At 48.6% G+C, this 69,849-nt stretch overlaps 4 protein-coding genes across 5 annotated transcripts in view; 1 reads left to right on the plus strand and 3 right to left on the minus strand.

Annotated features, from left to right (window-relative positions):
• Positions 1-5,895: 5,895 nt before the first annotated feature.
• DPP7 (dipeptidyl peptidase 7) lies at positions 5,896-31,580 on the plus strand. Its single transcript, XM_086475570.1, has 13 exons — positions 5,896-5,953; positions 6,132-6,245; positions 9,284-9,423; positions 10,148-10,311; positions 12,781-12,916; positions 15,744-15,825; positions 17,528-17,694; positions 18,876-18,936; positions 26,915-27,033; positions 27,110-27,266; positions 27,578-27,642; positions 28,496-28,566; positions 29,094-31,580. Exons 1-13 carry the CDS (start codon positions 5,896-5,898, stop codon positions 29,233-29,235), a joined length of 1,476 nt encoding a protein of 491 aa, XP_086331696.1. The 3' UTR covers positions 29,236-31,580.
• LOC104344760 (kelch-like protein 13) lies at positions 19,776-25,874 on the minus strand. Its single transcript, XM_009948980.1, has 4 exons — positions 24,816-25,874; positions 23,275-23,527; positions 21,303-21,463; positions 19,776-20,174 (listed from the first exon to the last, which is right to left on the minus strand). Exons 1-4 carry the CDS (start codon positions 25,872-25,874, stop codon positions 19,776-19,778), a joined length of 1,872 nt encoding a protein of 623 aa, XP_009947282.1.
• A 647-nt stretch (positions 31,581-32,227) lies between the features above and the next one.
• MAN1B1 (mannosidase alpha class 1B member 1) lies at positions 32,228-52,808 on the minus strand. Of its 2 annotated transcripts, none has more exons than XM_086475614.1 (13): positions 52,674-52,808; positions 50,304-50,412; positions 49,509-49,645; positions 48,292-48,449; positions 46,450-46,559; positions 45,001-45,186; positions 42,604-42,752; positions 41,810-41,998; positions 40,628-40,818; positions 39,091-39,211; positions 36,139-36,336; positions 35,676-35,807; positions 32,228-34,826 (listed from the first exon to the last, which is right to left on the minus strand). In XM_086475614.1, exons 1-13 carry the CDS (start codon positions 52,806-52,808, stop codon positions 34,623-34,625), a joined length of 2,019 nt encoding a protein of 672 aa, XP_086331740.1. In that variant the 3' UTR covers positions 32,228-34,622. The 2 variants fall into 2 exon arrangements, with proteins under 2 accessions (XP_086331740.1, XP_086331739.1); XM_086475613.1 differs by having other exon boundaries at positions 48,292-48,452.
• Positions 52,809-57,346: 4,538 nt separating this feature from the next.
• The window catches only part of UAP1L1 (UDP-N-acetylglucosamine pyrophosphorylase 1 like 1), an 18,808-nt gene continuing 6,305 nt past the window's right edge, over positions 57,347-69,849 (minus strand). Inside the window, exons 2-9 of the mRNA XM_086475692.1 lie at positions 65,729-65,933; positions 63,868-64,043; positions 62,590-62,762; positions 61,547-61,740; positions 60,598-60,738; positions 58,799-58,984; positions 58,388-58,454; positions 57,347-57,433 (exon numbers count right to left, since the gene is read on the minus strand). Coding sequence (XP_086331818.1) covers positions 57,347-57,433; positions 58,388-58,454; positions 58,799-58,984; positions 60,598-60,738; positions 61,547-61,740; positions 62,590-62,762; positions 63,868-64,043; positions 65,729-65,933 — 1,229 coding nt within the window. The remainder of the gene's footprint in view (positions 57,434-58,387; positions 58,455-58,798; positions 58,985-60,597; positions 60,739-61,546; positions 61,741-62,589; positions 62,763-63,867; positions 64,044-65,728; positions 65,934-69,849) is intronic.

The following is a 69,849-nucleotide window of genomic DNA, read 5'->3' on the forward strand; positions in this document are numbered from 1 at the left end:
GGCACGCTCCCAAGCTGCTGCACCCTGCGCAGAAAAAGGAGAGGCCTGGACTCCGGCAGCAGCAGCATGTGCAGGGAGACCCCCAGCCTCCCCTCTCCTCCTGGATGCCGGTGATGCTCACTGACATCACGATGAGCTGCTCACGGCAGGGATGGCCCCTCAGTCACCACCAGCCCCCCCTCTCCTGCCCACAGGCAAGTTCCCATTTTCTGGCTTACAAAAATCACTCTTGGCTTTTGGCATCCCTGAACCTTACTAAGGGATGGACTGTGCCCCCCTGCAAAACACAACAGCCAAGTGACACTGAATCTGTCACACACAGCCCCACCATGACCCACTCCCAAGGCAGGGATCACTTGCAGAGTGAATGCAGAGCCATGAACACCTGCCAGAAGTGCACGGACTGCTCCAGTTAAGAAAAGGCAGTTGTGAAAGTGCAATTTCTGGGGCGCTGAGCCGCAGCAGCCTGCCACCACACACCACTGGCAGATTCAGTGCACCCCAGAGCACCGCTCACGGCATCTCCTGAAGCTGCAGTGGCCAGAGCCACAGCCTGCCCCACGGCGCCATCCCCACGTGGCGCTGGTCCGGACAGCAGAGGTGGCTGCCAGAGCCGCCTCACGCCCAGCCAGGCCCTGCGTGGCACAGCCCCCAGCTCTCCCACAGCAGCAGCACAGCCACCTCACGCCTCAGCCACCACCTGCTGAAGGTCGCGGTGCCACTAAACCTGACCTCCCCAACAGTCTTATCAGCAGGCGGGTGCTGTAACACCCCTCGGCACAGCGCGCGCCCATCCTGTGTTGGCAAGCCCGCACTCGGGTGGACGTTAGCACTTGGTCACCCAGCTGGCACAAACCGCGTGATGCCTCCTGCACCCAGCACCCAGCGCTGCGCCACACCGCTCCCAGCGTGCCGCAGGGACGTGGGTTTTGTACCTCCAGTGCCGCCAGGCCGAGCTCTGGCTCAAAGCAGCAGCTAGCACGGCCCCAGGAACACCCACCCAGTGCTTTACAGGGACAGGAGCAGCAAAAGACAAGGTCAGATCTTTCCTCTGAAGGCCACCAGGCCAAAAAGAGCTTAGGGTAAGCGCAACTTCTGCAGGGAGGGCTTCTCTCAGCCAGACACCACAGCCTTCCACATCGCATCCTCTGTGAGCCAAGAGACCTGCCCCACGGCATTTTCCTGGGCTACACCTTTTCTGCAATCCAGAAGAAATCCAGCTGCTGCTCAAAGGCATGGCTGCACCTTCCCCCTGCTTCAGCTGCCCCTGCCCGCCACCCTCTGCTGGCACCAGCCGCTGCACCGACTGTCTTGTGAGCCAGACCTGAAGACCAATCGCTCAGAAAATCAGTTCAACAGGAGAAAAGGGAAACTATTTTTCAGCTGGCTCAGCTCCCTAGTCCTGCTCTTTACCCAACAGCACAAACCCATGCCTGGTATGGACCATGACAAGCACCTGATTGAGGAGGGGGTGCCCCAGCTCCTAGCTGCCCCCTGGGCATACACAAGACTGAGTGGCCAGGTAATCCTGGCCTTGCTGCAGTTACAGGGCCGCTTCTCACTGCTGCCCTTTTGGCCTCCGCAGTACACAGGCCAGTGGCCAATGCTCCACTTTTTGAATCCTTGACCACCTTCTCCTGTATTTTTCTGCACTTGCTCCACACGCTGAAGTGTAGGGACCTCTTCCAAAATCAAGCTGCATTTTTTGTCGCAGGGGGTGCTCCCAGGCTGACAGCTGAAAACCGGGCAGAGGAGGCAGTGCCTGAATCCAGATTGTCACTCTCAGCAAGACTGCTCCACGGCTTGATGCGCTGCCATGCTGCCGGAGCAAGCAGCTGGAGGAGCAGGGGGAAGGGGAGCGAGGCAGCTCTGCCAGGAACCACCGCAGCAGGCAGAGGAGTCAGGGAGGCTGCACTCTCCTTCGGCCACTGCTCAGGAGTTACACGGGCCAACACTGACAGCCCTCGGCCTCAGCTGTGGCTCACCAGGGACCTGAGCTTCCACCCTCGGAGCCAAGCCCCACTGCTGCCCCAACACCCCCACTGCTGCCCCACAGAGCCCCTGAGCCAAGCAGCACTGCAGGCCTCCTGGGGCTGCCTTTGAGCACGTAACAGGTATCGCTTGATCTCACAGGTGCTCTGGGAATTTTTGTAGATACATGGATCCTACTTCCTCCAAAGAAGGAGACTGAAGTTACACAATTAATCTATGTCAGGCTGTTTATAACTGACCATATGCTTAACCCCTCTTCCTGTTTTCAATATATCTGAACATTTCCATCCTGCCAGCCAGGACCAAGGGCCCTTCGCATCAGCTATTTTTTGGCTGACACAGACAACAGAGACTGATCCACGGAAAGGCAGCACAGTGCCACGGGTTATCAGACCAACTCAAAAGTGTCCAATCTTCACAGAACAGGAACTCAGAAACAGTTAACCTGCGGCAGACGGAAGGAGGATTTACATAATTTTAAATGAATAGGCAAAATCCAAATGCCGCCATCTAGAAATACAGGACTGCACTGTTTGGGTCAAGGTCACTCCAAGCACCCCCTGCTCTTTTGAGGCCAAGGGAGATTGGAGGGAGCTTGTCCAGCCAGAGCTGCCCAGGGCTGACAGCCTGAAAGCACCACCAGAGCAGGACTTGCCTTCTCAGTTTAGTATCTTTGGATGAGTTTAATATTATTGAGAGGGGAGGGACAAAACCAGGCTATTTCTTTCTCTTTTCAGATCTTGGAAAGCCTTTGCCTCTTTGTCCCATCCACCAGCAAGTATTTTAATTTCTGAAGATACTAAGAGGCCTTTTAAAGGCATTATTTTATTAGGGTTGGTCTACACAAAAAGCTTTGGTGAAAAACCTTTTCCTCACCCCAGGTCACCTCACAGATTTCCCTAACCTCTTCATAAAGCTTGGCAGCAAGTACAAATCCTTTCTTCTTCCCTTAAAGCCCTGGATTACACACCTCACAGGCATTACTTTTAGTCTAACTCTTGCAAAGCTCTTTGGGACAGAATTTAGATAAGCAGTAGTCTAAAAATAAGATCTTAATCCTGTGCGTGCAGCATAGCCTTCACCCTGAGCCCACGTAGGATGCGCTCCAAGGACCAGTTCCAGCCTTTCCTCTCCACTGCAGAAGCAAACAATTTCCTGCTAATGTGTTTGGTTTTATTTGTATCGGTTCACCTTTTAACCTAACACATCTGGAGACTATCCAATGGTTTATGAAGTAGAAGCTTTCTCCTCTCTGGGGAGGTGGGAAGAAAGTTGCTTGAGCCTCATCCTTTGCAGAAATAAACCTGCTCAGGAGCACCAAGCTGCAACAGTCTTAAAAAACCCCAGCCTACAAAAACCCAGCGATTTCAAAGTCTTAATTACAATGACACTTTATTGAAAGCACAAACCTGGGAGTGCAGGAAATTAATTTAAAAAATAATGTAATTGAAATACCGCTCAGAACTCCTCTATTTTCATTCTAGTAAATCCATAAAGAAAGCATAATACTGTTTAAGTCCTAACAAACTAAAAAACACCTTTTCAATCAAGTGACCAGTCTATCAGGGATAAATCTTACTCAAGTTTCAGATAAGAAGTAGACAGGATCCCTGTGCCTCTTCAGGTGGGAACCCGAGTACAAGGATCAGCCCTAGAGAAGCCCTGGCCAGACCCACTCATGCATCCCTCGAGCCTGGTGCTGTTCTTCCAGCAGCCAAGGCAGGCTAGATCTGACTTCCCCCTGGTTTCATCTTGTGACCGCCTGAAACAGGCCGATCTCCCATGCTGTGGTTGCCGCTGTGTGGTTGCAGATGGTAACAGTAGACTTGAAAATGCTTCTGCAGCTTCCCACCCACGGCCACATCCCTTAAGTCTTCTTCCTGTAACAGCTCCTTTGGTCTTCAGTAAGCTAAACCCCTTCTTTATAAAATATAAACTTCTACAACATTCACAGATATCTTGTGAAGTGTCTGCAACATTTTGAATAAGCTGACAATGTACCAAACCTTTGGGGTAAAACCAAGCCTTTTTTTTGCATGTTTATACAGCGCTTGACATAAAAGTTCCAGCTAGATCACAGGAACTGCTGAGTTTACTTACAGCCATACCAGCAGTTCAGCCCAGTTTGCAACATGACTTTCTCCATTCCCTTTTTCCTTCAGGGCCACATGCCCTTTGGGGTATCTGCTGGGGCCTCCCTCTCGAACCAAAACCCTAGAGAAACCACCCATTAAATGATTTCACGCTGACCTTGACTTGCTCTCAGAGCAGCATAAGCTCCCTGTCTCCCCAGTATGCCCAACCACAGGGCCACCAGTGTATCACCACCATAGGGACACACCCCGCTCTTGTCACACACTGACAGCCTCCTGTCGAGAGCAAGGGGCATCCCGCAGACCTCCTCTCCTCTGCTGCTCCCTCACCCAACACGGGCCAGCAAACCCCACTGTGGATCCTCACCCCGATTTCCTCCGGTGCTGCCTTCCCACTGCCCTCGCCCCCACGAGGTACTGAGCCGAGCTGCCACAGCCTCCGCACGCTGGCTGGGCTGGGCTTCCAGTCCTCCCCAGCTCTTCCTTCTCACACCAGCACATCGTGGAGGGGATCTGAGGTGCTGCTGTTGACGGGGGTCACCATCACAACAGACTTCCTTACCCCACTGCAGAGCAGCCAGCACTTCTGTATTGCAGTGCTGGGAAGCACAGGGGATGGCTCCTCCTAACGTGCTTCAGAGTTACATCAAAAATTCAACATTTTTATATCCTTTTTCTGCAAATTCATGATCTTTTAACGTATTTTAACATAAGCATGCATGTTATGCCCGTTATTAATTTTGACATTTACAATGATTGGTCCACCCTATTATGTGACTTTATTATAATGTTCCTATACTAATATAATCATTGGTTATTTTACTGATCAAAATCTCTGCTATACAAATCAGGATGGGGAGGATGTGAGAGTCTTCACAGCAACATTCGTTTCTATGGTTTCATCCCATAAGAGAAGATAACTAGCTGAGAATGTACAATTTCACCCCTTGTACCTGTCTCCTGCCTCCCTGTTCTGCGTTCTGTACAATTTCACACCCCGCAGCAGCTCTGGCTTCGGCCATTTTTGCAAGGCTGCAGCTGCTGTCTCTGAGCATCAGCGAGGTTTTGGGTATTTCTTACCATCATGTAAATTAATTGAATCAGGAAATTAATACAAGATGTTAGTTTTTCATTAAAAGTAATTAATTATCAATGAAAAGTAATTATCTATTCAAAATTCAGACCTGATTACGACACTACCACTCGTCCTTGCCAAGGGCAGCACCGACCCAGCACCGGGAGGCACCCACTGCAGAGGCCTGAAGAGCAGAGGCCAGCAGCGAGGCCAGGGTGGAGACAGCCCGTCCTCAGCCCATCGGCTCCCCCCGGATCCACAGCCCCGCTGGCTCCCGCTCCCCGCCCCGCTGTGCCGCAGGCTGGTTCCCGGCCCCGAGCCCAGGCCGCGAAGGCCGCTCAGCACGGACAGCACAGGGAGCTGCGCGGCCCTTCCCGGCCCCGGCCACGCCGCAGGCCCCTCGCCAGCCTGCCCGGCCTCAGCATCCCCGGGCCTGCGCCCAGCCTCCCGCCCCGCCCCGCCCCGCCCCGCCCCGCCCCTCCAGGGGCCCAGGAGGCGAGGCCCGGCCCGGCCCGGCCCCCCTCGGACCCGGCAGCGCCCCGGGCCAACGCCCCCTTCGGCAACATGGCGGTGCCTCACGTGGTGCTCGTGTGGTCACGTGAGGGGGGGGGGGGGGGGGCAGCAGGTCGCCACGTGATGCCGAGAGCCCTGGGATGCTGTGACCGGCTGCCCAGGTCCCCGCGCGGGAGGACTGTCCGGTGCGCGTGGAGCGGAGGCGTGAGCGGGGCGGTTGCCATGGAAACGCTGCTGCCGCTCCTGCTCTTCTTCCTCCCGGCGGCCAGGGCCGCTCCCGGTGGGTGCCCGGGCCGGAGGCCCCTCTGCCGCCCTGCCCCCGGCCGGCCCCCCCGGGCGGGAGCCGCCGACCGGCCCGGCGGGCGCTGAAGGGGTGTCCCGGGCTGGGCTGGGCTGGGCCGGGCCGGGTGGTGGTGCCGGTTGTCGGTTTCTCCGGCGCTGACGGTGCCCCCCTCCAGCTGCCCGGGCAGCGGGGCCCGGCCTGGAGGAGCGGCTCTTCCCGCAGGTGCGGGACCACTTCAGCTTCGAGAGCTGCGGCAACGGGACCTTCCCGCAGCGGTACCTGGTCTCAGGTGGGTGCCGGCGGGTGTGCTGCGGCCCAGCCGCGCCCGGCCCCAGCGTGGCCGTGGCAGGGCCCTGCCGTGGCTCCGGGCGGAGTTTCTGCTGGGGCTTTCACCGCTGCCAGGCGGAGGCAGAGCGCCCCTCCGCTGGGGGCTCGGAGAGCTGTGCTGCGCAGCCGGGAGTCGGTTGGAGCCGAGTGCCGGCCCCTCGGCAGCCAGTCGCTCCCCTGGTGCTGGCCGCAGCCTCCTGTCCTCCTCCTTCCCCTTGTCCCGCTGGCCCCCGGGAGGGGGGTGCCGGGGTGGGGACCGGCCTCTCCGGAGCAAGACCGGACCAGAAGCAGCGGCTGCGCCAGGCTGGCACCACGGCTGACTCTGTGCCCCTGTGTCTGCAGCTGGCCACAGCATCTCACTCGGTGCTCTGAACGCAGCAGAAGAAACAAATAGTGACCCAAACGTTGCACTCTGTACCCATCGCTCGGACGAGTGCAGCTAACGCCCCTGGGGTCAGTGTTTTGCGTTATTTAAACCCCTGTAACTTCAGATGGCTTAAGCCGTGCTGAACAATGAAGGCTTCCAGCAGGGAGCCGGCAGGGTCTTCCTGTCTAGCCAAATAATGAGTTACCTTCTGTGCCACAGACAGCAAGAGGGAGGAGGCCTTCCTGAACAGCAGGTGACTAAAAAGACAGCAATTTGAATAACCAGTGTCACATGTTTTTCAGTCCTCCTGGCTCTGAGGAAGCAGGGAGAGCTTTGCAGGGAGAGAGCGAAAGTGGAGCTGTGAATAGCACCAGTGCTGCCCAGCCTGGTGCCTGCCTGTGCTGCCCTGCAGGCTGCCTGCAGCTGGGGCTTTGTCTGCAGCGCTCACCTTCTTCACATCCCTCTTGCTCTGCAGCTTGGGCAGCACCTGCACCCAGTCGTACGTGTTTCACCAGGCGTGGATTCATGGGTTGGTTCAGCCCAAAGATAGGAATTTTGATAGATGTCTAAGGCTGAAATGTCACTAATTGAGCAGTCCTTTTTGAATAGAACTGGGTTTAAAGCATTGCATAACTTTTTTTGTTGTTTTCTTTTTAAAGTGTTAGGTTCTGTCTGTGTCCTGGGCAGAGCTGAATAATATTTGTTAGCAACAAAACATTAATATTGCAGTCCTGCTGATTTACAAGTAGTTTCTTCCTAAAAATTCCTGCGAGTAATTGCTTTCCCTGCTACTGCTTCTTGTGAAATAAGTGACTTTTCAGATTATCAGCGAGAACTGGAAGGTGACCGTTATTTCACAACCAGGCACCTGACTGTCTTGAGGTTGGCTGGCAGCTCCCCAGATTTTAGTCTAAAAATAAATACCTTTTTAAGCAACGCATCTGGTTTGGTCTTGGCTCCTGTGAATGGTTGTTTACTCCAGGAGCCACAAAGCGTATCAGAAGAAAAGCCAGAGGAAAGGTAGCGCTTCAGTTTCCTACCTGATACCCAAAGCAAACACAAGACAGAAAGAGAATCAGCCTCTTTGTTAACAAAGAGCGGCAGTTTCGCTAACGAAAGGTTTCAAACCCATTTCCAAGCCAAATCCTGCTTTGGCAAGTCTGCGCTGAGGATGCCAAGGGTGCTAACAGAAACGGCCTCCTGAGATGTGCTGCAGCGGCATCCGTGGGACAACTGCTCTTGGAGGGTGCCTTTGGGTGCTGTGGCAATCAACACGTGACTGTCTGAGGTCTTTGTTCAAGAAAGCTGTCTATTGTCCCTCTGGAGTCCTGTGCAGTTTAAGAGTAAGCTAAAATAAAATGTTTGTTAAAGGCAGCCAGCATTAAAGCCACCGTTTGTTAGACAAGCAAGTACTGACATCGTGGGTCGGCTTGTCCCGCCAGTCTCAATTTGCCTTCGGTTATTAACAGATTGGAGGACGAAGAACATCATTTTCATATATCATCACATATGATAAGATATATCCTGTGAGATCCATACATAGGTAATGTCTAGCAGCAGCAGCAGCATATCCTGGGCTGCATCCAAAGCAGCATGGCCAGCAGGGCAAGGGAGGGGGTTCCCCCCCTTTACTCCGCCCTGGTCAGACCCCCCCTGCAGTGCTGTGCCCAGCTCTGGGGCCCTCAGCACAGGAAAGACACGGACCTGTTGGAGCGAGTCCTGAGGAGGCCACAAAAATGCACAGGAGCTGGGGCACCTCCCCTGTAAGGACAGACTGAGGGAGTTGGGGGTGTTCAGCCTGGAGAAGAGAAGGTTCTGGGGAGATGTTATTGTGACCTTTTGGTATATAAAGGGGGTTCATCAGAAAGGGAGAGAGAGACTTTTTACTGGGGCCTGTAGTGACAGGACAAGGGGCGATGGTTTTAAACTGAAAGAGGGTGGGTTTGGATTAGCCATGAAGAAGAATTATTTTATTATGAGGATGGTGAGATACTGGACCAGGTTGCCCAGAGACGCTGTGGATGCCCCATCCCTGGAAGTGTTGGACGTCTGACTGGACGGGGTGTGAGCAACCTGATCCAGTGGAAGATGTCCCTGCCTGCTGAAGGGGCACCAAACTGGATGATCTTTGAAGGTCCGTTCCACCTAAACTAGTGGGTGATACGTGATTTACAGCTTGGCTTTACGTTATACATCCCAGCAGGAGCAGCAGAAAGATGCAGGCGGTTCCCTAACATCCATTTTGTGGGAAAAGTGATATGCATTTTGGGATGAGTTGTGCTGAAAAGCATATATAAATAGAAAATCACTCTTTTGGGGTTGTTTCCAAATGCCCTGCGGAACTGAGATTTCAGGTATTTTCAGGTAGAAGTGGAAGTTCCAGGCTGTGTGCTGATCTCATGGAAGCTCTTAATTACTCCTGTCCAAATCAGAGATTTCTGTAGCCTGGCCTTTCTCACACCTTTGTGCCCCAGCTCGGTTCTCAGGGATCAGCCTGTTCATAGAGCTCTTCCTTGTTAAGCTCCTGCCCAAACTCACCAAAAGTAAAGTTATTTCATGCTCGTGGTTTTTTGTTGTTGTTTGTTTGTTTTGTTTGCTTTTTTTAATTTGCCTCTGTCAATTGTTTCACTCAGCAAAGTTCTGGAAGAAAGGATTTGGACCCATCTTTTTCTATACTGGCAATGAAGGTGACATCTGGACTTTTGCTCAGAACTCTGATTTCATATTTGAATTAGCAGAGGAACAGCAAGCACTTGTGATTTTTGCCGAGCATGTGAGTATTTTAGTCATTATGCATACTATAGAGTCTTGTTCTGCTCAGTACTAACAAATTCAGCTTTTTGCAGGTCCAGAAAAATGATAACATCTCTTGCCATGAAGCTGAGGTACACCTGCTGTAAGCTCTCTCCTCATGGTAGCAGCTCTTCTTTGCTTAACCATGGCTTCTGAATTTTTTTTTTTTACTATGCCTACCAGCAACCCAGGACACAGACTCCTGTTTCAGTAAAACCTATGTTATGGGGTATTTGCTTTAGACCATTGCTTTTGTCAGTGGTTTCCATGGGCCTTGAACTCCACACTGGACTAGAGAGTTATTTTGTTTGGTTAGTATTTAATCTCTCTAGCCTGCGAAGTCCCAAGCCAACCTTTCCCTAGGCACACCAGTCTATTAAATCTTTTCCACAGCTTACGCATGAAGAGATTACCCCGTCTCCTTTTCTAGTTGGGGATTTCAGAAGAGAGACACGTGCCAAGGGCCCACTTGGCACCCACTGAAGTGGCTTGTTATGGACTGTCCATCCTCTACAGGATACGTCCTGACGGTCTCTGCTTATAGATGCAGGAGACAAGGCACTTCCTTAGTTACGAGCAAGTTAGAGGACCCCACCTGCTCTGTTACTGCTTCCCACTTGTGCACGTTGACTCCAGTTCTATGTGAGAACAGAGAGGACCTAGACCTTGACACCAGCATTTCCTCAGCGTCTCTTTCCTTTCAGAGGTACTATGGGAAGTCTCTTCCATTTGGACTTGAGTCAACACAGCTGAAGAGGACTGGTCTGCTGACTGTGGAACAAGCCCTCGCTGACTATGCAGTGCTAATTACCGAGCTTAAGCAGCAGTACGGTGCCGCAGACTGCCCCGTCATTGCTTTTGGAGGCAGGTAAATGTTGTGTGTGCTCCTTTCCTTGTCCCTGTCCTTTCCCAGCCACAGTCCTGCTGCTCTCGTGGATCTGTTTGGCTCTCAAGAAAGTTCTAAAGGCAGAGCGAGCTTAAGCTGTCCAACAGAGAGCAAATGCGCCTGTGCCTGAGCTCCCAAGAGCTCATCACCAGGTCCCAGTAGCTCTCCCATCAAGAATTAGTCTCAATTTGTGGTTGCTTTGGAGAAGCACCACTGACTGGATGTTTCTAGGCACCTTCAATGTCAGCCAGAGCTGCAGGATAAGAGCATTTTACATTGGAAATACAGAAAACTATTAGTTAGTAAAATATTCTTTCGAGGGGCCACCCAGCTTTTTATTAAACACATCCTCTTTAACAAACATTCAGCCATTTTCATTGCAGCCTCCTTTATAATTCTGCTCTGCAACCTGCTGCTCCTGGCTTCCTAGCAGAAGTCCTTCCCTGAAGTGCTTGCTCTGCTGCAACTCAGAGCTGGGTTGATGCGATGTCCTTGTCTCTTGAATGGCTCCCCACACTTCTAGTAGAGGGATGCTTCCCTTTGAAAGGCTTCCACCAGGTACAGGGCTTCTCATTCGGTTGCAGGGAGCTAACAAGCATTTGCCCTAAGTTGTCATTAAGCTTCTTGCTCGCTGTAGTGGTGACTGGACTGTTCATCTCGAGGGTGTTTCTACTGTGACTGTCAGGCCAGTAACCCACTAAAAAGGGCCAGGAGCTGTTCTGGGGTGGGGAGGTGGGAGAGGGATTCAGCAAAACCTGCTGGCTAGGCTGCATGTTAGACCCAGCTCCACCTGGGTAAATCAGAGTTCAGTCTGGCAGCCCTGAACAACACTAAACCCATCTGAAGAATACTGAAATATGTCAGTGTTGGAGCAGCACAGCATTTCCCATGGGAGAAAAAAAAAACCCTCTTCTGTTGCTTATAACTTTACCAAACTTTAACGTGAAATTACTCATGGCAGGTTTCAGCTAATGCCTGTTTCCAAGAGTGGGGTTAAAGCATATTGCTCTACATGGGGGTGATGTGGGAATGGTATTTGCTGCACCTGCTCGAGGTGGTGGGGAGGGAGACTTGAATGCCTGTAGGCTTGGAGTCAGACTGGGCATGACCTGCTCTTCGAGCGTGTCATTTGCCACTCCCAGGAGTGACCTCAGGGTAATTCCACAAACATCGGCATATGAATAACTTTTGTCACCTTGGTTTATAGAATCATAGAGGTTGGAAAAGACCTCTAAGATCATCAAGTCCAACTGTCAACCCAACCCCACCATGCCCACTAAACCATGGCCTTAAGTGCCACATCTACACATTTTTTGAACACCCCCAGGGCTGGTGACTCCACCACCTCCCTGGGCAGCCTGTTCCAATGTTTGACCACGCTTTCAGTAAAGAAATTTTTCCTCATGTCCAATCTAAACCTCCCCTGGTGCAACTTGAGGCCATTTCCTCTTGTCTTATCACTTGTTACTTGGGAGAAGAGACGAACTCCCACCTCACTACACCCTCCTTTCAGGCAGTTGCAGAGAGCGATAAGGTCTCCCCTCAGCCTCCTCTTCTCCAGACTAAACACCCCCATTTCCCTCAGCCGCTCCTCACAAAACCTGTTCTCCAGATCCTTCACCAGCTTCGTTGCCCTTCTCTGTACCCTCTCCAGCACCTCAGTGCCTTTCTTGCAGTGAGGGGCCCAAAGCTGCACTCAGCATTCGAAGGGCGGCCTCACCAGTGCCCAGTACAGGGGCACGATCACCTCCCTGCTCCTGCTGGCCACACCATGGCTGATACAGGCCAGGATGCTGTTTGCCTTCTTGGCCACCTGGGCAGCAACCCTTGATACATCTGCAGATGGTGGCCCTGGCACTGAAGCTACCAAGGTGGCTTTGAGTTTTATTGTGGTATTTGTTAATGTCTCTCCTTCCCCATAACTGCGCTGATGATCTGTGCAGCTGTTAGTTGGGGTGCCCAGGGAGAATGCTCTCCACTTCCCAGCCCCAGAGGGGGCTGCGTACTCCACTGTGTTCCGGGACACCTTTTGCTAAGAGCCCAGCTAGTCGCTATAATGCCATATGTAAAATGTGACTCCTTCCCCCATTGAGCAGTGACAGCTTCACCTGAGCCCCGCTTGGTTCTGCACTGAAGCTGTCAGGACACACTCAGGATGGTGCAGGATTAAATATTGCAGCAAGATTTGCATTTGGCTGCAGCAGCAAAGTGGGCTGCTGTGTTCCCACCAGAGGTGGTGTGAGTGTTTGGGGAAAGGCCAGTAGAACACGTTGTGTGCTGCTGATGGACCATAGCTGGATCTTTTTACCTGAGGATGGCACCTACTAGATAACCTTAAGCTTCTTGTTGTCTTGCGTTAGGTGAGCCTGTGAATGCTGGCCTGAACTTTGGAGTAACTCTGTTATAAGCTGTCTGTTAAAGGAAATAACTCTTTTGTCTCTCCCGTGGTAGCTATGGAGGAATGCTGAGCGCTTACATGAGGATGAAATACCCCAACATTGTGGCTGGAGCATTAGCTGCCAGTGCTCCTCTGTTGTCTGTGGCTGGGCTTGGAGACTCCACTCAGTTCTTCAGAGATGTGACAGCAGTAAGTAGCATCTCTTTTCAGGAGCATTATTTTCTTCCTTTAAGAAGGCTGGATTTTTTTCCTTTTCCATGTGTTTAAAGAGACACCTGTCTTCACAGCATGAGGGCTGGGCAGGGAATGGAATTAAATGGGAACCCGCAAGGAAAAGCAGCAGCTGCAGATGGGATGGCTGAGCACTGCCTTAGCTGTGGCAGCTCAGGGCCCAAAGGTGCTGCTCACAACTTGGTTCCAGCACCTTTAGTACCACTAAGGATTCACTTTCCCATTTCTAGTGACTTGACCGTATTCCAGCCTGGAAGTTTTCATTTGTGCCTGGCTGAACCACCTTGGATAACTTATTCTTCAAATCCTCTCCCAAAATACTGTATTTTGCATTGATATCAATGTTTCACAGCAGCTCCTTAGTCCCAAGATGGCTGCATTTCAATGAATAGCTTGGAAATCTTCATTTCACTAACTAAAAATATGCAAGGTGTCCTGGGTTTATTTAAAACCCAAGTTTAAGTGTGGCTCTTGCATTATGAGACATATGGGACATAGGGCCCATAGGAAGATCGTATTGGTTGGAACTGACTTACATTTAGTTTATAAGGAAAGAAATGTACTGCTTGGTAGTACTGAAATCTTGTGACGGTGTCTGTTTTGCTTCTTTTTCGACATGGATTTCTAGACCTGGGTGACACAGGTAGCTTTGCGTGAACTACCTGTGTGTGAAACTTACGGTCTTTTTGCTCTTATTTACGTCTATGAAAACGTTATTTCTATGCAGAGACTTACAGGACAGAGAGCATTACCAGTAAGTGTAAAGAAGAGATCATCATGTGAAAATAAACACAATAGCATTTGAAACTTTTAAGTGTATAAGAGAATAAAAGACATCTGATCTTAAAATTACACATTTTAAACCAAAAAGTGTCATACCGCTAGTTGAAGGTAGTTCCTTCTCAGAAGCCCTGTTCAGCTGATAGCTCTGTCTTGCTTCAGCTGTGAATATGCTGTGAGTCATTACACACCCCTGAAATTAAGGCTTTCACCTTTTCATGTGAAAAAAACTTTCCAATTAATTTTAAAATATATTCTTTCTGCAGCAGTAAGCTGAGATCCTAAGCAAGCACTTTGTGTTGTTTTCAAAGTAATTCATTCCACCTTCAGTGTGTTTGCATAAAAGCAATCTGTGCACTGAAATCTGAATTCAATTGCTGCTCTTGGTGAGAGAACACCCCCGAGAGCAGTTAATACTAATGAAGGCACAAACCTTTCATGACTCATTGCGGGCAGCTCTCTCTTCCCATGAGTCAGGGAGCATTGTCTCAAAGCAGCTTTCTCTGTGACTTCTGCTGAGCTTTTCCAGCTCACTTCATAAGCCTCCAGCTCACAGGGGAAGTGAGCAAAGGACAGAAAGTTGATTTTGCATAAGGTATTTGTATAAAACTATGTTATATCTGCCTGCTGTCCTGCCTGCAACCAGGCAGAAAGGCCCTGTGTGAACGCAACGCGTACAGCTACGTGCGTGCTTCCGGAAAGGTTCCTGCTGCGGGGCTGTTGAGGCCATCAGCTTAGGGCAGATTGAAGGTCTGAATTAGGAGAGATTCAAAAGGGTAAAGCTGGCAGCCTGGAGGGGAACAGCTTTCCTTGGAATGGCTGTAATGCCTCCTGCTTCTGCTCAGCTGAACTGGTCCATCAGGGGCTGTGGGGAGAACTGGAATGGGTGGTGGTTCCTCAGCGTGCTGAGCAGTGCGCTGCGGCAGTCCAGTGTTGCCTGGTGGGGAGCTCAGCGGTCACAGCAGCCGGAGCAGACCTGCTCCTCTGTCCCAGGCCGATGTGTCCCCACACTCCAGTTAGAGCCATTAGTACATGAAGATCAATAAGCATATCCAGAAGGAGATTTGGAACCCCTAATGGGATGCCTGATAAACTGGAAAACCCCATAGCAGTTTCTCCAAGGATAACTGTCAGACAAAGGCAGAGTTAGGAATAAAAGAAAGGTCCCAAATCTATTATTAGTTGAGGCTGGGTCTTTGTAAGAAAAATGCTTAGCTAATGATTGGTGGTTACTTAACCATTGCACTAGCAGGGTAAAGGGACCTTAAAAGAGCCCTAATAATTCTTATTATTACAAAGCACTGATTGCCAGCAGACCTTAAACTGCCTTACAAGCTGACAGAAGTGAAACAGTTTGGGGTGACAGAAAGAACTTGTTCCACCAGCATAACCAGCCACAGCTCTTCAAACATACCTTAAAGTGCTTTTTCAGGATCAGTAATGTTTTTCCTAAGAAAAAGGACATGGCCGCCTTGGTCATCTGGCAGGTCACTGGTGGCAGGCGTAAGAAGAAAAGCAGGTCTTGGTTCCCAAACCAGTGCCCAGCCCTCTGTGCATAACTGACTTCTCCATGGCTCTTTCTCGTAGACAAAGTGCACTTGGAAGAACTCTATTGTGTGTTTAACAAAAAACAACAGAAAGCTTTCAGGCCTAGCAGCCTGGCACCTTCTTTCCATGTCCTGGCCAAGGCATGTGTCTCCTCTTGCTGCTTCGTGTGCAGTCTAATGGCTGCAGTAAGTGCAAAGTGTTTTGTCTGACAGCTCATCCCAGCGAGACCTGGTGAAACCATTGCTGCTTGGTCTGAGCTTCTGCTGGGACGTGCTGGTTGTCTGGAGCACAAGGCAGAAGCACTGATGTCGCTGCTCCTGGAGATGCAGATGAGGTTCTGACCAGTAGGCCAGTAACCCCTGTTGTCTCCTGGTACTTCTGGAAGTTCTTCCCAGTGCAGCCTCTGCATGTATCTCCTCTGTGCAGCTGTAATCCCATGTCTTTTCTGTACCTTCAGGATTTTCAGAAGTCCAGCCCAGGCTGCGTTGCAGCTGTCCGCAAAGCCTTCCAGCAGATAAAGGACCTGTGCCTGAGTGGAGGTAAGGAGAGAGAGCCCTGCAGACAGCTTCCCGAGGGCAGCCAGCAGGCAGCCACAGGGAGAAAAGATGATTCAGATTTACTTCAGCTAGGTCTTCAGTTTGTTCAGCTCAATCAATGCAAATGCTCACCTGGCTGCCTCTTGCTGCTCACGTGATTATTTTTTATTTAATGAACAGTTTCAGTTACCATTAAAATTAGTAGCTGACACCAAAATGAAAGCATCTGTGTGGGAGCTTGCACAGTGTTAATGAAACCGTCTTTTCTGCACCTTAGTGCAAAACCACCTGCAGGTGCATGCAAACACCTGCATTTTGTGCTGGTAGAGCCTCATGTTTCACCAGATACTTATCCTCAACACCCGCACTGTTGAGAACTATTCAGGTGGGTATGACAACTGCATGGCCCGGCTCGCTGGACATTGCTGAGAAATACTCGAAAGGCGATCTAGGTCTTGGAGCAGCCATCGCCGTCTCTTTCACCTGCAGCCTTGGACAGTTAGGTGAAGCCAAGGACAGAGGCTGGTGAAGATCTCTGTGATGTCTCCCAAGTAGGCCAGAGCAGATACGTGCGCCAATGCAGTGTCTCCTGGGAGCCCTGCATGGTGTTGGAACAGCTGTGCTGTGTTCTTGGTCTGTCTCAAGGCTTGGCTCGGTCTGTGGTGTTGCACATCAGGGGTCGTGTGCCTCTCATGGCTGCTGTCGCTGTCTTGCTGCAGGGGCTGGTCCTGGAATTGCCCAGAGGAGCTGGGGGTTCAAAACCCCATTTAGCCATGGATCACAGCAGGAAAAATGTTACTGTTAAATAGCCGAAGTCCTTGAGGTCTGCCTGGGGCCATGCTTTCTGCAGCGGGGTGGGTAAAGTCGTATTTAAGGCTTAGGCCCTCAAGTGAGTATCAAGAGGCAGGTCCCAGGCCTTGGATTTCCAAGTAAGGACAGCCGGACTCCAGTGGGCAGCTTGTGGCGTACAGTGGGGACAGACAGGAGCTGTGACTCCAGAATGTGGAGGATGAAAATGAAGGGAGCAACTTTCCCCAGGTAGAAATGCAAAGGTGTGTGAGTGTATCTTGAAGGAATCTCTTCAAAGACGGATTTCCTGACTCCAGTTGCCCTCTCTTCATCACGCCAAGGTTTGGAAGCATGTCTCAGGAGTCCTTTGTGACTTTGTGAGGACTATTTTCACTTGGCAATTCTTACTACAAATGCACCCAGTTCCCAAGCAGAAATTTTTAATTTTTTTTCCCCTGCCAGTTCTTGCAGCTGTTGAATCCCACTGGGACCTGTGTGCTGTACCCTGCTTGCCTGGGGAGAGTGCCCTGCCGGGCACAGCAGACCCTGGAGAGGGAGCCTGCAGGGGTGAGGAGGAGGCAGGCAGGCAGGGCACCAGCGAGGCTGGACTCGAACCGAACTGCCAGCTGGGACTGCTTCTGTCTCAGTGGGTCCTGGTTCCTCTGGGCTCCCCAGGGACGTGTCGGTGGCTCTGTGAGGAGCAGAGTGCAGGCCATGGCCATGGTTGTGAAGCTGCACAGGAGGCTGTGCCTGAACATCCGCCTGTGTGTAACTTCAGATGTAATGTGTCCTTCCCAGCAGAAACCTCATCTCTGTGTTACGGCATCTCCTTGCTCCTGAGTGAAACAGGAGGCTGAAGCTTGGTATTATTTTCCTCTGTTGAAGTTCATGTCTTTCATTTTCCTTCCTCCCGCAGCCTATGATGAAATCAGCAGCAAGATGGCCACATGCAATAAGATCTCTAACAAGGACGATGTTTACCAGCTTTTTGGGTTTGCTAGAAATGCCTTCACCATGATGGCCATGATGGACTACCCTTACAAAACCGATTTCATGGGTCACCTCCCTGCCAATCCAGTGAAGGTGAGTAGTGGGACGTGGGTGAGAGTCGTGGTTTCTGATGTGACGGGAGTGCGGGGGGCTGCACAGCCTGGGACACTGTCAGGCACACGCCATCTGTGGTGGTGATGGGGGGAGGTAGGCCTTCCTCTCTGACACTAAATCTATACATTTTAAACTTCTCTGTGACGGTGACTGCTGTGTTTGAAATGCTCTGCTGTAAGGCTCATTGGGGAGGGTTTGCTGCTACCTGTCCTGCTCTGCCTTTACCTTATACACAAAGGCCTGTACAAGCTTGTTGACCTCAGCTTTTAGACACTAAAAGCCTGTAGCTTTTTTAAAAAATGCAGCTTTGTTGTAGCCCACCTCAATACTCTTTCTTAGGTGTATTTTTCTTGGTGGGTAGGGACGGAGATCTAAACATTGGGCTCCTTTCCAAGTATTGCCCAGGAAGATGACATACCTCAGAATACAGTGCAGAGAGAAGTCTGCTGCTGCAGGAACTGGAAAACCTGTAAACTTTCAAGAGAGTCAGAGATGGCAAAGTGTGGGAAGGGGGCCTGGTTCTCAGGGGTTAAAAGATTTCTCAGACACCAGCTGCTTTTGCAAGGTCCCAGCTTTGATCCCAGATCACCAGTTGCTGTTGCAATCCCTGGTTTCTTCTGCTGTGCTGTCAGCCTCGTGCTGCTGTTCTCTGCTGCGCTCCAGCACACCATGCCAATGGGACTTTTGTTCGCCTCTGGCCTTGTGGCATTTATGGTTTGAGTCCTACCTGGAGCAAAATGCATACTGTGCAAGAGGTCATACAGGCTACACTGTACTGGGACTCAGGAGATGCTGTCTCTGGCGCCACTGGGCATCCAGTTCCCTTCTAGGGTCTGTTTAACAACCTGTAAAAGGGAATTAATTATTCTGCCCGCCTTGAGAAGGGCATTAAAATATTGTTATTGTAGGAGGAAGGAACTGTTATATATCACTGTAGCCCCTGCACAGCTGCTTAACATGGTAAAGGAACTGTTTGTCCGAGCCCTGTCTCCTTGTTTCTATGTATTTGGTTGCTAGAAGGGAGGAAAAAAAACCAAAACCCTATTGTGTTAGGCCCTTGGAATGTGTGATAAGTTCAATGAATCTTCCAGCTTAGCCCTTCTGTGGAGCAGAGACTGTTAACCATCCTGTCTGTAATCTGCCTGTAATGTCTCATCCAGGTTGGCTGTGAACAAATCCTTGCCCACACAGACCCAGTACAAGGCCTGGCTGCTCTTGTTGGTGAGTTGTTAGTATCAGTTTGGTCTTTTATTTAATGCCCTGTTTTCTAGAAGCACCTCGTAAGTAGAGCTGTTGTGTTGTTGTGTGGGTTCCGTATCGTGGGAGCTGGTGTGACTCCTGTCTCCCACTGGGACGTTTTGCCCTATATTGGCTTTGTCTGTTGGACGTCCCGTGGTGGCCCATGGGTTCATTCCCTCACCTCTCCAAACTCATCCTCATCAGATTTTTCAGCCAATGAGCCCCTTAGCTTGTTGACTGTCCATGAGATGTGGACTTCTGATGTACTTGGTTCTTTTCTAAGAATTTACCCATACTCTGGCTCAAGGAGTCACAGGTTCAGTGCATGTTCACTGAAGGACGTTTTCTGGTGTGCTTGTTGAGGATGAGGTCATCACAATGCCCGATGGTCTTAATCCAGTGGCAAGACAATCCTAAATACATCGTGTATATTTATCTCTGTGAGTACTTCATTTGTCAGCCAGCAGTGTTTGTAAGGAAATTATAGAGATAGAATTCAAAGCTCTTTTGAAGACTTCCTCATAAAATCTCTCAGGTTGCTTATTAAAAATATGTTCTACCTTGGTCATTATTCAGAAAAACAGGTTCTGAGTGACAAAAAAAAATGGATTTAAGTAATTCTTACAGGTTTAATGCAGCTTAGTAGGACTGGGAACTAATTCGTTTTTCTTTGCGAATTGTGCTTGTGGCCATGATAGCACCAAGTCAAGAAACGTAGCAGTTCCAAATCACTGCTCAAGATGTTGGGCTGGCAGCTGAAGAGTTGTTAAAATACTGATGTCTTGGCAAACACTGTCAGATCTGCTTGACATATTCATATCCTACTTCTCTTCTGAGGCGGAGCGGGGCTCTTGTTTCTTTGTGATGAACAAGCTGAGGGGAGAGTTCTTCCTCCTGCCCGTGGGGGAGCACTTTGTGCCTCTCGCCATCTCACCACCTGCATTCACTTGGGACAGTTTAATCATGCAAGAGGCGTGATCCACCAGAGCTTTAGGCAGGGGACTGGCTTTCTTCCATACCTGCCCGTCTGTGTCATACAGGAAAACGCTGTCTCCTTTCTGCATGTGCTGCAGCGACCCACCTCCTGTGAGGCAGAGCGTAGTGTTGTGGGCTGTGAGGCTGAACTGGCAGCAGCTGAACGGGGGGAGCGTTAGCGTTGTCCACTGATTGCTTACAGGACAATAATACTCCATCTCGTTGACGTGAATCCATTCCTCTGCCTGCAAAGAACCAGACCAACGCTCACCCATCGTATCATGCCTCGAGTGGGCATCACTGTCACGTCAGGCTTGCTGGAAACCATTGTCTCAACGTCTATTCGAATTCCATGGGGCTCAAGGTGCCAGATTTTCAATCCACATTTAGCAATCAGAGCCTCAAAATAAACTGAATAAAATACCAGAACGGCATGGCTTTAAAGGAGCTTACCTCTTCTTGGAAAACCAGAGGAGCGAGCTGAGCAAGCTGCCACAGGGACCTGCTGGAACTGGCATAGCCCAAGACTTATAACACATTATGAAGAGAAACAGCTAAAGAGGGCAATATTGCATTGAATTGTGGGCAAAACAGAGTTTGTGTCATCTGGAGGAATTTGATGTCAGCCTGGATGTGCAGTTTCTCTTTATAGATTTCTATCCCTTCCTCAGTGAGCGATTCAGTACTCTAAGACACTCTCGTTCCTTCCAAAAGAAACCCTACCGTCTGGTAAAATCAGGCCAGGCCCTGAGTCTTTACACTTTCAAATGGGAATTCCTGAATGATCTTTTTAAACTCAGTTCTCTTGCCTTCAGGGAATGGGATTCTCCGAGAGTGAGGCTTCCAGTCCCCGTTAGGTCTCTTCCCAGAAGGCTGGGCAGTACTTTCCCTCCTTTTACAGAGATGGGAAACCCAGGTTTGAAGAGACCATTTGCATTCCAGGACTTGAGCCCATTTTTCCTAAAATCTAGGCTAGTGTCCTCACTGTGGTCTGTCCTTTTCCCATCTGTCAGTGTTTCACCCCCTGTCAACTTAAGCAAGGTCAGTGTGTTTGGGGCAGGTACACTTTCCTGTGTTAGCAGGCTCTGCCTCCACCATATGTTTTCTCTATTTTAAAAAAAAAAAGTGCTTTAAACAGCCTTTGTACTCTAGCAAATAGAGTGTGACAACAGGGCAGCTGCTGCTGGGCACGACTGTAATGGCAGACATGTTTTCATAAGCCCATTGGCCAGACTTGCAGCTGCGCCAGTCCACTAAGAGACCAAAAATAATGAAGTTACTGGTCAACCTGTTGGAATAAAAGAGTCAGGGCCTAGTAATACAGAGACTCCAGTTTGAATCAGATTTTGGATTATAAGAGCAAATTAACTTACTCCTTTTAGTGTCCTTCCTCCAATGCAAAAGATCTTGTCCCTGACTGTAGCCATCCCGTGATCACAGCGGGTGAAAGCCATGGCACTGTTGCCAATCCAGCGTCGGAGGCGGGGGAGGTAGCTGTAAGTGTCTCGTAAGGTTTTACCCCCAGAGAAGCCCCCTAGAAGGAAAGCAGAAGTCTTAAAAATCTATCCATCATGCTCTGACATCCAGCAAACCTTCGGGAAACATTAGTAGAGCTGCTTTTTTTTTTTCTTTAAAATATCTAAGAAGCTCCGGTTTATAATTTCACACCATCCTGCAGAGCTGATGTGGTGTGAAATTTAAAACTTGAGCTTCTCAGGTATTTTAAAGAGGGAAACCCCTGCCCCTGCCCCGCCCCCTCCCCCCCCCCCCCTTCCATCTCTTTCTGTAAATACTTTTCCACAAAAGACTTTTGAATAAAGCTCTTGGGGTATTTCAAGTGTAGCCAGGAACAGCCTTAATTAGGGAATCTGCTTCCAGCACAGGCAGGCACATAATGGTGGTGCGAAAGAAAAGCGTTCAAAGCTCTTTGAACTCTGGATCTTCAACAGAAGGTCAGAGCCAATCTGCCAGTGCTGCTGTCAGCTTTTTCTCCTCATCAGGCACTCACTTGTGTGTTTCAGGGATGCGTTACAAAAAGCTCCTTGCGGAAGGAGGCTGCTGCTATGGGAAGGGTAAATGCCTCCAGCTGCCTGCCTGTTGAATTCTAGCCTGCTGAGAGTCTTTGCAAACAAGGCAGATGATATTTCAGACTGGTCACACACCCCAGCTCACCTGGGCGTGGACACTGGGTCTGCGTGGAGCTTGTGTGTAAATCGTGTGCTGAAGTAACGCTCGTACTTTTCCGATTGCTTGGGCAGGGCTCGAGGCTGGCCAAATCGAACTCGCAGTTACCCCACCAGTTCAGAAGGAAATGAACACTGTGGGTGGGTAAGATCTTGCCCCCAAGGGGTATCGTGTTAGCCAGCCTCGGTCACTACGGTGCGTTTGAAGCTCTGGGAGGCCATTTTGTCCTTGCTCTCTGGTGGGACTCAAGACCAACAGGTTAAATGAGCTGCCTGTGGCACCACGGGCCAGCTGAGGCAAAGCAGGGACCTGGACCTGAGTCTCAGCCATTCCCCCAGCTGAGAGCCCGGCTGTCACGGGGGTACGTGTCTGGGCAGGACAGCCCATCTGCTGCCTTCCCTCCCTGGGGTGTGCAGTCCATGGTACAGCGGTGCCCTTCACTGCACTGTGCAGTTGAAGTTAACCTGGACTAGGTCAGCACAGGGATCCCAGGTGGCCGTAAGTGGTTTACAAAGCAGGGAGCCTCCAGGGACAGCAGACTGGCCCAGGACTTTTAACTGCAGAGGCAATAACACAAACACCACAGCGCTTTTCCCAGGACAAACCAAAGATTATGTTTCCAGTCCAAATTAGTAGCTGCAAAAGCTAAAGATCTTACAAGAATTCCCTGAAGTGTTTAAACCCATGCTGCTTCATTGTCCAACATCCCGCACCATCTACCAACGATCCCTGTCAAGACCAAGGATCCCTTGTAGGCCAAAAACTGCACAGGCTCCGTGGGCAGGAGCCTGCATTGTACTTCTTTTTGCACAGATTAACAAAGCAGCGCAGTAGAGTTAGTTCCACATCTTCCACTCAGATTAATACCAGGGTCTAATGCTATCCCTAACACTTTCAGCCTGCTCCAGACAGCAAAGCTTTCGGGTTTAGCCAGGATTGCAAGGTCAAAGGTGAGCAGGGATGTGGATTGCAAGCAGATGGTGTCACCTTAGAAAATAATTCCTGCCATTCAGGAGGGCAGTGGGGCTGTGCTAACGCAGCAGGAAAGGGACACTGGAACTGTGGGTGTAACTGGTGTGGTTGCAGGCTTAGATTGTGACATGAAGATGCCAGCAAAGACCCACTACGTGAAAATATGCTGCTTTCTACCAGCTCTATCACCTGAAATATAGAGGATTCCCTTGTGGGTTGTGCCTGCATGATCAGCAACAGGCACGGGGAAAGGAGCTGTGAACTCCCACTTGTTGTCAGCAGGCTGGTACAATTCCACGGTGCGGGTGAGGGTCCCCAGCAGCGTCCCACCACCCACAGCGAAGATGCGATCAGACAGCACATCTGCATGGAAGCGTGTCCGCCTCTTCAGCATGCTGGCGACCTGGAGCCAGGAAGTGTTGCGGGGATCAAATCGGAAAACCTAGGATCACAGCAGATGGATGATGGTTAACAGAAGGCAAGTGGCTGGCTTGCATCTTGTGTGGCTTCAAGAACTGATTAAATGTTTTCCCTGGACTGAGGAAGGTTTTCTATTCAGACTTGGACAGGCTCAACTTCCAGTACCTCCCCTGGGGAGCTGGAGGCTCAGTTACGGCCTTTCTGCAGGTCTGTGGGTGTCTGGGAACAGGTTGTGCTCTCAGCTGGCAGCAAGCAGGAGGTGAAACACATTAGCCGAAGGAAGTACCTTTGTTTCAAACACCAGCTAGCATGTGTCAGCTGAAGACTGTTGCAGTGAGATTTAAACAAGCACATTTTGCATCTCTGCTGCTGTTTTGAGTGTGTAGTAAAGGGAGTGACTGAGCTTTGCCCACTGCTCTCACCCAGAAGGCGGCAGGAGTGGCTTGAGGGGAAGCCACTGGTGGCATCACCACTGGTGGCACAGCACCTCTGTTAAGACTGGGCTTCCCCTCACATCTCGTTCAGCAGTAAATACCTCCCCAAGCTTGTTTTGTCAGTCCTAGTTAGAGAGCCCAGGTCACTGAGCAAGGGCAGTATCTGCAGGACCATGTGAGGCGAGTGCTGGGCTGGGGCTGCAACCTGGCAGCCAGTGCTGTGGCCCTGCTGCTTCAGCATCCTCTGCTCCGCTGGTGCTGAGCTACCTCCTACCTTCCAGGCACTGGGAGGGAGTTGCTGTTTGCAGTGGCGCTGTTGAACTAAGTACGATGCTGGAATAAGCCCCCTGGCAGCATGGGAAAGAAAAACATGCTGTTTTTTCTAGTAAGATGACTGAAGCCATCAAGGAAAACATGAAGTCCTGCACAAGTCTTTTAATTCCCCAGACAGAAGGGGAAGGTCCTGGCAGCTAAAGCAGCTTTGCCTTTCAAGGGCAAAACCAAGGAAGGAGCTGTTCTCAAGTGAAGTGGTGGGCTTTAACCGTGCCTCCCGAGCATGAGTCCCATGGCAGCACAGTGGGGACAGGGATGGCATTCATGGTGTTGCTTGAGTGACTGGCGTGGACTTGGCTGAACCTGCACCCTGGAAGTTGTATACAGCTTAAGGTGACAATTTACAGTAGGAGGAAGGTGGGACCAGTGCAGGACCTGGTTGGTTCCCTGAGAGTTTGGAAGCTGTATTCGCCAGGGCTTTCAGTACTGCACAGAGCGCTAAGGAATATGTAGAGGTGGGAGATCTGTGGTGGGCAAGAGGAATGACTCCCTCCCTTCCTCACCCAGCCATTTTTCCAAGGCTAAAGGTTTCTTGTGTCTTACCTCATTGGATGGCTGCTTTCCTGTGGGATCAAATTTGCACTGTCCCCCAAGGACAAAGAGGAAGTCATTGATGATGGCGACACAGTGGTTGTACACTGGCACACAGAGGTCCCCGACCTTGTGCCAGGCACTGCAGCTGTGGTCTGCAGCCCACATCTCTCTGCACACACGGTTGTCAGCGGTTCTGCCACCAGCGACAAGCAGCACGGTGGAGCCGGAGCGGAGGCTCGTGCTCTGGGTCTGCAGGACAGGCTGAGCATACGGCTGGGAGTGGTACTGCAGAGCCTCCTGCAGGTACCTGCGGCAGCCTGAATCCAGCCCCATAAGAGGCATTTCCTGGACATACTTCTGCAGATCTTGTAAAGGAATGAGAGGGAATCGTATGCGCCTTAAAATATCTGCTGCGTCTTTCAGCCGCGTGCAGTCATGCTGCAGCCAGCTCACAGCAGCTCCGAACAGCTCCAGCTCGCTGCATCCCTCGGTGTCAGTCCTGTCTAAAATTTCACAAAGGGTTCCTCGGTCCAGGTCTTTCAAGCACTGGGGATCAGCCAGGATCTGTTTGTAATGCTGCCCTACGTAGCACATGGCTTTCTGTCTCAGCTCTGCTGGGCCAAGTTTTTTAGCAATGTTAAGAACATCCATGCAGTTCTCACAGTTCAAGCAACCCTCCAGAAAGCGAAAGCACAGCCTGATCACCTCCCGAATCAGGAGGACTTCTGCAGCTTTGAAGGTCTCCTCGACATTCTGTAATGAGAGGTCTAGTTTGTTGGAGTAAATGAAGTTGAGAACGTTCCTCAGCCCGGCAGCACTGACGGCTTTGAGCCGGATGTTACCATCGGGGCTCCCCGCTCTTGTCAAGTTTCCAACAAAGAGGATCTTGCAGTAATTACTTGCTGACGCTAAAACAATCTTGTGGGCTGGAAAGCAAACCCCTTCTGCCTCCAGCGTCACGTCGCACAGTGCACTCTGCGAGCGAAGGCTGCTGAGCCCTTCCAGGAGCTTCGCCAGGTAGGTGTCTGACACGAGCCTCGCCACGCTGGCCTGTGAGCTGAGCAGCATGGCTCCAAAAGGCGCATGGCCCTGGAGCAGCCCCAGGGCTCTCCGCTGCACACCCTCAGTGCATCTCCTGGGCCGTCTTCTGCAGCCGAACCAGTGGCTTCATGCTTCGAGGGAGCTGAGGCCGTGCTGCCCGTGCCGCAGAGCCACTCCACAGGCAGTTGCTGCAGCAGCCTCCCTCCTCAGCGGCCTCTGCCCGGTGCTGTGCAGGCACAGAGCGCCACGGGCCTTGCAGAGCTGCCCGGGGCCGTTTGCAAGCGGAGCTGTTGGTGCTGCTTATCGCACAAAACCCACAGGGTTTGTGGGTTTTGCCTGGGGGCTGTGACACTGGCAGCAGCAGACAGCCACTGGCGTAGCTGCGTTCCTCCTCATTGCTATCTGGTAACTGCCCATCCACACAAAAAAAACAGCTCATTCTTTGGCAACTCCCCAGCCATGCTTCGCTGGGCCGCCTGATCAGGTGCTCTTTCATCTGGGCAAGCCTGGACACGCCATCTTTCCCTTCTTGAACAACAGTCAAACAAAATCCTGCTGTGATGTGCCACCCTTGGCCCTCTGACTAAATCTGATGGATTCAGACAACAACAGCTACTTTCAGGGAGCGGGTGGGAAGGTCTCAGCAGTTGTGCCCCATTCAGTGTGAGGCATTCAGCTACCGTCCTGTGCGCAGCCTGCTCCTGGGTGCGTTAGGGGTTGGAGGCTGGGGCTCTCCCAAGGACACTTCTGGCCACTCACTTGGCTTTTGGCACGAGCAGAGACAGCAGCAAGCACCTGGGAGCCTCTGCCCCCCCCATGGGTACAGCAGAAGCAAAGGGTATCATGCAGCCGGGCTTGAGACCATGTGAAAGCTTTGGCATAAAGTTGGGATCGTAACCTAACCCTGGGGCAGACCCTACTAGTCCTGCCCCAGCCTTACACACTTGCCCAGCTGGGCTAGCTACCCCTTTGCCTGGTCTGGGCCGTGAGGTTCGTGTGGGAGGCGGCGGGTGTGACAGCAGAGAGGTACTGACAGGTTGGCTTTGTGCTGTGGTCTCCCTTGGCAGGGGTGTTCTACAACTCCTCCGGCTCAGCCCAGTGTTACGACATATACCAGCTGTACCGCTCCTGTGCTGACCCCACGGGCTGCGGCATCGGCTCAGACGCTGAGGCCTGGGACTACCAGGTAAGGTGGTGGAGACACCAACAGCTCCTGCCCTGGTTATCCCCCCACCCCATGACAGCTCTTTTACCTCCCTCAGGTTTGCACCGAGATCAACTTAACTTTCAACAGCAACAACATGTCCGACATGTTCCCCGAGATGCCCTTCACGGAGGCCATGCGAGAGCAGTACTGCTGGAGCAAATGGCACGTAAGGCCACGAGCACACTGGCTGCGGACAAACTTTTGGGGAGGAGGTGAGCTGTGCTGGCTGCCTGTCCCTTTGTGTTACCCTCTAGCTGTCTGCCTGTCCCACCTCTGCCCAGCAGAGCTGCACGGGGACAGGCGTAGCACACTAACAAGTCCTGGCAGAAAGTCACAGCCTTGTGCTGACTTGAGCCAAACTGACCTTTCCTTGAGACAGAAGTGGAAAAACCTAAAAACTGCCAAGAATTTGTTTTATTCCTCGGTGTTTTCTGTTCTTGGCCGTGTTTGCTACAGTAGCCAAACAGGTTTGGGTAAATGGCCAGGGAGGAGGCCTCTCAAATGTCATCTCTCTGAATTTCAGACCTGAAAAGTGCAAGCAACATCATTTTTTCAAATGGAGACTTGGACCCGTGGGCTGGCGGTGGGGTAAGCATGTGGACTCCTGCACACCAAGCAGAGAGAGCAGCCTTTCCAGGTGGTACACTGCCCCTCTCTCCCCTTCAAAGCAGCACTGGCAAGTCATCTTTAGCCTGTTTGAGTTTCTGCAAGCGGCTGGTTTATGTTGAACCATTCAGGAGCCTCAGGACATTAACGATGGACACGTTGAATAGTGTCCCTCAGCCAGAACCACTGTGACTAGTGTCCCGATGCAGCAACAGTGGCTTCACTAGTGCACTAGTTCACAGAGCAGGAGCCTCCTGACCCACAACCCAGCATGTTTCTGTGTTGAGACTTGCTTTCAATGCTGGCAGCCGCGTGCTCCTCGCTGTCCCCAGTCTCAGCACGCTTTGTGGGACCAAGCAGTTGCTGTAAGCAGCACCTTGAACCAGGGCATGTTTTGGCTTCGGCTCAACAAAACTTCAGAGTGGTGGCAGAGCTCTAGTTTAAAATTTCAGAACAAAAATGACCCAGAACTGGATTTTGAGTTATCTGAGCTCCTGATATAACACAGGAGTTCCTTGGTTTAGGCTGGCTGGGCAAGCCCAGTTGCAAGAGGAACAGCTGCTTAGGGCGCATGGGCCTGAAGGATCCCATTACTTCAGACCACCTGTACTGGAACGGGCTGACAGCTCCCATCCTGTGGGAAGCCTTCCCTTCACTGGGGACAGATGATTTGGCTCTTCAGGACTGTCAGCCATGTGCACAGTGTCAGCCGTGCCGAGGCTCTCTTCCCATGCTTTTCCCGAGTCCTGCCCACCTCGTCTTCAGTTTTCGGAAGAGGTGACCAGTTCTGCCCGGTTATTTGGTGAGAGTTTGTGTCTGCTCCTTCTCCTTCCAGATAAACAGCAGCCTCAGTCCTTCACTCATTGCACTGACCATTAAAGGCGGCGCTCATCACCTCGATCTCCGGTGAGTACTGAACACTTCTTTGGCCGACAAACTCCTGCTGCCCTGGGTGTCTGGTCTTTGCAGCCACAGTCCAAGGAACCAGGAGATACTTCACTTAAAGGACTGGGCACCAGGCTGCTGCAGCCTCAGTGTGGAAGAGTAAGCGTCTTCCCCAGTACAGGGCTCTCACAGCCATCAGGGAAGCCAGGCTGGGCAGAACTTGGCACCGAGCTCAGGTACTTTCATTAGAGCATGTTCTTGCACAGGGATTGGCACAAGTGTGGGGTAGCCGGTAGCGATCAGCCACATGAAGTAGTCCAGCATCTCTTGGCATTAGCCATCAGGCCCAGAGCAGAGAGGGCAGCAGCCACTGATGCGAGGGAGAGCTCAGGGCTCTCAAGCCTGACACTGGAGCTTGTTTTCCAGGGCATAACTAGAAGTACAAAGCAGATAAACTCTGTCATTCAGGTCCCTGGCTTGGCTTTCCCTGCGTAGGAGGCAAAGAGCTGCTGCCCACTGACAAGCTCACACTGCTCTGCTTTCTCTAGAGGACACAATCCAGCCGACCCCCCATCTGTCACGGAGGTGCGCAAGCTCGAAGCGAGCATCATCAACGGCTGGGTGAAATCTGCCAGGATGGAAAGAGCACAGGAGAGAGGCTCAGGGGCTTCAGCGGGCGGACGGCTGTGACACGGGGGCGCGAGGCCGCCAGCAGGACACCGAACGACAGCAGCCCGCGGAGCTGTGCCTGTGCTGGTCAGGAAAGCATCACCTCCTCTGCCATGACAGTGGAAATCCTGCTTTCTGGAGTGTCCTGCCCCTAATCAAGCATCAGAAGAAAAGCAAAAGGCCAAACCACCGACTGAAGCCAAAACCATATTGTGCAGGTTTCATGTTCACCTGCTCGGCCCGAGGCGGTGTTATAAACGGGAGCTTGCCTGGAGGGCCCAACAGCCATCATCGCCCTGCCCCGCATGGTGGCAGGAGGCACCTTAAGGTTGAAGCTCAATTATTTTTAGACAGAAAGTGTTAGACAAGTAGTGACAAAGCAGAGGTTGACAGGGGACTCCGCTAGTGACCAGTTGTATGTCAGCCTCATCCAGTGCTGTGGGTTTGGATTTGTTTGGTTTGGTTTGGTTTTTAACTTGCAGAAGAGATTTCCAGTTGTGGAGTGGGAGATCTACACAAAGTAATGCTGGTGTGTACTGCTGTCACTCCAGAGCTGCATATTGGTGACCGGTAAAGCACACTTCCACTTGAGACATCTTCAGATTTTTTTAAAATAAATTACAAGTTTATTAAAGCGTGTGATATCATTTCATGGCTTGGTAGTGTAACCAAAGAAGATAAAAAAGGATACTTCTCACCTTTCCAGGTGGAGTAAACTTATATTTGCACATCAACAGATGAATTCTTACCTACTGGAATTACTATGCACAAATAAATACTAGCATAATTGCAAAAAAATTAAATCCTGGTAATTAACTGGATGCCTCTGTTGATCCATTCACGACGATTTTATGAGTTAGCACAGGAGCCTCCTGGGCCATCAGAGGCTTTCATTACTTACACAGGCAGAGTCACAGCATTGCTTCAGCTTCTGTTACATCGCTCAAACACAAGGCTTTGTGTTAAAGTATTTGCACTGCTGGGTCGTGCCTGCCCTCCCAGTAGGACTGGTTCCCAGAGCCACAACGTTGGCCACCGAGGTTATTTCACAATATTCGGGTGCTGACAAAAGGTATTTTTGCACACACCCCACTTCCCTCTTCTTAAGTACAAAAGGCCAAAGCTTCTGCTCCCCACCCCCCCCACTGAGGAGTGCAGAGAAGAGCAGGAACAGTTACATCCGTTTATCAGATCTTCCAGGCATGTCCAAATGAGGGACAACGCATGGAAGACCCAGTTAGTCAAACTCCAGCCCCCAAAGAAAAACCCTTTAAGACTGTCAGTGGAACTACATCCTCAGCAAGACGCGGATCTTCTCCGCTGGTGCTGATGAAAGCCTCTGCTAAGAGCTGTCAAGGTCCCTTCTGCTCCTACTGAAGTCAGGCTTCAGGGTTGTTGCTGAAACTACGGCTCAGACAAGGCTGCTGCTTGAGGCGCTGGAATCTGGCCTTCACCCTCCACACTCAGACCCCTCAACTTGTCTGAATTTAGATCTGCTGTACCCCAGCAGTTCTTCAGGACCAGCACCACAGAGTGATGTGGCTGCAGACGGGATTATGCTGCGCTGATGCTGCCCAGCAGCACCCTTAGCTCCCAGCATGAGGCACCCCAGCTGCCCCAGCCCGGCCTCGTGGGGGTTGTCTGGAAAGTAATTTGCAAGTTACTGCCTTTGTCCAGGGCCTTGTTCTGTGCCTTTGCATGGACAGAGACCCGGGTGTCTTTTCACCTCCCAGAAGGGTAACAGTTCTTTAATCCTCTTATAATGGACTATACTGGTCTCTTATTTTCCTCTTACGGACAGCACTTGCCTGAAAGGAAACCACACAGTGTGAGGGACACAAATGGTTTGATTTATGTGGAAGGATGAACTAAAGGCTTTCAGGTGCTATGGCAAAGGGATAAACAAGATACACATTGACTTCAATGCAGATGAGAGAGATGAGCACTGCTAAAACCAATTACAAAAACAGGCTTCAGAAACGGTGGCAGAAGTCTGGAGCCGGTACCACAAACGCCCATAACATTTGGAAGCCTTGGGGAAGGAAGAACAGGGTCCAAGCAGGAAACCCTGGTCCTGCGGTGCTCTCTGAGCTGAAGGGAGGAGCCCAACAGCAGCACTCCCTCCTCTTGCACATTGCAAAACCAACAGTGTCCTAAGACCTGTAGTGAGACTTCAGTTCTCAGGAAGTTCAGAGATTAGATGCTAACTGTGGCCCCATCCATCTATTAAATTTTCTTTGAGCAAACAGGTCTGTATTTCTTTCTGAGCTGTGGCTTAAAGCCCAGAGTGTGAGACTTCCAAGTCCTACAGCGGGGCAGCACTCTGCATCTGTGCCCGTGCCCACTTCTGTTTCTCAGTGGAAGCACAAGCGAATGGTACAGCTGGGGGGGGGGGGGGCTGGGATTTTGGTTTTGTTTTCTTTTACTGAGGTAAGGCACTCAAGCTCTTGGAGAGGAACCAATGCAGCCCTTACTGCAAAAGGACAGAATCACAGGCTGAAGAGATGGCCTTCCTGCAACACCCAACACAAGCATCAGAAGCGTACCAGGAGCTGACACACCAAAGCAGGTTACGGACCCTGCCGCGAAGGCTCTGGCTCCAAGAACCACAGAGCCCTCAACAGAAAACCCTTCGGAGATGTGCAAAGCTCCTGTTGTGCTGGGGGGCACACGGTGGAATTGAGATGGGCTGTGAAGCTCAGAGGCTGATCTGACACAACATATGACGTTAAGGAATTAAAAATACACAAGCAAGTAAAGGGACCTTTGCAAAAAACCAGGAAGCAGCAGCTGAGCTTTTGTCAGATGATCCAGGTTTGTGCCATCTCACGTGTGCTACAGGAGTCTGAAACACGCCGTTGTTCTCAAAGACAGAGAGCGCTGAACAACGCTACCTTCAGGTTGCAAGGGTGAGGGCAGCAAAGCCCTGCTTTGCAAAGAGATTCAGTTTCCCAGGAAGAACAGGTAGAGAAGAAATCAGCTGAGATTTCTAAGAGACTAAGAGACAAAGCAGTGTGTTTGGCAAAGCAAAGATTTATTCTTCTCTCCTTCCTTTAACTCATGAGGAAATGGATTATTACTCTCAAGTCAATCATAAGGCAAAAAAATTCTAACAGACTCCCACAGTCCCATCTGCGGAGTCAGTTACATGACGACTAGCATAAGACTTCAACAACAGCAGATTTTTGGTCAGGATTTATATGCGTTCCGCTTTCTAAAAAATCTCTTCAGGGCTGCCACACAGGTGAAACTCTTGGGAGCTTTGCAATCCAGAGCAAAGTCTGTACTTCAGGGGTCAATACGAGCTTCACTAGAAGGCACAAGGCCAAAGCAACACAAGTCAGAGGGCCTGGGGAGTCTCACTGAATTTATCTTTTTTTTTAATTCCTTTTTTTTTTTTTGTAATCTCCAGTTTTAGCCAAAGCTCAGCTCCTCAGAAACATGAACCTGCTCCACAAACAAAAACAGTGAAGGTGTTTCCTCCCACATTTCAACACCATTTTCCTTCTTTGCTGTTGCGTCAAAGAAAACAAAAGTCTTGGGAGCAAATCAGTGGTGCAGACAAAGGCTACAGCTACTGGATTCCACTGCACACCTAAGTGAGAAACTAATGTCCAGGGTTACTCGTGGCACATAAACTGGAAGAACAGTAACACTCTGCACAAACTTGTCATGTCTGGCAAATCCCAGGGTCCCTTCCATAACAGAAAACGGTGCATTTAAATAATTGGTAAAATTTCTCCATTTTTGTGAGCCATCATTAGTACATGGAATGGTAAATATTCTTTAAAAGACTTAAACAGTGGTCCCAAGGGTAACTCCTGACTCCAGCAAACAGAACTGATCAGCATAAACCAAATAAAAGATGCATCTTACTTTACAAATCAAAGGTTACGAACTAGAAAATACACATTCCCCCCTCAGCCACTGGAAAATGAACCGTTACAGTCCGATTTAATTAGTTCTGCTGAGCAGCCCCCGATCCAAAGGGGGCTGCACCCCACCTACGCACTGCCCGCTGCGCCCGCTAATGGAGGGGAAAGCACATTTTGGGGAGAACAGCCCCTGTAAGAGACAGGGACACGCATGTTTCTGTGAACTCATCTGTGAGTACAGGATGGTCCAGGTAGCCACAGAACCAAAAGGAACAGCACTATAGAAAGCCAATCTCCAAATTCATGGTTTAAAATCTATTTGCACATATAAAAATGAAAGATCCCAGGGCTCCCATAAGACTCAAAACCCCTGCGTCTGCTTTGTCTTCAAGCAACTGAGCAGATTTCACTAATTCTGTTGGGACCAGGAATCGTTGTAATACATTTAGACTGTCTCCTTTAACACTACTCATGAAAATACTTCTACCCAAAGTACTCCTAAAAAAAATTGAAAATTTCTCCACAGTCCAAAAATTGTGAATAACATGAACTTTGCTGCACAGTTGTAAGCTTGATTTGGGTCAACAAACACCTTACAATGCACTGGCTGGACAGGGAGGGACGGAAGGAGGCTGACATAGAATTATACCTAATGTGCTCACAAGCTTTCCCAGTGCGCCACTCAGAAAGCAGCTTTCAGTCAGAATACCTGAATCTAACTGATGCAAATATATAAAATGCACGTGTAGTTTCACATCATCTCCTGCATTCCTGCAGATAAGTTAAAAAACTGCAATACCTCTACAAAATTATATACCACTTTGAGCCAAACCAGCAGCAAATTCTCTTCCATCATTCATTTCAGCCACAGTTTGAACAACTTGTTCAAAGTGCTCTGTAGAACTAAGACACAGTACAACAGCTGCTTTGCTGCCCCCTCCTCCTCCCGATGTGACGCAGCACAGCTTGGTAGTTTGGAATGAGATCAGCGTCAGCAGCAACACTGACAGCCCTGCCTCTGCTGGGACACCGTTACAGGTCTTTGTTCATTCCCCTCATCACCTGAAACACCGCACGTCCTCAGGAAGGAACAGTGTTGTCACCCAGTGTTTCGGTGAATCCAGAATAAACCAGAGACCTGCGGGCTTATTCCTTCTCTCCAGGGACAGTCCTGTGCTGTTAAGACAACTGCTGCATTCCTGATATTCAATGAGCATTTCGTAAGACTAACGTGAGGGAGTTCTGGTTCACCAGAGCCCCGTGAACATCATGGTCCACACTACAACTATTCTCTGAAGCTCATCATCAATACCAGGAAAACCAGCTGAGTATGGCACAGCTTGTCCATCCCAGAGCCAGGGATTAGATTTAAGACTGACATGACTTCTCCAAACCAGAGATGCTTTCCCAAAGGTTTTGTTTGTTTGTTTGTCTGAAGCCAAAAAAGGTGCAATACAACATCTCTCCTCAAACCCTAAAAAGTAAAGTGACTTGAAGATAAAAATGCCACCACCAGGTCTACTAACAGCCAGTCTATGCTGGCACCCAGATAGGGAGCGGGTGAGCTTCTGTGTTAAACACGTATTTGTCAAGGTTGATTAAGTCTATGTCATCTGAAAACAGCAGAAACATGTATTTGAGTGTTTCCCCGAGGAAGAAGCTCTCCATCTTATCTCGTGGCTCTGGATTACTGGGATTCTGGACGTTATTAATGGAAGTGTAACCACCTGTAGGAACCTGTGCCAAAAAAAAAGCAGAAATTTTTTATATTTCAATAATCTAAAACAAATTCTTTTCACTTGGAGAAAATAAGTGCTGAGAAACAGATCAGCATGTTTTTCATTTCATACTTGGTTTTCATTTGCATATAAAACTTCAGTTATGAAAAAAAAATCTCATTGCACTTTAAAAGAAACCACGAGGACAAAATGAAGCAAAATGTCCACTTATGCTTGATTTGAAGTGGTGTCACAAAGAACATCCCCTTGACGTTTCTGAACAAACATGCAGAAAGTAACTAGTGCCATTCCCACATCAGAGCTGGCCAAAGCACCACACCTATTCTCTTAAGAGCAGACCATGGATATTTAATGACCACTGGCATCTCGGCCACACTTTTACAGCACCTCGGAGCAGTATCTCCGTGAGCACTGTAGTCAGAGCAAATACAAACCCCTCTATTACAGCATTAATGCCATTTTGTGGCAATATTTTTTTTTTTGGCAACTTCAACCACAGGGTTGTTTCAGTCCAGCCAGCTCCTTCTCAGCTTCTGAATTCTAAACAACATCGCAGGAGAGATTCTAACAGCTCCCAAGAAGATACAGAGACACTCTGGCAGTCTGCATACAGCTTCTGCATTTTACTTTCTACTCAGTGTAATAGAAGTTCTTTCCCTGAATGCACTACGTCGTGTATCTCAAACGCTAAGGCACTGTGTGGACTGAATTTTTCAGTGTGCTCTTACAAATTTCCCCACAGGTATTTGATGACTCTTGAAGGACAGGAGGTTTCCAAAGTTCTTGTTAGAGTGCAAGTGAGCAAGTACAGTCCTGACAGAGCAAGGTCATGGTAAGCTGATCTTACCCGTGTGTATTTATTGAAGTTCTGCAAGATTTCCCAGCCCCAGTCCTGGTATTTCTTATCACCGGTGAATCTGTACATATAAAAAAGGCTTTCCACAGTTTCTGGTCGCAGTAAGTTGTGCCTGTCTGCAGGCTGCAAGACAAAAAAGACAAAAAAAAAAAAAAAACCCACCAAAAAAACCAAGAATAATTCAGACAGTGCATTTCTTCAGGGACACATGCAGGAAGAAAAACAGTGATTCCCATCTCCATCTACTCCAAGGCATTTATTATGTGTAACTCAGGTCCTAAATACACTACGTGGGTAATTCAGAACAAAGGCCAGGGTACACCTGGGAAGTGAGGCACCAAAGGAACAGGCTGCTCCACAAGAGCACGTCACCAGCAGCTGGCTGGGAGCTGCACCAGCAGAATAGAGACACAGAGAATCGCTGAACTGCGGGCCAGGCCAGCTGTCTGCTCACCTTGATTTCCACATCTTTGTGGCCCTTTTGTGCATGGAGATTGAAGTGTACGATCTCCGGGCTCAAGCCTGTCTCTACTTGAGCATACATCTGGTAACAGGTTTCTATAAGGGCTTCAGCCAGTTTCATATGATCTGCGGTCAATCCATTGTGAGCTCCCAGTGCCAAAGTACCCGGCAAAAAGCAAACCAAGTGATCCTGCAAGACAAGACAAGACAACTCTTACTGGGGAAAAAATTACACAACAAACAGGCATCTGTGTGTGTGTGTGCCTTGCTGTGTCCCTATCTGTGTGCCTTTTTTTTCCGCCCCCCTTCTTTCTCTTCTTCAAAGCACATTTCAGATACCAAGAAGTTGAGGGTAACTTTTTAACAGCCTGAGACAGGCAGCATTATTACAGGGACATCACTAATTTGGAAAATGTACAAGACACTGGTTTTATGTCAACTTTCTGAAAAAAAGGTCTCAGGTCAAGGCAAGGAGGAAGAGCCAACTCATGACAGGGGGTGGGCAGAGTCACCTAAAGGTTTCTCAATAGAGACACCTAAAGGGACAACATAAGGGACAAACTGATCATCTGGATTTAATTTTGAACTTAAAATGGAACAGAGATGGGAGTCAGGCACAGAAAAACAAAGCTTTGGCAGAAGGGGGAGAGGAAAATGAGAAGGAGACCAGCTGAAGGAGATTCCCCTCATTCTGAAATAACCACCTCAGCGCTATTGTAAGAGCAACAACATCTGCAGAGATCATCAGATCCACTGATACAACTGGAAAACACTGGCAAGTTTTCAAGCATACTTCTGCCTGAAAGCTTGCCCCTTGCACCTGTTATTGGGGGTAATAAGAAGCTGTTACCGCTCACCTCTGTAGGGCACCAAGACGCAGGCGCACCATTTTTCTAGACAGCCTGGGACACAGCTGGCTCCCATCCCCGTCCCCACCACCAGCTCTCCTAGAGCTATGCTCTTGTTTACAGCCAGCTGAACGCCACAGACAACAGGCACCTTGACCAACACATCTTCGGCTCTCCGTGTGTACGGAAGAGGGGCATCCGAGGATGATCATGGGAAGAGCGCTCCTGCTGGTTTTCAGCAGCAATGAAAGGACTGCAGGGACGTTTCTTTCTTAGCTTTTACTTGCTACAGCAAACGATTTGTTCAAAGGACAAGAGGGATGGTATTATTTGAAGAACTACGCAACATTTGCCAACAATCAAGATTAATTTAGTTAACTTTCCAAGAAAGCTCAATCATCACAGTCAGTTGAAGTCACACATCAGAAAATAGATTGTATAAAACGCCCAAAACTCCAGCAAAATTCAGTTTGCAATACAAGACTGATTGTCCTCCTCCAGAGGCTAATCCACCACTGACACTGTGAATGTAAGAATTACAGATCAATGTCACACACGGAATTTCAAAGGATTTGTATCATTCAGAATGAGGGCTCAGGTCTCATCACCCAGAAACATGGTCAATGCACTCTGGTGCACAAGCAGCACCTGCATGGACCTTTAAAAGCGTTGTCTAGCCCTAAAGGAAACAGTTGATGGTAGCGAAGTGCGGGAGCTGCGTGAGGACACTGACACGATCAATGTGATCTAACAAGTGAACCTTTATTTCCCTGTTGGAGCCCGGCTCCATCCTCCTGACACTCGCCCTTCACATATTTATAAGCATTGATGAGGTCACCCCTCAGTCTCCTCTTCTCCAAGCTCAAGAGACCCAGCTCCCTCAGCTTTTCCTCATACGGGAGATGTTCCACCCCCTCAATCACCTTTGGGGCTCTGCACTGGACTCTTCCCTGCTCTGGCTGGGGTTGGACTAGATGATCTTTCAAGTTCCCTTCCAGCCCCTGACATTAAGTGATTCCAGCTGGCCAGGGTACGATACCTGTCAAGCCTTTCACCCAACGATAACTGATTCAATACCAAAACTTTGACTCCCTGAACAGAGGGAAGTGTACCAACGTGTGCAGAAACCTAAGGCTGTCTGAACCAATTCTGTCATATCTTGGCTGGAGGAGCCCCTCTACCCACAACCCAGACTCTGGTCTCGCTCACAGCAGGTCTGGAGAGCCTTTGGGAAATTCAGATGCAAGAAGCACATGCTGCAAAACAGAACTGAACATCTCAAAACCACTACATCAAGAAACCAAATGAGCCAAAGAATTCACTAAAGCTCACTGCAGGTGTTGAAAAAGCATGTATAAGGCTACACATATACTACCAACACACCACCACTCACATACAGTACGTGCACTTGCATGAGACCTTTAACTCGAAAGATCTTAACATGAATTTTAAAGAGTATGGATGCACAAATTAAGAGCAGGGCATTAAGATCAATCTGTTTTCCCTAAAGCAAACAGCATATTGTCTTACTCAATAACCCTACGTGTAGGAAAAGAAACAAATATGAGAGGACAGAACCCTCCAAAATTGTAATTTTTTTTTTAACCCGATACCACAATATTAGATCACCTGCTGCTTTTGAAGGTAAATCTGAAAAGCCAAGTGTGCAAGTGACCACATACATTTTTCAATTATGGAAAATAGATAATACATAAAATAGGCACTGCCTCAACCGTTTCAGACACTGGAATTTTATGACCAAAACAGAAAAAACAAAAAAAGAGAAGAAAAATTCGACTCCAGCACCAAAATGTTCAGTCTTACAGGATTTACTAGAGGAACTCAAGGAGAAGACCCCTGCCTTGCACTGGTGATCTACAAATTAGTTCCTCAGTAACTGCCATCACACTGGCTACACATACAGTTTTGGGTTTTTTCCCTGTTGGTTTGTTGGGGTCTTTTTGGAGGGGGAGGGCAGAAAGACAGCACAGAAGCATTGCATTTGCCTGTCCATATGTTGATTATTTTTTTTTTTTGGTGATGGTTTTTCTGTTTTATTTTGTTGTTGTTTTTCTAAATGCAGTTGGACTTCTTACCATCTTGGCGCTGAAATGGCCGTGAGCAAGCTCTCCCACAAAAGTAAGCTTCTTGGGTTGTGACCTCTGAAGAAGATGCTTTTTCACTCCTTCTATGGCTCTCATATAGTCTTCCAACAGTCTGTGAATTAAAATCATTCCCAGTTGGCTCACATACATGCAGTCAGAACAATCTTAATCACAGCTGATGTTTGGCACAATCCTTTTGGAGACTGTTATTTCAGTCTAAAGAACAATATTAAACCAAATGTTAAAACTGAAAAAAGAAATCCTCAAAGTGGCCCTCAACCGGACAGGAATCAGTTATCACTACCATGCAGCAATATGCAGTTCACTCTTCGTCTAAACCATAAATCTAAGAATTAATGAAAACATACCCACAACTCTGTTTCTAGGCATCAACCCGATTCTATTTCAGGAATCTTCAGAAGCGCAGTAATTGAAATCACAGAAAATCCAGGCTGGTAAGGACCTCTTGGAGGCCTTGACTTCAACCCTCTGCTCTGAAGCAGATTCAATTAGATCAGGTTGCCCGAGGGCTTATCTGAGCAGTTTTTTAGTATGCTCATCCAAACATGTAGCAGTATCTCCATTCAAAGATGGAAATTCAATTACTTTGAGCAATCTTTTCCAATGTTTGGCCACTCTCATTGTGAAACAATGTTTCACAGTATTTAATTGGAATTTCCCTTGTTTCAATGTACTTTTATGTAGAAAAAACCCTGCTAAATAATTCCATTTTGAGGCTCACAAAGACAGCAGTTCTCCATTTACAGGGAGGTATGACTTGGAAAAGGCAGTCATGCAAGCTTTCTTTGGAGAGGTGCACCTGCTCTTATGCAAAGGAATGCCTCAGAGGTGCATGTTGTCGCTCTGTATGCATCAAACCCCTCGACAGGAACAAGTCCAACATAATGAGCTTATAAGACGACAAAAACTGCTTGGGTTTTTTGTCTTGTTTTGGAGGAAACCTTCTTTTCCAACATCTCCAATTCCTCTGCTACTTGCAAACGTTCTCTTCCACTTTGCCAGTGCAGCGAAGAGAAACATAAGAGACCTAAAGCAAAGCCCCTTTTCTAAGAAAAGTTACTCCTTACAGGTCAGATCTCCCACCTCAACCACCTTGTAGGATTCACCTTTCCCTAACAAATCCAGAGAAAACACAGACATCACTGGTGAAATGAAGAATCATCAGTATTTCCAAAGTGTCTAATACCTATTCCACAGTAGATGGTCCTTATCTGCTCTAAAGTCTTAACTCTCTTCTCCTGTCCGTAATACTCCTCACATTTCAAGTGCTGAGGAAGAAAAGTTTTCTGAGGAGAAGTTTTGAGACAAAGCCTAACTTTCATGCTGTTTTTACATCAAGTTACCACAGGTCTCTCCCTCTTGCTTGCTCAGCTTGCTTTTAAAAACAGTGACACTTTCGGTCAACTGTTGGGCACATACCTTACTTTTCTTCAAGCAGCAAACACCACCAGAGCACTTTACAGCTCACATAAGTCTCACACCGATACGAGAAGTGGAAAGAACTTACTCGTTTTCTTTTTTCCCACCCTGAATCCATTGCTTGAGCAGATACTCGTAGTAACTGTCAGCTCGGGCTCCCAGAGTATAGACACCCAAGTGGGTGAACTGCCCGCTATTGGTGTTTATGAACATAGGCACGAGTCCGTCATTTTTCCCTGAGAGGGTGTGAACATGCTTCATCACCTCATCTACAGCTTTCTGAAAGAAAGAAAACAGCAAACAGAAATTACAGGCATAAATGACGCACAGTAACTTCAGGCCAATAACAAATCTTTAACTACTCTTCCTCAAATTAGCATCAGGGGCATCAAGTTCAGCTCATGCAACAGGATTTCAAACTTTCTGACTCTCAAAACAAGATGTTCTGGGTACGTCTGAGTACTCTGAAATAATTGTAACTATTTCCTTTCCTTCAAGTAAGGCCACTGAAAAGCCAGCACTATGGCACAGGACTACGATCTGAGTTACTCGTATTTGCAAAGTACAAGTCCAGCTAAAGTAACAACTACACAAATCATGCAACAGCTGAACCTCCTCTAAATAGCTGCACTCTCCAACACTCGAGCTGTGGATACACTTTCAAACAGTAAAACAACATTGCAAAACACAAAGACGACTGGAAAACATTCTTTTCTCTGGAATTATTTTTATTTCAACTAACTTTTCTTTACACTGTGACTTGCTGTCAGACCCTTATCTGGTGAGTCACGTTCTGGCTCCACGGACGGCAACACCAAGGTTTTGTTCTTTGCGTTTAGACAATGGCAGCAAGAAACTGCACACAGAGTTCTAACACCATGATGCAAGACAGTGTCACAGTCCCCTGCTCAGCTTAATATTGTTTCAAAATCTGACAACCTAATATCAAACAAAAATGTCAATGATAAAAACTGAGGGGACTGGGCGGGAGGGGTTGTTTTTTGGTGTGTGGTTTGTTTTGGTTTGGTTTGGTTTTAAAATCACAAGCTATTTCTGAAGGAGAAATGTAATTATTCACCTCCACTACTACTTTTTGGTATTTAAGAAAATAATTGGAATTACTTTGTTTCTTTTCCTTCCCTCATCTACAGTTTCACAACTCATTTGGTGTCACTTAGAGACTACAGAGACCACGTGTATTGATGGAGAGTCAGTGGTGGAGCCATAGAGAAGTGGAAAAAGAGAAAAACATCAACTGATTCTTCTATACCTGGAATTTCTCATCTCCAGTGAGACGAGAGAGCTCCCTAAACTCCAGCTGAATACTGGTCACCTCTGCCACAGTGCTGTCGGATGTCCAGCGAGGCGGATGTGCGGTGCCCCGCCCAATGTTGACATCAGAATACGGTATCTTGGAAGGGGTCTTGAATGCCGGCATAAGCCTGTTCCCAATGTCTTGCTAAAGAAAACCCAAGAGCACAGGACAAAACACAAACAAACAAATAAATACATACACTCACAACCCCTCAGATTTTCTTTCACCAAGCAGACAGAAAAAGAGGCAATAGCGGCTCAATTTTAGATGGTGCAAGAAAGCCAAGAATTAAAAAGGGTCATGGATTGATGCAGTGACTACAGAGTTTCAACCTGGCTCCTAGCACTGCACGCCTCATTTGAGCCTGCAATGCCTACATACCATGATGCAATTCTGAAGTCATTGACTGCATCTAGCTACTCTCAAGAGGTGACTGGTGCTGTTGAGACACACAGAAAGGGCAACAAAAGACAACTATTACTCTTTGCCAACTATTTACTTCCTCTTTTGTTTCATGAGCTTTATTATGGTCAGTGTAAGAATTACCCGATAAAACACAGCAATGCTCTGAGGTTATCCAGAGAGCAAAAAGATGCACAAGTTTAAGAGCTTAATGGTAAATCCCTTTCCCACCACTTTAAATACGAAACTGTTAAAAACCAGCATGATTTAACTTTCTGATGAATGTTCCCTCAACGTTGTCTAATACGGAACTCACAACCCAGTTTCACCCAGAAGGCGTCACTCACAGCTTTTTCCAGGAAGAGGCTGTCTCCGGAGAGGTGGTAGGTGCTCAGCAAGCCCCCCAGGATGCGAATAGTGCTCTCAAAGAGGTTCACATCCACGTTTTTATCAAACACTAAATCATTTGCTACCCATTTTCTTGCTTCTTCAAACTCTGCAAAGTATAAAACATAGTTTAGCTACGAACTTCTGGCATGTTCCAGACTTAGATGAACTTAAACTAGAGATACTCCATACATCCATGACAGTTACTTCTATCTGTCTACAGAGATCATAATTTTAGGTGGAAAACTAAAATGAAAAGGACATGCAGGGAGAAGTTTGACTACTATTGGTTTCTTATTCAGCATTCACCACAGATGCAGACAGAAACACCCAGCAAAATAAAAAGTTCCTAATAGTCTAAAAAAAAAGAAGAAATCAAGGAATTCATTATTAAAATAATCCAGAAATTGAGATATTTTAAGTCAATCCATTTGACTTGTCAAACAATTAGTTACACTTCCACACGAGCCTAATGAAATTTTAATTAAATCTTTTTAAACCAAAGCTGTTATCTACCAGGATAACAGATAACATATTCAGTCAACAGCCATCAACACCTTGTAACTAGGTAACTTGTTACATAGGAAGCTCCTGGGGAGCCTGCCTCCTACTTCAGTACTTAACCCATAAAATCCCAAAGGTCTGCAATTTTCTCTCCAGAAATAAAAATGGTTATTTATCACAGTAATAATTCAAAAAGGAATGTTAAAAAAAAAAAAAGCCATTTCAGATTCAACAGTCAGCTTATCGGCAGCATCACTCGATTGTTTTTACACGGGGTCTAACTTCATGGTGCACGTGAGTTAGCTCAGCCTTCACCGTTAGAGGCACAAGCTATCTCAAACTATCTCACACCTTCCCAAAACTCCTGCTTGTCAGCAGGTGCAGGACAACAACCAGTTTCCCAGAAACGGAAGGTATTCCACGGGAGATTAACTCTCGAGCAAAAGGAAGCCTCTGTGACCTCACAAGAAAAACAGTCTTGGCCGTTGGGTATATACTGGATCTTGCGCAGCCTGAGAAGAATCACAGAAAAACCTCAGCTGTCAGACGTCAGCACTATCTAGCAGGACAGGAGAAAAGGCAAGGTCCTCTTTCACAGAAGCATTAGAATTCATCAGCTTACAAGAAAGACTGGCAGCCTCAAACAGAACTTTCATTTACATAGCATTTGTTATTCAGAAGAAAGCCCAGGAGCTTTCTAAGGCAATCAGCAAAAGAACTGCTATAAAATGCGAAGAAGCCTTTGCCAAGAACCCATTTTCAACACATCTAAATTACTAATAATTTATTTTAAAAGCTCTATGCAGTTCACAATTAATTTTTCATGAAAAAAAAAAAGCAGCACACTGACTTGATGAAACTTCAAGATAGCCTGCTGAGGCCTGGAGGGGCAGACACATGACACGGAGTTTTTGTTTGATTTAATATTTTACACAAACTTCAAAGGCAGAAAGAGACAGAACCATGAAAGACTCTGATTGTTTATTGTCCCCTTACTAGCACCTCTGTCCTTCCTATCTTGACACAAAAAAATTGCAGGACTGATAGAACATCACAAAGGTGGCTGCCTACCAAGGTTAAATAGGTACACTGCCAGAAATTTTTAAATACCACTTAAAAAACCCCTGCACTACAAAAAACAAAACAAAACCAAAACAAAACCCAAACAATAACAACAAAATAACTCTTAAATACTGATTAAGCAAGTTTTTTGCAACAGAATTGCAGATTTTTTGGCATAGTTTTTAAAATCTGCTTCAAAGTTTTCTAACATAGTCACTTCCAGAATAACTGTGGGAAAAAGAGACAGCAGAGGTTCAGGAAGGAGGTATCGAACACTCCCCTTCTCTGTCCATTGATTCCTTACAGAAACAACCTTCTAAAATCCAGACATGGAATACTGACATGAAGTGTGACAAAACAGAAGCTGGGAGCTTACAGGCGAGCTGCCTGAGACTGGTGGGCAGTAAGCCGACAGTGGCTGTATAACAGCACCAAGACAGCACCAGGGTTTTAGTGCAGAAACAGAAGTCAGGAGGCTTATAACACCTTCCTCAGTTTCTAGCAGACAGATCCATTGCTATATGTAACAGTAGAATATTTTTTTTCTGGCTGTTAAATTCTATTCCAAGAAAAACTATGTTCTTTAATACAGTTGGGTAGGTTTTTTTATATTTATTTTTATACATACTGTTTATATGTATACATATATGTACTAAACCTCACAGAAAAACTAAACTTACTTGCCACACGTAATAAACGTTCGCCTCAAAGACCTCTGAACATGTACTGCCTGAACAGAGAATAAGAAATTATTTTAGAGGGGGGAAAAAAGGAAGAAGAAAAAAAAATACCTTCTTTTAAGCCTAAAATCCACATGGTATCCAAGGCGTCAACTAAGGTAAGCCCAAGTCCAAACCACTCGCTGTAGGACTTGGACAAAGGCTTCAGCTCATCGTGGCCCCAGGCGAAGTCCTTGTAGCCCCGCCAGGCGTGGCGGAAGGCTTCTATCACAGCCATCTGCCGCTCGCTGATGGGCACTGCAAAGGGGAAAGCACCCGGCTCGAGACTGCTGCTGGGGAGCTAGGCAGCCATGCCAAACACTGTTTTGCTGCATTTTACCCAAAATAAACTTTCTTCCAAACTAAACAATCAGTGTAATGCAAAAGCCACCCTCAGATTATTCTTTTCAGTACAGCCTTTCCTCTGCTAAATAACCAGTCCGTCTTTCTGGTCAGCAATTCAGCCAGGTGGAAACAGAGATCTCACCTTGGCAAAAAAAAACCCCTCACTTCTGCAAATAAATCATTAAATAATCACATGCCCAGCTGTTAGATGAGTATCACTAAAGCTCAAAGACCTGAAAGCTGGGAAATACCAGAACTAAGATCGCTTAAACGAACTGTAATTCTGCTGCTGAACACATATGCTTAACAATACAATCCTTGGCTAATTTACCACATACCATTTTTAGTTCATCTTCCTTGTTTTATTCATTCTTTCTGCTAAATTTAAAATCAGTTCTACAAAATTATTTCTCTTGAACTTTACATTCAATACAAAAAAGGAAGAAAATTTACTTTTTCCATCTTTGGCAAAGCCATGTCATTTTCCATAGTTCTACCGAAATTTTTGCTCGCAATTTGCCATAAAGTTGAGTTTCTGTTACACATTCAACACGAAAAATTTCAAGCTCATTAGCTGAAATTTTGCAAAATTATAAACAAAGATTTCTAGAGTGAGAAACACCAAGCAGCAGAACTAACCTCATATACATTAAGCTGGTAAAAGCCAAATACATCCCAATGTAATATGCCGCGTTTACCCTATCAGAATGTCCTCGTATGAACTCAGAAAGCAGAACAACAGGTTCTTTACTCCACAAGGACAGAAACTGCAAAAACAACTTCTACAGCTTCCTGGTGAGCCTTAAAAATAGCTCAGTTTAATTCAGGGATTCAATATCACCTACCCTGGATCTGCAGAACAACAGGAAAAGCCCTGCTGAAAAGGAAGCGGTCCCTTTCAAGCCCTCTCTCTTTAGACCGTCCTTTCCCGGAGGCTGTATTTCAAACATTTGTCACAAAAATTTATTTTCAATTCTGAAGGCTAATAAGCGTAAGGCTGTCACGGTGGAATAAGGACATTGAAAGGCTAGATGCTCTATGTTAGTAATCTTTCCTACACTTTTTGTCTCCTTAAATTAAAATAAATAAATAAAACAGATGTGTGCAGGGAGGAATTGCACAACTTCAACCATAAGCACGAATGGAAATACAGGTATCATTAACGGCACTATTTACCCGGTTCTTTCTGGTCCTCAGCTTCCACAGATGAAGGTTTTTCTGGTTCCTTTATTTTACTAGACGGAGGTTCAGTGCTTTGGTCAGGTTCTATCACTGCTCCTCTCCAGCTGCGAACACAAGGGATTGCAATAAGACTTAATTTGATCACAGAATGTCATGCAAATGAACTAGACCTATCTCTGCATTTCCTTTTTCTCATGATACTTGGATAAAACAGGAGTTGGACTTTGTATCAAGGATCAAAATAACTATGTTGTCCACTAGATAATGTTTCTGTTCAAAGAAAGTAATTTGCACCTGAGAAACTTTACTGGATTAAGAAATGTGTCTTACAGGCTCTTGGAATTCCATAAACATCTTGGCAATGGAATTCAATGAAGAACTTCTAAAAAGAATGAAAACACCTGAGAATGATACATTAGAAGTATTTTCTTATCTACCAGTTCTGAAATGATCAGAGGAGCCACTAACACTAAACGGTATCATACAAATGACAATAATCAAAAAAATCACAAAGCAGCACAAAGGTCTAGCTGCTTGAAGTCCTTGCTTTACTACCAAGGGGTTCCCAAGCCTCCCCTACCACCCCAGGTGCATAGCTCAGTTTTTACAGGTTCTCATTAAGACTTTCCTGAAGGACAAGTCTTTCAGAATGGACTTCAAGTCAAGCCAAGTTCACATCAAGATCAAATAATCCTGACCACGCTGTTTAACATATAGCCACGTTGCCTTTGAGTTCATGCTATGCCTCCTAAGGGAACCAGGCTTACAGGACCTTTAAAGTTCATCTTGTTTACAGTCAGCATATCTTATGACTTACATAAATCACATAATTTCATTTCTTACTTTCATTCTTTAGACTTGTAACTAGTGCTCACTGTGCTTTCATTGCTCTCTCAAGTTTTCCTATTACCACCCATTTAACTTTACAGGTCACAGGGTAAATGGAAGTGCAGGAATAAAACGCTTTGAGTCACTCGAGAGATTTCAGATAATACCAACAGCCAAACTACCGATGCAGGCACAGTTCTGATGCTATGGTCAGCTCAGCCTGTGCAGGTGCTGAAAAGGACACAAATATAGGAAAAACCAAGCCTAGTGTTCCAAATCTTAAGAACCTCTCCTGAACTTGTAGCAGGCTTTTCTATATCCAAGTGACATCCCTTCAGTAATTCCCAAATCAAAAGATTTCAATCAATAATATCTCAGGGAATAACAGCATAAATCCAAACACAGCAGCACAGACCGTCTGTAACAGGTATTCCTCTGGCTGCGCAAGGGGTCTCTGACCTGCGTGGTTCATCTTTTGCAAGAAAGGAGCCAGCGCATCTTGGGCAGTGACACGCACACGACACCCCCAGCTACAGCCTCCGCCCGTCCCACTGGGCTGGGTTTCGTGGCACCGCACCCCAAACCCACACCAGTATGACTTTCCACGTTTGGTCCCAGACAAAGACACTGTGACAGGATTATTGTACTGCTATTGGGACATTAACACCGACTGCAAAGCAAATGGCAGGAACCTACAGCTCCTGAGGATTCTCCCGAGCATGAAGAGTGTCTCTGCGTTAGAAACCAGACAGCCTTGCAGGGCACGAAAGCCTCTGCAGTTCCACGATGCAAACAGTAAAAACAGAAAAGCTGCACATTCATCAAAATTAAAGAAATCAGCCCAGCAATATCAACAGTCATCAGGCCAGACCTGAGAGCAGATCGATGTGAGGAAAGAAAACCTCAGACACGGACAACAAAAAGCCCTTACGGCTTTCACTGCAGCCTCCAAAGGAACCTGACAGGGGCGAGGCGGGGCGCACTGTAACTTGCTGGAAACATTTCTACCTGATAACAGATTTCTCCGTTTTCTCTTCTTTATCAGCCTGCACCGGCTCTTCTACAGCCCTGCTGGTACCATGTTGCATCTTCATCCTCACGTCCCTCCGTGGTGGTTTGATCTGAAGATTAGAAGGTCCACGCCGAACACGAGGCAGTTTTGCTGGCTTCTGAGAAAATAAAGAAAAAAAAAAAAGTGCTTGGTATGTTGCAGAGATGGTAAAATTTCAAATAGCATCCCAGTGTTAAACATACCTTCAGAGAAATCTTATTTTGATACAGTATCAGCATGCAAGATCTGCCCTGAATGGAAGGTATGCTAAAGACCTTGCTTGGTTTTTTGTTTGTTTGAAACTTTTGGTAAAATTATCCAGTTCTTAAGTTTACATTGATAAATTACCTTTAAACTACCTCTACTGCTACCAGATATTAATTTAACACAAGGCACTGCCAAAGGATTGTAAAATTATTTGATTCCATTTGACTAGGCACAGTAAATCTTCGCCGCAATTACCAAAAAGCATGCAAAAAGAAGCTTACACAATGGCAGCATGAGATGATACCAAGGATTACCACCCTGTAAGACACGTACGTTTGTGCCCAATGAGGGAAAGATTTCATACACAGTTTTGTATTCATTAACTGGAAATCCCAAGATTCATGAGGTAAATACATGAAGAGCAGCACAGTAACCAGTATCCCTGTACTCCACTAACCCACAGTCCGTTCACGTTTCTTTCCTACTGCATCCCCTACAACTGTAACCCTTCAAAACCCACCCACCTCTGGGCTGTTTGCTGCTGTTTTCCAAGCTCACAGAAAAGCTGCTGTAACTCAGAGTGACGCTGACTGTGTCGCACATTCAGCCACGACTCTGCTTAGGCTCCTCACACCAGCGAGACTGAGATCCAGAGCACTCCGAGCCCAAACAAATTAATCACAGCAGGAAAGTGAAGCCTCAAGTACAAGGTCACTGTGACCTCAGGTCCTGGCACTCCTGGGTATAGCAGTGATTAAGAAATAGTACACTGGACACTTAAATAAAAAAGGTAAGGCCAGGAAATACTACACCAAAGCCCTTCCCAAGAGGAGAGCACTCCACCCAGAGCAGCCTTTTATTGCCCGTTACAACTCCCTTCTCCTCCACAACTGCTGGAACCAAGCACTGGTTGCAGCGTCCACAAACTCTCGGGCAGCTTTCTAAAGCTCATTTCTTCTCATGGTACCTGCGGTGAAAGCTCTGGGTAGCCTCCGAGGTTGGCGTCTGCTTTGTGGGGTGCTGGTAGAACGGCCGGATTTGCCAGCTTTAATCCAGGAATCTCTGGTTCTGTTCTCTGGTCATCCAGTGATTTGTTTGTTAGACCTAGACACACAAAACCGCTCAGCACAAGGAATGGACAGTTTAGACTCCAGCTAGAAATTTCTAACAGGTAATTTGCATTCAGGTACTAGATGCAGTTCCAGAAAGCGTTTCCATCCACAGAACACTGATAAACACACACCAAGTGTTAGATACAAAGCGCCTTTTGGTATTAACGCTCTCCCTAATATACAAGGAGGCTGCTAAAAGGCAGGTGCTTTTATTTAATTGCTATGACTTCAGCTTCTCAATACTGGCAGTAAGATAATATCAAAGGTAAATACGCCTTTGTGTTGCAGAAGAGTTTGGAACACTGATAGACAATCAAAACCAAGGGAGGATTGTCCGATTCTACTGTTTAGGGCTGGGTTACTAATATCTACATACAAGCATAACAAAAAACCACTCACACCTCCAAATCTCAATCAACTGAAATGAAACATTGCTCTAGTCAAGATAAACAATGAAAAGGCATATGAAAAATATTTCTGATTGAGCAGAAAAATTATTGAAACATGTCACATAAAATCATCTCACAACTGTGCTTTGAGGGATACACCCAGTCATTGCCAATAAAAATTAAAACTAGTTGTAAGAACCACAACGATCTCTCAAATATAACACCATGCTCTAGAAATTCCGAGCTGTACAGAACACGTACTTCTCCACGGCTCCCCCACGCTCGTGTACGAAATGACTCCACAGACTGCCAAGGCGGCAAATAGGAAGAGAACTACGCTCCGCTGTAGTCGCGACAGCTGCTTCCATTTCTTTAGGAGAGAAAAGAAGCAAGAGGAAGAATATTTAGCATGACATTAAGAGCCTACTCAGTCAAAAATAAACACTTACCAGTTCATTCAGAGCAAGGAACACAAAACTGAGTCGGTTTAATTTTACCCTCTGTTTCCAACTGCAGACATCCATTGCTTGTTTTCGTTGATGACAGAGCAAACCGAAATATAAGACGCTGGCATATAGCACAGGAGGCCCAGAGAAACATCAGAGCCACTTGCTGCAAGAAGCTCAGAGACTGCCAAGCGCCAAGATTGCCAGAGCGCATCACCTACCGCGCTGACTTTCATCCCAGCCTTCGCTGGCTGCCCTGAGCACCTGCCCAGATGTCAGCTGGGAAACAAGCCCAAAGCCTCTTTCCTCCCTTCTGGCTGGGGAGGCACTGTAGGGGACACACGCAAAACAAGAAACAGAAGAAAGTGGCAGTAAAACTAAAAATGTTACAGCAGGGAAGAAGAAAGGCTCAAAGAAAGCAAAGCCCCAGCCGCTGGACAAGAAAAGCCAGGCACCTTGCCTCTGACAGACATAGGTGGAGCTGTCACACAGAACAGGTCGTATCACCATAAATACAGTGATCAACTCGCAGCAACATGAAAACGAAGTGAAACAACGAACCAGACAAACCCACAATGTTTTCAAGCTTAGTCCCAGGCAAAAGTGTCTTTTTAAAACTGAATTATATACAACAAACTCACTGCAAGGCAGACAGCAAATGCTACATTAACCTGAAAGAGAAGTTTCCTCCATTCAGAGAGAGGGCAGCTGGAGTAAACTGCTAACTTACCACTTTGTTAGTTTTCTAACAGTCCTACCAGATCCACCAGAGCAGCATTTTGCTTCCAATTACTGGTGCTGGCACACAGAGAGGATGCTTCAGCGCCAATGCTACACTTGGGAACCACCTGCAGTTTCCCACAAGCCACTCTACACCCCACAGCACTTCCCATAGTCTCCATCCTCTTAATAACAACCAGAGGCTGCAAATGTTCCAGGGAAGAACCACCTACGTACTCATCCTGCCGAGCCCCACAGCACACGGTTCCCATTGTCCTCCCACACTGCTGACAGGACAGTAATCCTGTCACCCTTCCCCACGCACACCGCAAGAGGCCGAACCCCCTCCTTCAACTTCGGCCCTGCCTGCATGGCAACCTGTACCATCATCTCCCAGATGCAGGAGGGCACTTGAAGCCCAGCAGCCCTGTGTTTCCTCGGGGCAGGATGGGAAAAGAGGCACTGACTGTGGTGTCTTGGGATGGGTAGGAATGAGGCAGAAGAATACATGAGGGCATCCACCACCACCTTATTTTTTTCTTTTTGGTGACAAAGAATAAGGACAACAGGAAGGGTGAAACATCTTGTGTCCTATTCCCACCTTTCCCCAGCTGTTAATAAAGAGAAGCTGCCATACTGTGTCCCTAAACAAGTTCTTCATACGCTTCATCTGAGCACCTGTAAAGCGTCTGTAAGCGGCTATAGCTCATCCCCTATCTGCAACAAGGGTTATGTTGTTCCTTTTACTCACAGGTTGCACCCTGCCTTCCAGCCCAAGACTCCCATCCCCAGTAAAGCTGCCTGCCCACTCCCTAACCCCAAGCAGACTCGAAGGTTACTTCCAGACAGCTCTGCTGGAAACCTCTCTTCTCACACTCCACCTTCCCATAGAGAGAACCTTTCCCTTTACTCTCCTAGGGCAGAGGACAGGGCTCCCCCTTCAAGCCCTAAAACAGGAGGCAAAAGCACCAAGGCCGAAAATCACCCCCCTCCAGTCCTGCGCAGAGCACACCGTGTTGCCCCCCAAATCCCCGCTCGCAGAGGGCAGGATTCCTGTGAAACACACACCGCGCACCCTCACCCCAGCTTTGCTCACAGAAATTACGACAGGACTTCGAGCGCCCTCCACTAGCCCGCTCTCCACAAGCCCCTGCAGGGTGGGGAGCTGCCACACGAACACTGCCACCAGCCCGGAGCCACCCCTCCCCAAAAGCCCAGGGCATCCCCGCTGCCAGCGCCCACAGCTTGGGCCCCCTCCCCCGCTCGGAATGGGGGTTCCAACCCACACTCCAGCTGCACCCGGGCTCAGAGACGAGCCTCACCCCCCGCTCCCGCCGCCCTCCTGGCCCGGCGGGGCCCCCTCACTGCCCGGCGGTCCTTTGCACCGGGACGTACCCGCCACCGCCGCACAGCTCCCCGCCCGGACCAGCCCGCAGCGCCCCCCCGGCCCGCAGCCCGCCCTCACCCGCCAGCAGGAGCGCCGCCTCCAGGCCTTGCTGTTATTGTAGCCGCCGGCCCCCACCGCCTCCTCCGGGCTGAGGGTGACGGAGATGAAGTCCCGTCGCGGCGGCGAGGAGGTGGCGGCAGCGGCCGAGTACATGGCGGCGCCTCAGGGGCCGCAGCCCGCCCGCCCGCCGCCCCGCGCGCCGGCCGCCGTCACCCCGCGCCTGCCAGCACGGAGCGGGACGGAGCGGCCGCTTCCGGGTGCCGCTCTAGCCCGGGAGCGCGTCCGGGACTCTATGGCGCCCCTAGCGATGGCGGCCGCGGGGCGCACCGGCCCCGCCGCGGAGGGCGGGGAGCGGCGGCGAGAGCTTGGGGGCCCGGCGGGGCCCGTCCTCCTCCCCGCGGGCGGGGAGGCGGCCGCCGCGGCCCTCACCGGCTGGCGCAGGGCAGGGGCCGCGGGCACCGTGCGCCGCCCGCCCGCCACCGCCCGGGGGGACGCGGCTCTCGGCCCGGTCTTGTTCCGAGTCCCGGCACCAGGCGCCGTGGCAGCTTTCGGGCGGAGGGCTGGTGGTGTCGGGGCTGAATTTCTTTCCCCTTGCCGGCCCTCGCTTCACCCGCTCTCGACACAAAGCCAGGCCAACGAGGGGTACCCCTGCCTGGGCGGGAAACGGGGCGCAAGGAGAGGCAGGAGCCCTCGCTCTTCCTCTGTGTGGTGGGATTATAACATAGAGACCAGTCCTACAAATACTGGCATGAGAGAAACATACATGGACATGCGCGTGCGGGAGGTCATCAGGAAAAAACCCTCAATGCCAATGAACGGACGGGCCTGCGCACTCCCCTCGGCTGAGGCCAGGAAGGTGCAGGTCCCATCCAGCTTGGAGAACCACGCTCTGGTGAGGCCACAGCACCAGCCACGCAGCAGAAGACACTCGTGCTGCACCACAGGCACCATTGCTCCACCCGCCGGGAGGGTGAACACAGTGAAGGAAAACCCCAAACAACTGTTGACTCCCCAAGGACAGAGAAAGGCTGCCCACTGTCATTGCCACCTGCCAGCGAGAACCCCAGAGACACGTTTGACAGCTGGTATCCCTCATCTTCTGCATCACACACAGTCCTGGGCAGACAACATGGGAACACAAACCTGAGAGTGGACAACTAGTATCTGCGTGTGAGTGGGTGAAAAGCAACTTAAGCAGTTGTGTTATCCTTCCATAAGACCTGGCACTGACTCAGCAGGATCCACTTGTCCCACATAATTCCCTCCCTCATCTGTTTCTCCACAGACCCCCAGCCCTTTGTCACTCCCTGTGCAAATAGTTCTGTGCATCTTTGCTGGGGAGGAGGAGGGATGTTCTTGGTGCGTGTAGAGGAACAGAGGAGGGTACTGTTCAGCAATGTACATGTTCAGAGACAAACATGACTGGTTTTGGAATAACCATTACTTCTAGAGCAGGTTTGTAGTGCAACAGGAAAAAGAAACTGTTGAAACAGCTGCTTTAAGACTACTGCTCTAGGTGCACCTTACCTTCACCTTCAGCCATACCTAGCTACTCAGTTAACATGCATCATTTGAGCCTTTAAATTTGCAATCCTCCTCACACTGGCTTTCCAGATAAAAATGAAATTTTGGTGTTTTTCTGAGCATTTCATGATTAAAAAAAAAACAAGCAAACAATTCTGGTAGATATGAACACTCCACATAAACAGAGGAACAATTTAACAAAAGCCTGAAGCATGCATTCATTTTTACTATTTATTTTCCTGTTACAGGAAACTACAGGTTCATGTAGCTTAGAAACACAGTAAAACCCCCAGCAGCCTTCACATGGGTGTCAAAAGAGAAACACGGGGTGAAACAGGTAAGGAAGGAAGAACATCTACTTCTGACCATTGCTGGGTTCAGCACTACACCCCCAAAAGAGGACAATCTGTCATCTGTGAAAAATTCCTAACTTCCCCCTACTGATTGTCCTGTAACAGAGCCCTGTTTAAGAAGTGCCTGTCACTGGGAAGCCAAGCAAAAGCTGCGTTACAGGGAGCACTCGTTCCCTCACCACAGCTGTGAAAGCCTGACTCAGATGCAGATCGCTCAGATCTACTTTAAATAAAAGAAAAACCACACGCCACCCCCAGTTAAACTCCCTCCCTTCAGTAAATCGAGTTGAAAAGCTTGGAAAGAAAAATAAACAGGTTTGCAGGCAAGAACGGAGTCTTCAGTTTTCTGATGAAAAAATACACCCCACAATGTCAAACCCCTTCAGGAATTACTCTCCGAGTTCCACATTCCCCTGTACATCTGACTGCACTGGAGGCACTGCAGCCTCCAGCCATGCCACCAGTGACACGGTCTCAGCGTCCTGCAGCTGTGGTGACAGCACCCATGACGTGTAGGGACAAACACAACAAGCGTATTTTCCTTGTGGACAAGAAACACAGACAGACACATAAAAATCACAGTAACATCTTTATTAGAAAAATGTATAGATGTCCAAAAGTTTCTGGAATACTACGGGACCTCCCTTTGTTTCAGGTACTTTCTTCATTCCATAATGCAGACTAGAATCACTTTGTTACATACAGGACAGATTTATTTTTTTAAAAAAGTTCTCAAAAATTCTTTGTGTTCTAGTTTAAAATATGAGAAGTCATAGGAAAAAAACCAAGAGACAAGGCATTTGGCATTCTAATTCAGCTTCTCCTTGAAAACAGCCTCTAAAAACCATGTCAGCAGCTCAGCGTACACATGACTGAAGCACACAGAAACATAAGTCTCAAAAGAGAAAGCACTTCAGAAAGAGCAAAAGGAGTATTCTTTCTTTATAGCACAGTGCAATTTAAAACAAGAACATGTCTGAATCAACAAGCAATACTCACAACAATACAACACAATTTGCTCTCAGATATAAAACTTGACTGACAGGAATGGAATAACCCATAGAAACACTGCATGAAAAAAATTACAGAATTAAGTGTCAAGGACAAATGCTTAATTTATACTGAAAATGGGAATTACTGGCTGCACGTGCAAACTGAGGTAATCAGAACTGTCACTAGCTGGTCTGCATGGGCAAAAGGCTTATTACTTGTGTGCATGCAGAAACACTTTATACCTGAAACCTCCGCCAGTGACAGCTGGACGCTTTCTTTGGAAAAGATGAGCCTACTTATAAACTGTATTCACTCTCGGAGCCATTTTTATACTTCCCCAACATTGTGAATACAGCTCCATGTCAGGAATTACAGAAAGCCACGCAAGTTATTTAAAAGATTTATGCTTAATAAAACGGCATCGGCAATTCCTCAGTCGAAGCAGATGCATGAAACAGCAACATTCCAGATAAGGCATCTTCCTCACTGCCTTCCTTAACACCTGATTTAGGGGAAAAGTGGGGCATGCTCCTCAAGCAAAGGCCACCCAGCAGAGCCCCAGATGCAGCCTCCCGAAGGGTGACATGACTGGTGTGTTCAGCGCAGGTCCTCCGGCAGGCAGGTGCCCACCTGGCCCAGGCTTGCTGGGGCAGCATTCAAAGGCTGAACAGGAACAAGCACTCGTGGACCACAGCCACGCCGGGATCCCGTGGCCAGGGCTGAGTTCACATGCTACATCTGCTCCAGCAATTAGCGTTCTTCATTAGCTGACCCTCATCTTTACGTTGTGGTTAGTGACATAGTTAAAAGGCAGGCATCTAAAGAATTACTTCGAAAGAGTGCTGGCAAACTACCTGGCCAGAAACTGTAGAAGCAGGGGGCTGGTGTTTCACCGTGTACACTGGTTATGCTGGGATTAAGTCTTTCTTTTCGTTGTTTTGGTTAAGCATTAAATTTTACCATCAGGAGTTGATCCTCTTATTGCTCTCAGGGACTGCAAAAGAGCCCCTTTTGAGGGATACGGCATACATTGAACAGAAAAATGAAAAGTAAAATAAATGTTTGTTATAGACAGGAAGAGCAGAGGGTTGTTTAAAAAAAGATGGTAATTTTTTCACATCAAAAACCCCAGGTTACTGCAGCTGTAAAGAGCAATCAGTCTAAGCTGCGTATTTACTTATGTTTTTTTGGAGTGGTACGAGCGAGCCTCGATATGCAGACGAGTCTCTTCTGCTTTGGAGTCCAAACCTCAAGCAACACTGACACACAGCAGCATCCCTGCCTACAGCAGGCTCCTCTGGATGATCTGGCTGGAGGATGCAAGTGCTGAATTGCGTCTCCTAACCAGCACAGGATTAGGGGAAGGACGGATCAAACTGATTCCTCAGCTGTGCCCACAATTTAAAAAACAAAACCAAAAAAACCGCCAACCTCACCAGCACAAACAAGGCACTGAAGAGATTTAATCTTCTTGAATGCAAAGCTGAATTATTAGACCCTAATACTTCTACATATTCATATGCACAGCAAATAAGAAATACAAAATCTGCTTAGTGCTCAGAAGGTATGAATCTTCATTCGCATCCAAGTCTACAAAACAGACTGAGGTAAAAGGTGCAGCCTTCGAGGTTACCAAGCAGAGCTGGTAAGCACGCACATGTGTGCAAACACAACTGCTGCAAGGATTTGGCATCGATCCCATACTGCAAAGCAATTTTTTTTTTATAACGCACTTCATAGCTGACATTTTAGTAATGTCAGTTCTTATAATGGATCTGACAGACAGACATCCGATTTGAGGGGGAAAGGTCTCCCTCCTCTTCAAGAATTTCCTAGCATTTCAGCTTTGTTTTCATCAAGTACAAAGGGAGAAGGGAAGTCTTTGTTCTTCATGTACGCCTCCAGACCCTGAGAATGTGTGAAAACAGTACTGTTAGGTTGTAAATGCATCAGACTGGTTACCTGCACTGCTTTCAAGTCTACATAACGTCCCCAAAGAACAACTGACTGCCCGAAGTTAAAAGGTCACGGGAAGAACAGACAACAGCAACCGTCTCCCCAGTGACAGAGATGGAAAGCCTTTCAGCCCCAAGCCTAGGGTACATGAAGGAGAGGCACCGATGAGCCGTAAAACAATGGATCTCCGAAACCAGCTTCCTGGGGAGGGGCAGGATGGGAAGGCGTGTCCCTAACTCGCATCAGCAGAATCCTAGCAGAGAAAATTCAACTCCAACTGCCTTGTTTTCATTTTGCTCTTACAACACGTCAACTGCAACAAGTTTGCTGCCTTACCTACAGGCAGAACCTAGCAAAGGTGTGAAGTTTTGCGAACACCCTTTCCCACAGTGCCCATGTATCATCCTGCAATCCACTGCTTCTCACCCTGCCTGCCCACCACAGGGAAGCTCCTCTTCTCACCACTAAACGGAAGCAGCTCTCCCAGGAGCAATTACTTCCAGAGGGACAAAGCTGAGACATCCAAGACGTGGCTTCTCTAAAGCACGCACTCACTGTGTGAGACGGCACAAACTAGCATACAACTGCGTATGTTGTGTGTGTGACCCTGTGGATTTTTTTTCATTTGAAAATTCTGCACTTTTCATTCAGAAGATCTCAAACTACTTGTGAGTCTTAATGAAACTGTGCAGCCTCACTGCAAATCTCATTTTACAGATGGCTAAAACTGAGAGCGAAGCATAAACTGTAGTGGAACTACAAACATAACACAGAGCCACGTCCCTGTCCCCTTGATCTTACCATCTCTCAGCAAGCCCAGGCTAAAGAAATCCCCTGTGTTTGGAAGGGAATCAGGTGTGTACCCGCACTGTCTGAAAAAATACCTCCGTATATAGTTATTCTCACCTCTCCAAAGTATGACACTAATGGAGAAATCTCACACACAGCTGGAGGATCTTCAGTTGCTGAGAGACTAGAGAAGAGAACACAGGATTAACTTCTTGCTATGCTTAAAAAATGGTGCATCTTCTTCAAAAGAACAGAATATCCAGAAGGATGTTTGTTACATTCACATGCACCAGATATTATTCAAACACAAAGTGTGAAAATAAAAGGGAATTAGCAGGTCCCAAATATTTCTCATCAAAACAAGAACATCCGCTCATGGAGCAGGAGCTGTAACAGACATTTCTCTGCACGTTCAGAAAAGACCACCGGAATGAAAATCCTGCCGAGTCGCCCCATGCCATTAGCTAGCTGGCACAGTTGGGCAGCCACAGGCAGAGAAGCTGCAGAGAAGGTCACTGAGGTTCGTACCTGAGTTTCTCTGGTATCCTGCAACCGTTTTCATCCAGAAATCTGGCCCCAGCCTTGAGAGCCCAGCGGCAATGCTGGGCCAGGAGGGCTTGCCGAGCAGTGGTGGGAGTATCTTTGTCAGCTGTGTCTGCATTTTTTAGTGGTGAGAACTCTTCTTCTCTCAAAACTTCAAATGCCACAAAATTCCTACCAGCAAAGGGGAGAAAACAACGATAACAAAAAACAAAGCTAGCCATCAACCCTGTTAATGCAACAACCACTTCCATGGGGAAAGGCTCACCTACATTTTAGGGAGCAGGGACGTATGCAGCCTGGGCCACCAAGCTAAGGAAAGCCCACCTCCCATCTGAAGAGCAAAGTACCACCAGGGCTGTATGACAGAAAGCACAGCCAGAAGCCCAGTCTCTTTGGGAACACAACAGCAGCCTCACAACCCCCCAGAGCTGTGCACAGGTGAGAGGAAAAGCAGAGATCTGCAGAGATCCCCCCGAAACCTCTCCAGGCACTGGGAGGCTTGCGGACAAAAAGTCTCAACTAAGAGCAGGGCAGGAGGGACAGCAGCGACGCCTGAAGCTCGGACACAGCCCCCAGCTGCGCGGCTCACCTCAGAGCGCTGCGCTGCTGCTCCACGCAACGGTCACGCCACTTGGGCGTCTGTAGGCAAGGATCAGCTGAGGACACCAGTTCCCAGGGATGAATAAGCAATATGGGAGGATTCACAGCTCAGTGTTAAGTACAGCTGTTTACCAGAAATGGGAATGCAAATTAAAAAGTCCCACAGCAGCATCTGTGTGTTTCTGCATGTCACACGTGAAGAGCAGCTGACATGCTCATTTTGCAGTATTACAAGAAAAGCACAAGGAATCACTGCTTGCAAAAGAGTCCTTTCAAAGCTCAGAACTCAGCACTATTTCCATCACACTGGTTTTGCCTTTGGAATGATACTTTACTGAATGTGTGTCAGGAAATGGAGACTGGTTCAAACCTTGAGCTCTCTATCCTAAAGTGAATCCTCTAAAAGGAAAAATATTGTCCCCAAACAAAGATAATTCAGTTTGCCTGAGCTCTCTTTTTGCATTTAAGCCTAAAACAGAATCTTTACTGCTGAATTTGAGGCCTTGGAAAATAGGTTTTATAAGAACACTTACTCTAAATTCCTAAATTATTAAAATCCCACATTCCCTAAACACAAAGTCCCCCTGACTGCGCTAACACTACGGCACAGCACTCCCAGCTATGTTTTGGAGCTTGGCAAGTCAACACTGACAGTTTCCACAGCAACACTAACTTGGCCCCACGGTGCTTAAACAACCTGGGTTGTTTTTTCCGAGCCCGAAGGGTGTGAGCTGAGCCCTGACAGAACAGCAGCAAAAACCTAACCGGAGCTGCAGTTGCCATGGAAGCCACAATCCGGAAAGACAAGATTTTTTCAAGTCTGAATATTCTAACATGGGCTTGTATTAAACGTTGGCTTTGTGCTCGATTTCCCTTTTTTTTTTTTTTCTCTCCTCTTTCTTTCACAGGGATGGCAGAGGCCGGGACAGCCAACACATCCTCGGCAGAACAAACAGTCCAAGAGCACAGTCAGAGCAAGCCTGGCTGCCGCCGAGGACCCTGAGACCGCACCTCTCAGAACCTGCGGTGTTACCATGGTGTTGGACCTTGGTGTCGATCCAACACCCTTCCTAACTCGCCACCCACAAACCACGCACTCCCTGGCAAGGCCTGTTACAACCTACAGTTGTTCAAACAAACATTGAGAAGGGGAGGAAAAAAATAAAATCATGTCTGCCACTAACTTAGAGAACTGGAACACATCAAACACAAACTTCTCCAGCTTTATCCCGTTCGGTTTTAGCGGTTTTACCAGATTTCCCTCCTCGTCAATGTAGGGCACCTTCTTTATGGCTACGTGATGCCTCAGCTGTGGCTCATATTTCCTGCAAAAGAAGAAGTTCATTTACTTCATGCCCACTTATAAAAAAGTAGTATACTTCTGGAAAGCAGATAGCTTATTACTGCTCTGGGTCATCTCTCAACTGTTGTGGGTGTTGCTCTCTCCAAATTGATCCAAGACACATCCAAGAAACACTTCACTGAGCAGAGCAGCCTGGCCAACGGCGCTCCCTGTACCAGTCGGACATGACAGGGCAAAGCAGGAGGAGAGGGAGGACCTAGCATCAAGCTGAAATTACAGGCAGATATAAAAGAAGGTAACCCAAATTGTTATCTGACCAGGATGACAACGAAGCAGAGCAGATCCCTCACGCAAGGGTGGATCAAGCTCTTCAGGAAGGCCATATGGCCGCTCACTGAATGCCCAGCATCACACCCCCATCTCCCAACATCAAGGTGCAGAGTCCTCCGGCAGCTTCACTCTCTCCCCCAACCTCTGTTGTCCCAAGGATAGTGTAGGTGACATTCCCATTGAAAATCCCCAGGGTGGGGCTGCATCACTGCCCACACTGCAGCCCACGGGGCTGCTCACCCTTGCAAGCCCAGGAAGGTCATGCACTGGTATATCTCAGTCGATTTAGCTACAGCAAAGCATGCGACCTCTGCATTGGTAAGGCCTGAAGTGCATGCTGAAGCTGTCAGAAAGGGGACACAGCTGGTTTGAACTGTTTAGAGCAGAGAGGAGATGAAGAGCGGAGCAGGAGGTAACCATAACTGAAGTCACAGAGTGGGACCCGCTCTTGGAGGCATTTCTGGGCTGCACAGCTGCCTAGCAGGTCTGCTGGAACTTACTGGGCCACTGTCTCCAGGAATTCAACTGTGAAGAAATGGTTGCAGATATTGCCAGTGCTGTACATCAGTCTCCCATCGGGCCTTTGCTGCTGCGCAGTCTCCAGGCTGATCTCACTGTACTCCACCACCTGGTAGACCCCATCCACACAGCACACCACCCCAACAGGCTCTGTGGGGTAGGCCTTCTCCACCACCTGCCGCCACAGGACAGAGGGCTATGACAAGGAGGAAGAACATCCTGGCACTATTCCAACTCCCATGTACAAACGATCCTACGGGACTGCTGCATGCTGACTGCCCAGTGCCTCAGGAGCACGGGCAGGGCAGTGCTGGGCATACAGAGGAGCCTGGAGGCACATTTTGCCCAACAACTGGGCATAAAACCCAGTACTCGACCACCTATTTGCACAGCTGCTCTGAAGACAAACCAGTTAAGAGAAATCAGCATACTGTCGGGTGCTTTCCTTATCAAGAACTGGGACCTGGCTGAAAAAATGTTTGCAGTTATTAGCCTTCAGCTCCCTGTTTGCATGAACAGTGTTAAAGATTAAAGTAACTTAAACCTCTCCTCAGGCCCCTGCTGCATTAGGGTGACCAACCCAGGCTGGTTTGGCTTTCCCCATCTTCCGTAAGGAATGGAGGCACAAGGAATGCCTCTGTTAGACTTAAAGGTGAATTTATAAAACACAACTCAGTCCAATATGGCTTCTAGACAGCCCATGTGCCTTTGTAGAAAGGGCAGAGCATAAAGGGGAAGCAATTCCAGTTTGCAGTTTCCTGTGCAATTACAGCCCCTGCTCTAATCAAAGTTTATTCTCCACAGTACTCTGGGGAGGGCAGAGGACTCTCCGCACCGGCGGAGATTCTGAATGCGATGCAGGCAGCAAGCAGATCCTCTAAATCCACCTGGAGCGAGACGCTGTTGGGCTGAGGTCTGAGCACCCCAGTTCAGGTTCATCTACGCGCACCCCAACCAGCAGCTCCCAAGCATAACCAGACCCCAACTCCCCTGGGGAAACAGCCCAGCATTAGCACCGCCTCACCTTTGCACCGCAATCTGCCCCTTTGGAAACACAAAACCCTATGAAGACTGGATCTGCCATTTTCACGAGGATATTGTCCACACAGTATACGTGGACATACTGGACTCCACGCTGCTTCATGTCATCCAAGATCTTATTATCAACCAAAGCACGGTATAAGCCACCATTGCCATCTATAATGCAAGAGAAAAGAGAAAGCCCTGGTTAATTAGTCACTTTGGGGTTTTTTTGCAGCTAACAGAGCAAAAGTTGAAAGTCCTGAACAAACTTTCTTTAACAGCAGAGCAAGGAATGCTTTCTAGCCAAGAGTCAGTGCTACCAGATTTTATTTCCAGCTCTGCCACACAGTTCAGGCAAGCCTGTTCCCCTCTACACCCCAGCTCCTTCACCTGCAGGGTGGGACTGTGGGGACCAGCCTCACAGAGAAGCATTAAGAGACTTTATGAAGCCTTGTGAGATCCTCAGAGGGAAAACACTAAAGGGCAAAACATTATGCAGAGGGTGGGAAAAGCCTGTTACATTTCTCCTTTCACAGTGCAGAGCAAAAGCATATTTAAAACTCAGCTTGGAGAAAAAAGACTAAAATAAATCTCATTCTCTGTTTATCTTCCCCCTGCAACTTCCCAATGCCTTTTTAAAGGCTTGAACTGCAGCTTCACAAAAGACAAACGTGCAGGTGTTCATCACCGATCACCCTTTCACAGTTCCTCCTTTGAAACCCCTCTCAGCTCAGGAAAACCACCCTGCAGCTGCAGAACTGCATCACCGCAACATGGCCCTGACTGGGCCGCCTTCACCAAGTCTCTTACCATGTCCTGCTTAAGAGAAGAGGAGAATGTAACTAGGTGAGACACTGCAATAATTTTGGAAAGAGTTATCTCCTTGCTGCTTTTTTACCCATTTCCAGTTATCAGCCTTGAACAGGAGTCTGGCTCCCGACAACTTCACCCCGGGAGGCAGCACCCCAGGGACCTCCCGCACAGCCCTGCTGATGCCCGTTGTTCCTAACCTGCAGCTGCACCACTCCTAACGCTGCCAATACTCCCAGGCTTTGATAAAACCTCCGTGCTGTGGGCAAATCTCCAGCAGGAACTAAACAGAGATTGCTACATTCTTGATTACCAGCCTGAAACATTTAACTGAGCCCTCCCACACTAATCAGAAGCATTAACACTGACCTCCAAAGACTGAGCCATGTGCTACAGTTGGCTGATGGCTAGTAGCAATTATCAACACATATTACATTACTGTACCATGTAAGAGTGAACAGTGGGGTACCTGGAGCCATAGCAATTTTCCCCTTCTCCTCCAAGATAGCCTTCCCATCAAAGGTGACAGCGGGCAGCATCCTCTGTTCAAACATGACCACGTTGGATCTGTCCAGGTTGAAGTAGTCATGTTCTACAAAAAACTCCTCTGTCGGCCCCAGCGTGAACTCACTTGTCATGATGTACCTGGACAGGAAGAGGTGCTGAGCAATGAGCAAGAGATGCACAAGCGAAAGCCAAAACTACAACTGGAACACGAAAGGGAGGAAGCCCGAGTGTTAAATGAGAGACACTACAGTACCCTGCAGCATGGAAGCGAGCAGGAGAGCTCTCCTCTAGAACCCAACCCACAGGACGGCTCCACAGGGTCTTGTGCACGATCCTACCCACAGGCTGAGCTCTAGCCAGGAACGTTTCCCTAAACGTGAATGACATCCGGATGAGCTGGAAAACAAGGCAAAGGACAGTACAACAGCCTCGTTCACCCTAGATTCAAATGGATGTTAAGTGTCTAAAGAAGCATTGACCAGCACAAGGTGTCCCAGCACAAAGAGCTGCAAATCCCCAGCAGCAAAGTCTGCCAGTGCCTCTTCTGTGCCAAGGTGAACAGCAGCATTTTCAAATGCTGGCTGCATGATTTGTTTTTCTCTCAAGTTTCTCTATTTCCTCCTCTCCTTCTAGCTCCACATTGCTGCCGTCTCTCCCTCCACTATCTTCCTTCTTCAACAGTGGCTAAGCACCATCTTATCTACCCGGCATGCACTTCAACAGCTATGGGCATAGGTACACGGGGTCCTCTGCCAGCACGCTAGGGGAATCGAACCCTTGCACAGGAGAGCCTGGACCTCACACACCCCCTGATTTACATCTTCACAGCACAGCACAGCCTGGCCTCTGGTGTACTGTAGCAGCCAACTGCCTCCTCAGCCCGGGGAGAGGAACCGTAAACATTATCAGCAGATGTTGCATCCTGCAGATATCCGTCCTGGCTTCCAGCAGCACCAGGGATGGTGCATTTGCAATTCACGACACACATGCATGGCTTCAGAAAGAAACACAACATGGGCTGGGATCACCTTCGATCCCAATTTGTAAAACAATGTGCTACCCTGAAGACCTCAGCCACTTGCTCCTTCACTCTTCATAAACCCTGGCTCAGACCAGACAGTGATTCCATAAAGGTCTCTCTTCACAGCGTAACAAAGAACACTTAGCAGAAAGCATTCCCAGAAGCATGCTGCAGTGCCTTCCTCTTTCTCACACACCACATCCCACAGGGAATTCATATTTTGCACCTTGCATAGAGCTAGTCTCTTCTGAAGCTTTTTGAACGCCAGGAACAGTCAGGAGAGACAGCAGCCAGCTGTAAACAACAACAGCAGGAGGTGGCCTGAAAACGGAGCATGACAAGCATTCACTATTGCAAGCCGGAGTTTTTTTGCTGTGGCAGACATTGCATGCAAGGGGAGGCAGAGGATCTTGGAGGGTATCTCTCCCTCCACGCAGGAACCTGAGAAAGCACGACACAAATGGATGAAGCCTCTTGGAAGCATCTGAAACAGGCACTGAAAAGTGCTGTTCATAATGTTGTCAGGGACTGGGCTTGAAAAGACAGCACAGTATGGCAGTTAGGGTAGTGGTCAGTGATTCAAGGGCAGTGCTTGGTCCCTCAGACCTGCAGACATGGACCTGCCACTTCCCATCCCTGCACACCCTCCTCCAGCTCCTGGCACCGCAAATCCTGCCAACAAAAGGCTCTCCCCCGACGGGTCTCTGTATGGCACCCGACAAAGTGCTTCCAGAAGACAAAATAAGCAGAACTGCAACGTAAAGACCCCTGCACAGCAGGTCTGCGGCTCCAGGTCACCTACCAGGGGATGGCACACTTGCAGCAGTGTCTCTGGCCAGCGAGCTGCTCCACCTTGCGGATTCTTTCTGCTTGGATCTGATACAAGGTCTTGCCACTGGGCAACCCCACGTTGTACATGCCCTTGGGATAGCTCACTCCCAGGCGAGTTCCTTGTCCTCCAGCCAGGAGCAGCACCGCCACCTTGTTCTGTGAGATCTGATGCAAGCCTGAACAGGAGAAAGAACCCCAAGGGAACATAAGAACCACAAAAGCGATCAACACCCCATGCTCTTCTTCCGAGCCTTTCTGCAGAGCTCAGGCAAGAGCTAGAAGTTCCATGCCCGCTGCTGGCAGTTCACAGAGAAATGTGATGCTGCACATGATACAGAAAAATTCATTTCACGTCTTCGATGCAGCAGTTTCCTCGCCTAAAGCAGCAGATGGTGTAACAAGAGGGAAGAGCCATGAGTTGCAGCTTAGGAGGTTCAAACGGACATTAGGATAAAAACTCTTTACTAGGGAGGTGATGCAGCACTGAAAAAGATACTCAGAGAGGTGGAGGGTGTCCCTTAAGGTTTCCAAGGCTTACTTTGATAAAGCCATAGCTGACTTGACCTAGGCCTGGGGATGGTCCTGTTCCAAATAGGGGTTAGACTAGAGACCTCCAGAGGTCCCTTATCACCAACACTTCTACATCCCAAAGAAGCAGTCTCATCACCTTCGGTAAAGCATGGGCATTTCTGGAATCTGCTTTAATCAACTATCTGTACTTGTGCTCTAGCTTGGGTTCAGCTGCAGTCAGGACTAATACCGCAGGCAAGCCTGCAGAAGACACAACTCCCACAATCTAATTAAAACCAGTATCATTTCTCCCCACAAACCAGGAAAGTCCAGAACTTGGGGAAGAACCAGATCACATATTAAACACCCAGGTCACTCACAGTCTTTGTTCCCTGCCTTCTCTCAAGCCAGCATCACAGAAACAACTGACAACCATGAGAAAGATTTTTTGCTTAGGGACCACTTCGTGTTCCTCCAGGAATGCAGTGAGCTTTGGGACTGTCCAGGTCAGAATCCACAGTTCTGCTGCTGTGCAGTAGCTACCAGAGCCTTTTAAAATCTAACACAAGGCGGCTGCCAAACATCACTGAGCCTGTGGTCCAGGACAGTCTGTGCTTCACCCCAGCCTCCAAGGAAAATACAAACACCCAACTTTAACCACATCTGGGACTAAAAAATTCCTGACTTGGACTGAAAGACACATGGCCAAAAGATACCGAATTGGAAGAAAACCAGGATGGTTCTTACGCTCATCTTTAAATAACTGACTGCTTAAATAAGCATTAGAGGAAAAATACCAACTGCTGCTCTAACAACCTGGCTTGGTTTTATAGCTTTCAGCAACAAAACCAGACATACGTCACCCGTGACACTGTGGTAATACTATTGACCTCCCCATGCTTACAAGTTTCAGTCCCACCACAGCAGCAACACAATGTTTCTGCCCAAACACACCCTTTCCAAAAAGGCTGGCCACGCCTGCTCAGGCACACCGAAGGAAGCTGGTTACACAGCCCTGCCATCGCCAGCCTCTGAGTTCATGGAACCGCAGCAGTGTTGGCTGGAAGCCACCTCTGGAGGTCCGCAGTCCACCCTCCCACTCCAAGTGGGATTAGGAGAGCTCTCGAGTGAAATCTGTGCTGAAGGGGGAAGTCTTGGGATTTCAAAGTTTCAGGAGGTCCTTGGATAGAGGGGGAAGCTTGAATGGGTTTAAAGTTAACACCTGAAAGGCACAGGCGATTGCCGTATGGTGACACAAATAAAATAAGCAACAAACCACAAGCAATTAATAGCTCCTTTGCATCCTTACTGAACTTCCTATCGCAAAGGACTTCAAGCACAGAGCAGGGGGCCTAAGGCATTAGTTATGCCACCGTTACTGGCTCCAGTCCTCAGCACATGGTTTGCCACCGCGTGCTTGGCAGGCGGTTTGCCAGCGCACGGCACCACCACGGGAGAAGGGAAGGACCCGAGCGAAGGGCTGCGGGAGCACGGCTCCAGGCCTCCCAGCACCCCAGCTGAGGTGGTGGCTGTCCCACCACCAGGACCTGGTGCAGAAACAGCAAACTCGTGCAGCAGGGAAGCGTGCAGGCAGGACCTGTGCTGTGCACACACGTCTGGCTTGCTGCAGCCACACAGCCCTGGGAAACACAAACCTGCATAAAACTTTCTTTCCTGCTAGCCCCGTCTCCCTTCCCTTCTCTCTCCTCCCATTCAGCAAACTGACAGCCAGCTCAGCACCAGGCTAGCCAGGGGTGCACAGCTCCCAGCTGGCCCTCGAGTCCACAGCCCCACCGTCGCCTCTGCTTGCGCCCATGCCTTGGAGCAACAGCCACGGGATGGGGCAGGGGGGAATTACAGGCCAGCGGAGGGGTCAGCAGTGATGACAAAATTACCAGTGGGAAAGGAAGGGAAAGCGATGGTTAGAAACCAAAGCCAAACTCTCCAGTTTGGGTCACCCCGTTGTGACAGCCACCCTCTGTCCTGAGGCAGGGCAGGGAGAGGACTGTCACGGCTGTAGCTGAAGCAGCAACTGTTGCCATGAGAGAGGACATGGTTGCACAGATCCTGCCCATTCCCTTCCCCTTCATCCCAGGAAAAGGAATAAACAACTGTCACGGTCCTGCTGAGCTCAGCCAGCACGGGTTGCTGATTCACCGCTTCACAAGGAAATGCCTCTCGCTTGGCCGGTCAATCCCTGAGCAAGCTCAGTCTTGGCCTTTCCACAGTAATGATAAGCCTCTCATGAAGCAAGATAAATAGCAGTGTCTGAGCAAAGAAAAGCCCTTGGCCATGAACACTGGTGAGAGCGTACTTGCTGTCACTCCCACGGCAAAGGCCGAGACTGGATGAGTCACTCTGCAGTGATTCCCAATTGCATTTAAAACCCACAGCAGATGGACATGGTCCCGGAGACCTGTCGATGGGAAGGACTCTGAGTGTCACCACACCACAGCCGCTGAATGAGTACCACCAGAGAGCAGTGTAAGACTGCCACATGCAAGTGTGCGCAGCCAGCAAGCCCAGTCAGCACATCCTATTGGGCAGAGGAGCTAAGACAGTGATACACATATGCATCACCATCCAGTTACTTGCTCTTCAGGATGCAAGCAAACACCCAGCTCATTCACAGCTGCACCAGTTGTGCCACACCAGTGCAACAGCACCAGTCAGGAGGGTCACATAGACAGCAGAATCACAGAATGTCAGGGGTTGGAAGGGACCTCAAAAGATCATCTAGGCCAACCCCCCTGCCAGAGCAGGACCACCCAGAGCAGGTCACACAGGAATGTCTCCAGAGAAGGAGACTCCACCACCTCTCTGCGCAGCCTGTTCCAGGGCTCTGTCACCCTCACGGGGAAAAGCTTTTTCCTCATGTTAATGTGGAACCTCCTGTGCTCCAGCTTGCACCCATTGCCCCTTGTCCTGTCATTGGCCATCACCAAGAAGAGCCCGGCTCCATCCTCCTGACACTCACCCTTCATGTATTTATAAACATTGATGAGGTCACCCCTCAGTCTCCTCTTCTCCAAGCTCAAGAGACCCAGCTCCCTCAGCCTTTCCTCATACGGGAGATGTTCCACCCCCTCAATCACCTTTGGGGCTCTGCACTGGACTCTTTCCGGCAGCTCCCCGTCCTTCTTGATCTGAGGGGCCCAGAGCTGGACACACTATTCCAGATGGGGTCTCACCAGGGCAGAGGAGAGGGGGAGGAGAACCTCTCTCCACCTACTGACCACAGCCCTTCTAATACACCCCAGGATGCCACTGGCCTTCTTGGCCACGAGGGCACGTTGCTGGCTCATGGCCATCCTGCTGTCCTTCAGGACCCCCAGGTCCCTTTCCCCTACGCTGCTCTCCAACAGCTCAGTCCCCAGCCTAGACTGGGACATGGGGTTGTTCTTTCCCAGATGCAAGACTCAGCACTTGCCCTTGTTGTAGTTCATCAAATGTCTCCCCGCCCAGCTCTCCAGCCTGTCCAGGTCTCGCTGAATGGCAGCACAGCCCTCTGGGGTGTCAGCCACCCCTCCCAGTTTTGTGCCATCAGCAAACGTGCTGACCATGCACTCTGTTCCTTCATCC

This window comes from Leptosomus discolor, chromosome 19 (genome assembly GCF_034619465.1).
Source record: "Leptosomus discolor isolate bLepDis1 chromosome 19, bLepDis1.hap2, whole genome shotgun sequence".
In the NCBI taxonomy this organism is placed as follows: Eukaryota; Metazoa; Chordata; class Aves; order Leptosomiformes; family Leptosomidae; genus Leptosomus; species Leptosomus discolor.

Coding starts and splice junctions, on each gene's coding strand:
- DPP7 (XM_086475570.1), top strand. CDS start 5,896: ATGGAAACGCTGCTGCCGCTCCTGCTCTTCTTCCTCCCGGCGGCCAGG. Junction 6,246..9,283: donor GCAGCGGTACCTGGTCTCAG/GTGGGTGCCGGC, acceptor TGTTTCACTCAG/CAAAGTTCTGGAAGAAAGGA. Junction 17,695..18,875: donor TCCCTGCCAATCCAGTGAAG/GTGAGTAGTGGG, acceptor TGTCTCATCCAG/GTTGGCTGTGAACAAATCCT.
- LOC104344760 (XM_009948980.1), bottom strand. CDS start 25,874: ATGCTGCTCAGCTCACAGGCCAGCGTGGCGAGGCTCGTGTCAGACACC. Junction 23,528..24,815: donor GAAAGCAGCCATCCAATGAG/GTAAGACACAAG, acceptor CTGTGATCCTAG/GTTTTCCGATTTGATCCCCG. Junction 21,464..23,274: donor GGGAATCCTCTATATTTCAG/GTGATAGAGCTG, acceptor CTTTCCTTCTAG/GGGGCTTCTCTGGGGGTAAA.
- MAN1B1 (XM_086475613.1), bottom strand. CDS start 52,808: ATGTACTCGGCCGCTGCCGCCACCTCCTCGCCGCCGCGACGGGACTTC. Junction 46,560..48,291: donor ACGGAGAAATCTGTTATCAG/GTAGAAATGTTT, acceptor TTGTGTTCGCAG/CTGGAGAGGAGCAGTGATAG. Junction 40,819..41,809: donor CTGGAGATGAGAAATTCCAG/GTATAGAAGAAT, acceptor TCTTTCTTTCAG/AAAGCTGTAGATGAGGTGAT.